The sequence below is a fragment of the Lissotriton vulgaris genome, chromosome 1_1 (genome assembly GCF_964263255.1).
Source record: "Lissotriton vulgaris chromosome 1_1, aLisVul1.2, whole genome shotgun sequence".
NCBI classification, from domain to species: Eukaryota; Metazoa; Chordata; class Amphibia; order Caudata; family Salamandridae; genus Lissotriton; species Lissotriton vulgaris.
Window position 1 is genome coordinate 1,639,209,650 of NC_141685.1, and position 72,089 is coordinate 1,639,281,738.

Genomic DNA, 72,089 nt, shown 5'->3' on the forward strand with positions numbered 1-72,089 from the left:
CGGTGCATGAGCAGCCAAGGCAAGAACATAATCAATCCTCGAGAGGCTACCATGTGCGCCAGAATGAAAAGAGTATTGGCTTTGGGTGGGGTGTAGGAGTCTCCAGCAGTCGACCAACCCCATAGTGTCAAGGAAAGTGGGAAGCCACAGTTGCGAGCTACGGAGGTCTCTAGGCGGATGTCTGTCCAAGGACCCGGAGCAAACCGAGTTAAAGTCACCCCCTACAATAAGCAACCCAGCTGGCAGATTCAAAATGGTGCTTCCAAGGTCCTGAAAAGGGTTGTTTTGCAGCCCCGGGGGAACATAAACCGAAACCAGAGTCAGGACACGCCCTTCCCACCGCCCTGCGACGGCTGCATACCGCCCCCTCTCGTCCACTATAGTGGAGTCAATCTCAAAAGGGAGAGACGTGCGCACCATAACACCCGCCCCCAGGGACCCCGAAGAGAACCCCGAATGTGCCACCATCTTGAAACCCTTCCTGTTGAGCGCTCGGCATGTATTCCCCAACAAGTGTGTCTCCTGCAAAAGAATAACATCAGGCATATGTCTTTTGAACAGTTGCAATACCACCCCTCTCTTAATACGATCACCCAAGCCATTGACATTCCAACAAAGAACTTTCAATTTCCTACCCCCCATCGTTGTATCCCAAACCTTCGCCAGCCCCCAGAGGACCCACCGATGCATGAAACAAAGCAGAGCATATGACCCATTGCCTAAGAGAAAGAAGAAAGAAACAAGGAAAACACACAGAACCAACCCCCCCCCCACCCCCCACCCTGCACCCCTGCAGCAGACTAAAAAGCCCCCCCAACCAGCAGTGTGCCTGTCGCCCCATAAACTAAGCTACAAAAAGACCCTAGAGGAGTAAGGAACCCTCGCAGTCCCCCCCTGCCACCCTCCATGAGAGAATAGGATACAACCAGTAAAGTGCAACAGCTTGGTATTATAGGTCATAGTCAACGGTCACACCAACCGACAAGGGTAGTGCAAGAAGTACTATTCCTGAGGATCGAAGCCACCAGAGGCACCCCCAGAATGTTCCTCCTGCTCCTTGCGCCGGTGCGGCAAAGTGTCCAGCCAGTCACTCGCAGACTCAGGCATATCAAAAAACAGGGCGCGGCCATCGCGTTCAATGCGCAGTTTAGAGGGGAACAACATAGAGTATTTCAGCCCCAAGTCTCTGAGGCGCCGCTTCACCCCCGCAAAACTTTGGCGCTGTCTCTGAACAGCCCTCGTGAAGTCCGGGTAGAAGTTCACATCTGCGTTTTGGAACTTGAGAGGCCCATGTCGCCTCGAAGCCTGAAGGATCGCATCTCGATCTCTGAAGTTGAATAAACGGGCGATGATGGGTCTCGGTGCGACACCGGTCTTCGGAGGGCCGCCCGGTATTCTATGTGCCCGCTCCACCGAGAAGAAGTGACTGAGGCCTGCTGGAGCCAGATGAGTCTTAACCAAGTCCTCGACAAAGAGGTCAATGGTCGCTTCCTCCGCACCCTCCGGTACCCCAATAATGTGCACATTCTGCTGCCTGGCACGTCCATCGAAGTCCTCCAGCCGCCTCGAGAACAGATCATTAACCGACCGTAAGGTACGGACCTCCGCTTGCAGGTCCGAGACATCGGTCGTGAGGCTGGAAGTTTTGATATCGAGAGATTTCACTCGATCGTTCGTTTTGCCCAGGTCGGCCCTGATCAAATTGAGATCAATAGCCAGGGTGTCCACCTTATGTGCCAGGACCTCGTGTTGTTTGTGCATCTCAGTCCTGATGCCAGCGATAGCCCCCATGAGCCCGCCCGTAGGGAGTCCTTAGATTGAGCGACAACAGTGGGCGAGGTCCTTTGCTGGGCGTACCGGTCGATCTTGTTGGTCTGGGGTTGGACCGTCTTCCTGCTGGCCCGGTTCGCCGTCCTGTCGGGATCACCCCTGCCAGCCATGTTGGGTCCGGGCAGAACAAAGGGTAGCAGTCCGATGTCGCTGTAAGCACTCAAACGGGCGCGGAGCGGAGCCTCCCCGAATGTCTAGTCAACAGCCAGCAACTCCGCGGCTACGTTCACTCCGCCAGCAGATCAGAAGGCGCTCACTCAGCATATCGATCATGCTCTGCGTCGTTTCGACCGTCGGCCATCTACAGGACAATGGTGCATCTCTGGCACAAAGTTCAACACGACATAACTTCGCCAAGGAATGTCAGATTCGGGAACGGAAAGCGGATCCCAAGTCTACGACCACTCGCCAATTGGAATCCACCACCGTGGATCAGGATTTCTACCAGGATAAGTGCGGAGGGTTGGAGGGTCTGCGGAGCTCCGAGCTTACGCGGCCATCTTGCTTGCCCGCGAAGCTCCTCCCCTTGTTTTACATTTCTATAAGTGTTTTTTCTCCTGTTCTTTTTAAAATATGATCCATTTTGTATTGGTTTTGATTAATTGCACAAATAAAGTTATTCAATCATTCATTATTTCTGGTATCATTATAATCATGTCTGCTGCCTCTACTCTACTAATTAGGATCATTTCTCTAAATGGGCGTTCTATGTTTCTTTATTCTTAACGTTTTCCGCTGATAATTCCCTCTTCTCTCTTTTAAAAAAAAAAAACTTTATGTTATTGATTTTATTAATTAAAGCAGACAACGGTACATTAAATTAGGGAAAGACACCCACTGCCCCCACCAGAGCCACCCAGCAGGCATACTCAAGAACCAAAGCATATAGCCCCATCATGTACATTCGATATCCCATCAGCAAACACCCGGGACAGAAGTGAGATATCTGCCCCGGTCTATGAATGCCAATGGTGCCGTAGCCAACAATAAACGTGTCTTCCCCCGAATCGCCCCCGTCCAAACACCCCCACAACCAATCCACCCTAGCCCAACTCCCTCCCTCCCCACCCCGATCCCGGAACCGGTGTGCCATGTGCCATGTAGGAACAATGGATTATACATCCTGAGACCCCTCCGCAAGAGTCGGAGCTTCTGTGAGCCTAAGCAACCGCAGATATTTGGGGCATGTCACTTCGTTACATTCTTGCACCAGCAGCGAGATGATCGGTCGTCACACCTCATGGAAGGGTGCTGTCGAGGCCGTGAGGGTGGCTTGCAAGCGCTCCATGCCAATAGTGTACCATATCTTTTGCAACCACCCCGTATGCGAGGGCCGGGTTTTAGAGCCCCAGAGAGATAAGATATGATTTACAGCTGCACCTAAGGCTATCCCCATTTGTTTCCCCCATAGAGATTTAAGGGGAAAGGTGAGTGCGTTAGGTAAACCCAGGAGGGTATAGGCGGGGAAGCGAGGAATCTCTGTTTCAAAATAGGTGTCCACATCTGTAAGAACTTCCTCCCAAAACCCCTGCACCTCCCTATACTCCCAAAGTATGTGAGTCAAGGTGCCTGTTTCTCCACAACTCCTCCAACATTCAGGGCTACGGTCGGGATTGATTTGATGCAGTCGAGCCGGCATCAAATGTCAATAAGTGGCCACCTTGACCGCCGCTTCCCTACTCCCCACGTTCCGTGCTGTGTGGTGAGCCCTGTAATAGATCTGTTGCCATTCCTTTAGCGAGAGACTACGTCCCCGTTCTGCTTCCCAGTGACGCTGACTTCTCTTGCGATGCAGGGGGAAGCAACATAGGGTACAGTTCAGTGATCATTTTACGATCGGAGTGCTTGGAGAGGAGCCATTTCTCGAAGGTCAAAAGTTTACGGCTAACCCAGGGGCGCACATCTGAATGGAGCAGCCAGTGACGGAGCTGAAATTATTGAAACCGTTTGGGGTCCTTAATACCATACCATTCAGGCAAATCCGAGTAGGAGATGAAGCCCTGATGATCCAAAGGTGGCCCGCCGATCTGCAAGGCGATACACGCCACTGAGGAAAATCTTGCGCGTCAGTGCCCGGAGGAAATTCAGGGTTGTCAAAAAGAGGAGTAAGAGGCGAGAGGAAGGAAGTAAGATTCCTCTGTACAGCGACCGAGTCCCATACCCTCATCACTGATCGGGTAATCGGAGATCTCTTCATGTACGAGGGACGGTCAGTTGGTTTAAAAAAAAGAACCTTCCACAAAGAGAGGCGGGCCTTGGCCCTATCCTGAAAGAGCCACCTTTTTTTGGATTCTGGTCTGCTCCATTCTACTAGGTAGCGGAGCTGGGCAGCCTTGTAGTATGTCATAAGAGGAGGAATCCCTAGACCGCCCTCATCCGGGGAGCGAGAGGCCAAGTCACAACAGAGCCTCAGTCGTTTCCAGGCCCAGATAAAGTGTTGGATCTCAGACTGTAACATGCATATGTAGCGTAGGGGGGGTGTTACTGGTATCGTCTGAAAGACATACAGTATTTTATGCAGCTACCCTACCCAACAGCGACAAAGGGTGCGATCTCCATTGTCGCAAAGCGTCAGTCACCTGAAGGGTGAGATTAGTGTAGTTGCGGGTGTGTTTGGAGCCGGTAGATGGGGTTAGTGTGATCCCCAGGTATGGGATTTCGCCCTGGGTCCTCAATTCCGCCATCTCCTGAAAGAGATCCACCGGGGCACCCTCGTGGAGGCCCAGGGGCAAAAGCATAGATTTCCCCAGATTGACCTTAAATCCCGATACCCTGCCAAATACTTCAAGCTCTCCCAGAAAAGCTGGAACAGACCGCCGGGGAGAGGTGAGCATTGCCAAAATGTCATCAGCTTATAAACTGACCGTGTGCTGTTCCCCCCGAAGGGGATGCCAGATATTTGAGGGTTATCTCGGATACTAATAGGAGTGTTTAAGCCGGAGAGCGGCATACTCCGCTCTGTCGAGATCCAGACTTGCCAACTGAGTTCTGGCTGCTTTGAGTTGTTGCCACACACGCGGGACCCCAGTCCGGCTGTGAACACGCTGTAGTTCCAACACCTTAGCTGCCAACTCCTCTCTCTTTTCCCCACGCACGCGGTTGTCGGCTGCGGAGATCGTGATAAGCTCGCCACTCACCACTGCTTTAAGGGCCCCCCATAGAGTTGTCAATGGAGTGCCCGCAGTATCATTAGATGCCAAGTAGTCTGTCAGACATTTTTGCAATTGCTGGCAGGTGTCCGGCCGCTGCAGCAGAGACTCCCGAAGACGCCACTTCCCTTTCCTTTGACTCGTAGAGCGCCAGTCAATAGTCAACTTTACCGCATCATGATCTGACAATGCGGCAGGGATGATTTCAACCGAACGAACCAGGGCATTAAGTTTGGAAGACCCTATGAAGTGATAAAGGTGAGCATAGGTATGGTGGACATGGGAAAAAAAGTAGTATTGCGTGCTATGGGGATGGGCTACCCTCCAGATATCTACCAACCCTCTATCGTGGAGCCAGTCCACCCCAACCTTGGAAAGAGCCCCTGTAGCCCCATGTCTATGACCTGACCTGTCCTTATTAGGGCCCATAACTATGTTAAGGCCCCCTCCCAATAAAACCCATCTGTCATGATGACAGAGGATATCCGAAATTGAATCGACGAGAAATGGCTCCTGTCCAGAGTCAGGGGCATAATTAGAACGTATAACTACAGAAGTGTCCCCCCACGCAAAATCTGGATGCCAAAAGCCTTCCTTTCACTTCTGCCACCTTATCTCCAACCCTCCCCCGAAAGTACCTTGCAAGGAGTATGGCCACACCCCCCTCTTGTCCGCCATGCATTCGAATAGAACTGCTGAGGAAAGGCTCGGGACCTCATTCTATGCCAGTCTTTGGGTAGTAAGTGTGTCTCCTGCAATAAACAGATAGAGGCCCCCGAATTCTCTAGATAGCTCAGGATCGCACGCATCTTAATGGGGTTATTCAACCCCTTCACGTTAAGCGTTAAGACTTGGGTCATGAGAAAAGACCTGGATCTGGCTCTGACCTACAGCGTCCCCCTGGCTGGGAAAGAAATTGTAAGCTGCGCATGCACGGGTCTCTACGATGTATGAGCTCCATGGCACTTAATCCCCAACACTCAACCACCCCACAGACTGCACACCGGTTCCACCCTCCCTACATCCACCACCCGTCCAACCCCATCCCATTCCTCCCCCCACCCTAACCCCAACGAGACATCTCCCCCCCAGCATCCCCCTCCCCCCTTCCATACCCCAACAGTCCTGCCCCAACCCGTCATCATTGTCCAGCGCCTGCCGACCATAGTGGCCAGCACTTGGAATATAGAGAGAATGAGGGTCCACGTGGAGTCCGGGCAACTCCGCTCCCCTCCGGCCAGCTAAATCATCGTGCTATGTACACCCCAGTCGCTGCCACACATTCACTCTGTATGGGAGGTATCGCGCTTCAAAGCCTCTAGGGCCACTTCTCTTTCTTGGGTCGACGTCAGAGTGTCCGACTTCATGACAGTTTTAGGAGAACGCCGGCGTTCCACTGTTTGCCAACCCTCCCTTGACAGTCGCTGTGCTGGGGCGGTAGAGGACTTGCGGCTCCGCCTCTCGATGCCCAGGAGATCGCAGGTTTCTTGAAGAGATCTCAGCTGCTGTAATTTGCGTTCCACTTGAAGATTATGTGAAAGTGGTGTCCCCATGAGTGAGGCACCCATTTGTCCCTTAAATAAGATGTCACTTCCTTAAAGGCCTTCCTTTTTTGTAGCATTATGGAGGCAAGGTCCTGATAGAGAGCTACAGAATGACCCTGGTACTGAAGAGGCTGTTTCTTCCTGGCCTCCCGCAGAATGCGTTCTTTCAACACAAAGTTAGGTAGGAATGACAAAATTTCCGGGGGCGGGGCCGATGCTCGCCTACCCAGGCCCACCCGATGCGCCCGATCGATGCGTATTTTGAAGTCGGCAGCTTCGCCCAAAATGTCTCTGAATAGGCATTGTAAGTAGTCCACCATATCTGACCCTTCTTCTTGGGACGCAAATGTTGTTGCACCAGGACCTGTTTTCCAGGTCCTCGGCGTGTGCTTGAAGGTCCGATTGTTGGTCCTTTAGGTGAATAATCTCTTGTTGCAGGGACTCTATTTCTTCACAGGTAGAGTGCGCACTCTTTTCCACTGCTGAAACCCGTTCTCCCAGTCCATCAACATCTCGGCGGATTTCTTTTACTTCGCCTGCCACTTCTTGCTTTAATGACCGAATATCATCCCGAAGGGTATTGAACAGAGTCTGCAAGAACTCCCTCATAACGGGGGTCTCCGTGGGTGTCGGGACTTGTGGGGCCATGCATTTGTCTGAGACACCCCGCCACAATCCCCCGCAGAGGGTGATTTGCTGAGCATGTCCTTGAGAGATCTCTCCCCCTTCTTCCGTGCATTAGCCATGACTCACCCACGCCTCAGTAAGCAGATAGCACGTCGATTTGCGTTGTCGCAGGGGCCTCTTTGCAAGGTATCACGCTCTTGTCTCAGTCTTTTATACTGCCGGATTCCTTTTGCGTGTGTTTGAGCACCTTTGGCCTCCCACACCAACCGCTGCTCCTCTGTGGTCCCCTGAACCCTTAGATCAAGCACCCCAAGGATGGCAGCAGTTCAACCAAGATTCTGGGTCGCCGCCGCCTGGTCCCGTGCCAGGGGTCTCAGTCTTCGTCCCAGACCTCCGTTGTGACCACCCGGCTGCTTCAGGGCCACCCAGACCGCTCCTCCCTTCTGTAGATGTGGGTGCACCACAGGGGCTGGACTTCACCACTACCACCTTCCGCCGGGATTCAGGCCGCTGCCGCGCCGGGCCCCCAGGTCCAGGTGCCTTGGTGTCAATGTTCGTGTCTGCTCAAGCGGGGCCTTCCAGCCGCCTCAATCGCCAGCGTCGCTGTCGCTCAGCCCCACGCGTGTCGGTGCCGCCCCAGCGTTGTCCGCCGTCTAATGCCTCCCCCGATCCCACGGTGGGGGTCTGGTCCTCACCTATGTGCACAAGGTCAGTTTATGGCCGCCGGTGCTGAGTTAGAGTCCAGTCTCGGGGTTCGATGCCCTTCCAGGGGCCCTGTAGCCTCCACCTAGCACCCCGACTTCTGCTGCCCCTCTCCCAGCCGCACTGGTCTCGCCCTTCCATCCGCAGCCTGTTCTGGGTCTCCTCAGCTTTGGCGGTGCGTCGCCCTCTCTTGGCCTCCGGTGAAACGGCGCACCTCCACACTGCCTGATGTCTGGGGGCCCGCTTCCTACCGGTCACCCGGTCCCTCAGTGTGCTGAAGGGCTGTGGTCCTCGTCCCTCTTCACCAGCACTGTTCACCGGCAACAGGCTAGGCCGCCCCCAGGCCCCATGCATAGGCCGCCCCCAGGCCCCATGCGTAGGCCGCTAAGCCACGGCCTAAATTCTCACGAATGCCAGGGTCCGTGGGCTCGGCCCCCAGCGTCACCCGCCGCCTCCCCTGTCCCCTCAGCGGAGGGCTGCTTCTCACCTCCGTTCTTGAATTCATGCAGCGACAGCCGGTGCTGGGTACTGTCAGGGTGCCTGCTGGAGAGTTGGAGGCCCGCACTGCTAAGTAGGCCCATGCGCCCGGGTCTCAATTTTTGCGGTACCCCAGGGGGTCCCGCCACTGCCACTGGTCGCTACCACTCTCGACGGTGCTCCGGACCTGGGACCGCTTCTCCTCCAAGACGGGGGTCCGACGGCCGCAGCAGAGCGCAACCGGTCCGGTGGCTCTGGTGCTTCAGGGTGTTCACCTCACCGCCCATGCGTCACGCAGCTGCCATGTTGCGAATGCCGATCGCGAGCACGCCTCATGCTGTACTGAGTTTTTCGGGGTGTCAGACATCTCCCCAATCCGGCACTGCTTTTCTCACTCACTCTCAGCCCAAAACCTCGCAAAGCTGGGGTGTTGCAGCGAAGTTAAGGCCGGTAAAGGGGGCCTGAAGCGGGGAGCCTCGGGGTATTGCTGCCACTCAGGTCACCATCTTGGCCATGTCCCCCGTCTTCTCTTTTTGACCATGCACGTCACACGCATGTGCACTTTAACTCTTACTTGAGAAGCTGCATGCAACATGTCCGGACACCATTCTCGGCGCCCGTGGCTGTCTATCAACACGCTAAACAGTAAGTCCCGCCTCTATAACTGCCAGGCAGACTTGCAGTTGAGTCCTTACAGAGATTTATACAGCCGTTACATTGCCTCAGTTTCTTTTTCATTTTCAGCTTGGCGTGCTGCCACTCAACCTAATATCTGCCGGTTTATCCTCGACATTCCTCAATTGAGATCTTTAACACTTTGCGTTCGTCTCTTTCCTCTGGAGCCGATGAATCCCTCCACCCAACCGTCAGTCCAAAAAAGTGGGGTAAACTGTTGTCCACAATTTGTGGCATGTTTATTACATTTTTTTGTGATAAAGAAATTCTCTCTTGGTTAAAGATGAGGATATAACCTTGACAACACCCCCCACTCAGACAGTACCCTTGTGGAAACTCTCTTTTCCCACCAAACAAAAGAAAGAACTTGCAAATACAGAAAGTGTATCCAAGAATACTCATCAACCCTCTAAGGAAATAGGTACACCAAACCATTGGAGCTCTGAGGTGTGCTCCTAAAAAGACCCTACTTTCCACTACTGTCTTGTATACATTAACCTTTTGTTCTGCTGTCCACCACAACGAACCAAAAAATTCCTAAACTATTTCCAAACTGGCATACCAAACTCTGAATGCCCAGCTACCAGCAGTATGCTTGCTATAAACAATACTCAACCACTTTGAGGGTCCCACGCAGCACACTCCCCAAAAATGCCCTACTTCCATGACAGTCTAACTATGAGAAAAATAAATAATCTTTCCAGCTCATGCGCAGGCCTCCAGAAGCGCCATTCTCCAAACAAGGACAGCCCTTGTGATAATTTTTCACTATGAGGAACAACCGTTCAGGTTGCAGCTCAGGAGGTAAGCCAGCTCAAAGGGAAACACAGAGGCCACTTCTCCTCTCTTTTGTTCCTTCTCCCTAGAACCCCACCCCGAGCTCTTAAAGTGGGCTGCAGAGTGTATTCTTGCGGGCTAGTCAGAGGCTCAGGTGGCAAAGAAAATCAGCAGCAGGATAATGTTTTTTAAGCAGTTCGGGGTAGGTGTGGGTGCAACAGGCCCAGAGTAGTTCCCTTGGTCCCAGAGGGTTCTCTGGAACCATAAGACCTCACTTGTCATTAAATGATGTACACATAGTGCACTAAAAAAGTGATTTAACTGCATGCTGCCGGCCCATCTTAAAGAATCCACTAGTCCTACCAAGCAGAGAATATGCTGCTGGCAAGAAAGCAACACCCTAATCTCCAAAGTGTGCCTCTCCCCACTTTTCGGATGACATTTCACCCATTGTAGTAAGAGCGTGTGGAACTGGAGTGGGGGACTAAACCCTTTGTCACCTCAAATCAGCCTTAATTCAACTCTTGCTTGCATGTTGCAGCATCTTGGTGCTAACTTTCATTGATCTTCTTAATTAGCATTTCTATTGCGCTTTCTTGCAAAATAGCCACTCCAGAGGATAATTCCTTATTATTATTATTTTATTTTTTCAATTTGTAGGGCGCAACAGCTACCCAAAAAGGGTTTCCCGGCGCCTAGACACAGCTAGTATTGAGGGCGGAAATGGCTGTTCAGTGTTATTTTTCAAACAGCCAGGTCTTAACAAGCTTTCTGAACCTGAAGTAATTTTCTTCCTTCCGGATGCAGGGGGGGAGCGTGTTCCAAAGGGAGGGTCCCAGATGGGCAAAGGATCTGCCACCTGTTCTCGCCCGTTTAAATCTCGGTACGCAGAAATAGACTGCCGTCTGCGACCGAAGGTTTCTCTTGGGAGTATAGAGGTTGGCGAGGGTTTGAAGATATTTGGGCGCTGTACCTGCTTTAATTCTGAACATATAGCTCAGAGTTTTAAAGCGGATTCTGTTTTCGATACTGAGCCAATGAAGATTCCGGCGATGGTTCGAAACTCCGGAGTTCTTGGGAATATTGCAGAGTAGCCGAACCGCTGCGTTTTGCACCACCTGCAGTCGGCCGATTACAGATTTGTTAGCGCCCAAGTACAGAATGTTGCCGTAGTCAAGCCTTGATGTAATGAGGGCATTGACTACGGTCTTTTGCGTTGACACAGGCAGCATCCAGAGGATCTTCCTCAACCATTTAACTATGGTGAGGCATAGGCCGGTTACTTTACTGGCCTGTTTGTTCATGGATAAGGAATTATCCAGAATAAAGCCCAAGTTTCGAGCCTGGGTCACCGGGGTAGGAAAGGCGCCCATCTGGTCAGGCCAGTGTACGGGATTCCAGAGATCTTGATCTTTTCCCAACACCAGTATTTCCGTCTTGTCGCCGTTTAGTTTTAGCTGGTTTTTTGTCATCCAGTTCAGGATTTTTGAGAGTCCTTCTTTGAGTAACGAAGGGGAGTGAGGACAAGATTCGGATAGGGAAAAGATGATTTGGGAGTCGTCGGCGTAGTTCATAAGAGTAAGACCCGATTGTTCAACAAGGTCGACCAGGGGTTTGAGATATATATTAAAGAACAGCGGGCTTAGAATGGACCCCTGGGGCACTCCGTGCGATGCAGGCAGGGTGTCCGAAACGGCTGGTGAAGATGCGATCTGGAAAGTTCGGCTTGTCAGGAAGGACCGGATCCAATCCAGTGCCTTTCCTCGTACACCATTTTTATGCAGCTCTTTGAGGAGAGTCTCATGGGAAATGGTGTCGAACGCCGCGCTCAGGTCCAATAGCACGAGCGCGACCGTCTTACCTTGGTCCAGCAGCTTTCTGATGTGTTCAGTGACTCCAAGCAGGGCGGTCTCTGTAGAGAAACCCGCCCTGAAACCAGATTGCGATGGATGTAGTAGGGAATTCTCTTCTGCGAACGTAGCTAGAGCAGAATGTACGTGTCTCTCCAGACATTTAGAGAAAGCCGGGAGCAGGGATATGGGTCTGTAATTGGCCAATATTTCCGGGTTTGCAGTCGGCTTTTTCAGGAGGGGTGTAACCATGGCATGTTTCCATAAGGCTGGAACAGTGGCAAGTTCAGAGGATGAGTTCAGAAGATTTGCAATGATCTCTAATGAGTGTTCATCCAGTTTTTTGATAATCTTGATAGGGATGGGGTCCCTGGGGGAGCCGGATTTGATGGTTTTAAGAATTCTATTCAGTTTGTCTACTGAAAGGGCAGGCCAGGATTCCAGTAGGTTTTCACCAATGAGAGTAGGTGTGAGGTCAGAGGGAGAGGATGGTTCTGTATTTTTTGCCTTGATATCGAGGATGATTTTCTCAATTTTCTCAGTAAAAAAGCGTGCTAACGCCTGACATTGTTGCGTGTTTAGTGGGGGTGCGGCAGCTGTAGTGTGTGCACCAGCCAATTCTTTAACTTTATTAAAAAGGGTTTTTGGCATATTTGTTGCTTCCACGATAGTTTTTGAGACAAAAGCAGCTCTTGCTTTTGCACAGGCCGTGTGATAAAGATTCCTGGCTTCCTGATAGCTTCTTTTTGCATCGGGGGCGTAGTTTTTACGCCATTTGCGTTCTAGCGCTTTGCATTTGGATTTTTCAATCTTTAGACTATCATTGAACCATGGAGCCGGAGGGCGATGTCTACTCCCTTTGGTGCGAGTAGGGGGCAGACATTTGTTAGCTGCATCGCTAAGCCAGTTATGTGCTTCGGTTGCTAGCCAATCCATGTTGGAGCTATGGCTTGGTGGATTTTGTTGTAGTGCCGAATTTAGCAGTTCTAGGTCCACTAGCTTCCAGTTTTTCCAGCTTCCTTACCTAAGCTGTGGAAGACAACCTCCCGATTAACTGAGCTAAATGGGTACACCCACTGCCTTGGGCCCAAAACTCTCCCATGCATTATACTTAGTGCCTAGAAAACCGAGAGGCTTGAGCTGAGGAGGCTGATCCTCAAGGGCGAGGGGAAAAATGAGCCTTCAACACTCTGGAAACCAAGCCCTATATAAGAGATGGTCCTACATCTGTTTGTTTATTTAGTGTCCAAAGTTGAAAATTCTGTTGTAGAACTTGAATTTGAAACTTTAAAAAAAATCCATCTGCAATGGGGACTCTCCACAAACAGAAAAACGTAAACTTTTATCTTAAAAACTGTGGAGCCACACCATTAATCTGACAAATGAAAAACCATCTCAGGTTCTTTTTATGCTGTGCCCACTCCCAGCTTTTGTGGCTTTGCAAGACACTGGTTGGTGATGAACTTTTGCTCATTGTACTCAGCTTGCAGAGTCCAATTGAGACGATGACATAAGGCTATCATTGCTGGAACAAACTAAGCTTCAATACGACGTGCATGAATCGATAGTTTATTTGGGAGAAAGGAAAGGTGGCAACAAAGGCGAATTTCCTATGTTAGGTAATGACAGAAACAAATAAGAATACACTCAGTACCAACCCCCTCCAGGTGATAATCTATAGATGAAGCACCAGCTAAAGGGATTCCCACCCTTTAAATGCATCACCAGTATGGCAAAGACATGTGCAGGTATATAAAACGGAGGGTTTGAATCACTAATGGTAATGGAAATAAGTATTTTCCAGAAGGAGGTACCTTTGACCTATAATGCTTCAATAATGCTGGAAAAAGATGAAAAGAACCCAAGAGTAGAAGCTGACCAATAGCTCGTCTTCCTAAACTGATGTGAAAAAGCTAATTGCTTAAAAAAACTGAATCACATCCAAAGAGTCAGAGCAAGCAGAAGACAAGGAGGAAGACCTGTCTGAAGTTTTGAGTTTCCCTGTGCCAGCAGCAGATGCCTGGGTGTGCAAATGGGGGCACCTGTTAGCAAAGCAGCACTGATGCTACAGCCAGCTGAAGGGGTACCTGTAAAAGATGCGCAGGCGAGCAAAGCAGACACAGTGAACCAAGCTTGTGGCAGAACTACATGTGGTGAAGTGCTAGAAGATGGTGCTATGAATATGAGATGACAGGCTAGCTCTAAAACCTTACACACCTCTTCTACCCGTTTTCGCTCACTATGGCGGGTTGCAGATGAAGGGCCTAGCTAAGCTGGTATTTGTTGCTAACCATTGTGTAGTATGTATCTAGTTTGTTTTTTGCTCTCAGGTGGAAATTAGTTATGCATGTTGCTTTAATAAAGAATTATATGACTACCTAGAATGTCATTTGTTGCCGTGTGATATTGGAATGTTTTCTCTTTAAGAGGAGTTGGAATTTGTCGGCTGTGTCTGGTGAAGCTGTTGCATGTTGCTGGCTCCACACCATGTAGCCACAGAAATAAACTAATTCAAGCTGAACCAGCCTCCAGCGTTATCACTACAAAAGTTTTGGCGATGATTATGGCTACATGGTGGAACCTCCTGCATGCAGGACTACATCTGCCACACAAAAAATACATCGGGTACTGCACGTCTCAAGAAACATTCTCCACCATCTTTCTGTGAGTATTTCATAAGGTACGATCTGGATGCTAAATGAGAAGTACCTCCGCATATGTATAGGCTTTCCTGTTTTCAGTTTCTATTTTTGGTAAATTCTGGTGGGGTTTCTTCAATACCTTACAAAAACAGTGCTTATTTGTGGTTACACATTTTCGCACTGATAAAAACAACAGAAACAGTGTTTTTCCGGTGTTCATGGAATTTTAATTTAATTTTAATTATTGCTTGCCTTCTGCACTGATAGTGCATAGCTAGCATGTGCACAGGGTATATGAGGTCCAAATACATTTTTACCGCACCAGAACACACTACAAAGTCAATAGCAATCTTCATTATCTCTGAAGATTGTATAGATGCTTTCAGCATACTATCTAGCAAGTGAAGTGACACGAATATATTTCAGGGAAGCACTTCCGCTTAGGTATCGATTTTGACAGGCCATCATACACCTTTTTCATATTTATAGCTGAATTACTGCAAATGCAAACAATATCACTCCAATCGTTATTGAACTTGGTAGGAACTTTTTTCGATAGCATTCCATGTGACACTGTGTTCCATGTTTCCAAACATCTGGTGTCATGTTTTCACCACTATCTCAAATGCTTGGTGACAACATTCTTTTCACATATACCTGTCTCTACATGTTGCATTGCATGTTTATAGCCTGGGGTGTTTGGCAATTCACTTACAATCAAAACTGACTCACTAGAAAAGGGGGCTGATGTATCCAAGGATTTCACCTATTCTCTGTCTGTGGGTAAATGTGATGATACATATTAGGAAAGATTCTTATGAAACCAGCCATTTTACCTATCAGGGAAATCAAATGTAGCCAAACTATCAAATATGATTTTGATATTTCTGATTATCTACAGTTTATAAAATAACTAAATAAGATCTAAAACATGCATCTAAACACTGCATATTTAGAACAAAGATCACAAAACGGAAAAAAAGCAGAAGGAAGAAGAGACAATGTTTTATTGACATCCCTATACAACAAAACTCAAGCAGAGTAATGTTAGCCCTGTCCTTCTTGATGCTACCTTGTATAAGAAAGTTACATTGTATTGGCCTCTTCAGGAAGAAATAAAAATTACTCTTTCACTCATCTTTTCCTTTCTTTGAATGGCACTTGGTTTGTGGTTGCAAAGGTGTTTTTTCAGTGTTTATATGCTTACACCAGTGATGGCTATTTTCCTTTTGGCGGGGTTTTATCAGTTATTATAGGTTTAAACGTAAAACCAGATAGCCTACATATGTACAAACCCTGCACTTACATTCATTTGAGCCATTTGTGTTTACCTTTGAAAGGGCATCTGTTTACGTCACGTGCTCCTGTTATTAAACACATCAGTGTGAGGCATGTGCTTGCAGCACAAGATCTTCTTGGAGTCACTCTGTGCTTGAGTAGCGTAGCGCCTGAGTTTCCTTCTGCGCGCGTCACTCTGAAGCTGGTGCGTGTTTCCTCTTCCTTATCCAGGATTTGCCTGACGCCGCCAGCGTAAAACGGCCATCTTAACTCTTTGGGATAGCTGTCAATACTTCCTTGATCTTCACGGCACTCGCTCGACCTGAGACACTCTTTTCTCTTATTCCAAACTAAAGGAGGAAACAATCTTGCCAACCGGACGATTGATGAGGTTATGTCTCTGTTCTTCACACCCCTGCAGTATTATGGTGATGTGCACACCTGGACAAAAATCTTTGTGAATTTTCTTTTCATCATCAGTACGTTAAACTATTTTCCTTCCCCTGTTTTCAGCTGTGTTTCACTCGGTGATACACACACCACATACTTGCCTATTTCTCCTCCATTGTACATTCCTTCAAGCATTTTCAGTTTTTTGTTCAAGAGTATGTCACTTGGTGATACGCACACCATGGATTTGGGTATCATGCATTTAGCAGCCAGGTTCTCACTTAAGGTTTTATTATATTGTGGGATCTTCCACCTCTTAAGGTACAGTATCGTGCAGCATTTTTTTTTACAGTTCTTGGAGTCATTTTCTTTTCTTTTTGTGAGGGTTTGCTCCGTTTTAACCTGGTTCTCATAGTATAATCAATTTCTCATTTTACTTAGAACTATTTAACATATGCACCATGCAGGAGGTAAATCCTCCACCGCCTGTTTGGACAACTCTGGAGAACCACCAGTTAGGTGGGAAATATGGCACAATGCATTTGAAACCTATTTAGGAGCGATACGTGGTTCAAGGTTTAGTGCAGACAGAAACAAATGCTCATTACTACACTGCTTGGGATTTAAAGGCAGATCTATTTTCAAACATTTACCAAACTTGTCTCAGGAAGAAAGCAATGGAGTTGATGAATGTTGAGAGACAGTTCTGAAACTCAAGCACAGATTTGACAAGCAGCCCAGCCTAATGGTACATATACATACGTTTTTTAAGAGAAAACCAAGCAAAGGGGAGGATGTTGACTCCTACATTTCATTTTTGCACAGGTTAGTGGCTGATTGCAGATTTGAAAACTTCACTAATCCACTGAGATCAGTTTATGTGTCATTGTATGGACAAGCACATAAGACAATAAAGCATGTGTGAGCCATCGTTAGATGAGACCATGAAGGTAGCTAAGAGTTATGACATTTCTCTGGTCTCTTTGAGGGAATTGGATGGCAAGGTGGTTGATACTGTCAATGTGATTGATGTGAGCAAGATGCGTACGAAGTCAGGGCGTAGCAGCGGTAATACTACTCCCAAGCCTGTCAAATCTGAAGCTGAGAATACCAATGGCGCAGGCATGTATTTTAGGTGCGGGAATCCTCCCCATTTCAAAGGTGCCATGTGTTAATGTAACTTGTAACTATTGCAGAAGAATGGATCACTTTGCCAAGGTATGCCTGAACAAGAAAGTGTGCAAGTAACCTGTAGTATGTGCTGTTGAGTCTGATGAGGAGTCTGATGCTAAAGTTGTCTTTGTTGTTAGGAATGATTGTGAGTGTGCTGTGGGTGAAGGAAATGTCAGTGGTATCTCCATTCAAGGTCTTCTAGAAGGTGACCTTCATCCTGCATTGATCCTATTGTGGATATTGAGGTGGGTGACAACACTCTGAAACTGCTTGTTGACTCGGGGGCCAGGATAACCATGATCACACAAAGGTTGTTCAAGGAGACTTGGAATAGGTCTCCACTGTTGTCCCCTCCTGATTGTTCTCCGGTATCCTATGAAGGCCGCAAAATAGAACTCCTGAGTTTTTTCAAAGAGGAGATGATGTTCAAGTGAAGGAGAATCAAATGGAAAATGTATGTGGCAGTAAAGGGGTTGAACATTCTGGGATAGTTTAATCAAGGATTATTTAGCATGATCTTGAAGCCAGGTGCCAGTGAACAAGTTTTGGTTCTGGACAGTACTGACGTGGGATAGGGTTGGAAAGACACATTTCCATCAGTGTTTGGCAATGAACTGGGTAAGATTCAGGGTTTCAAGCATAGAATTATTGTTAAGGAAGAGACAATGCCAATCAAACATAAGCTCAGGGAGGTGCCCTCTATTGTAGGAGATGATTTGGAAAGACAGTTGAAAGAGCTATCTACAAAGGGGATCATTGAGGTTACTGAATCCTCTTTGTGGCTCTCTCCTTTGGTTGTTGCCTGAAAAATGTGTGGACAGATTAGGGTCTGTGTCGATTTGAAGTCACTTAACAAGGAGATTTGGGTAGACTCACATTCTCTGGGTAAATCAACTGATTTGTTTGCGTCCACAAGAGGAGCCAAGTTTTTCTCCAAACTTGATTTTGCCAGTGCCTACCGTCAGGTAGAACTGCCTCCTGATTCACGCCATTTGATTGCTTTTGGTTTTTTCCTCTAGGCACCTTTCAATATCACTGCATGCTATTTGGTTTAGCGTCAGTGGCTTCAGTATTTCAGAGGGCCATGAACAATATTCTTAAAGAGGTGGATGGCGTTCTAGTGTTTCAGGATGACGTTCTCATTTTTGCTGAGGATGCCAATTCTCGTGATTGTATTCTTCATAAGGTGTTAAAATTGTTCGAAAAATATCAAGTGGGGTTGAAGGCAGAGAAGTATAACTTTTTTTGCATGGAGGTAGAATATTTTGGGCATATGATTTCTCAAGAAGGGGTCACTCCCAGACCTGGTTTGCTGGAGGCAATTGTTAATGCCCCGGCACCCACTGACAAAAAATTGAAAAAATCTCTATTAGGCTTATGTGAGTACTACTCTAGGTTTATTCCTGATTTTGCAACCATTTTGCAGCCGATCAGCAATCTTCTTAAGAAAGGAGTACAATTTGAGTGGTGTGAAGAGTGTGTACAAGCCTTTAATCAGGTTAAGTTTTGTTGGGAAAAAGCAGAGCTCTCAAACCATTTGATCCCAGTCAATCTTGTTGTCATGGTTGATGCTAGTCAAGCGGGACTAGGAGCTTCTTTGACGCAGATGGAGGATAATGTTGAAAATACTATTGGGTTTGCCTCTAGAGTGTTGAAATCCAGCTGAGCTTCAGTATTCTGTGATTGAGAAGGAGCTTTTGGCTTGTTGTTGGGCAACTAAAAAGCTTTGTCCATATGTTTGGAAAAAAGTTTCCTTCTACAAATGAATCACAAACCCCTGAAAAGTATTCTGGGTTGTGGTATGAGCAAGTGCTGCACACCCAGGATATTAAGGATGGTCACCAAACTCTTACAATAGCAATTTGATGTGAGACACATTTCTGGAGGAAAAAATGGGAGAGCGGATTTTCTTTCCCGTTTTCCTATTGAGATCAATGAGCATGATGAAGACGAGTAGAGAGCTGTTTTTCAGGATGATTGTGTGTTGCAGGAAGTTTATACCGTGGTGAAAAGAGGTTGTCCCAGAGAAAAGGCATTATCACCTCATGTTTTCAGAAGTGGTGTTATTAAGAGGGCTCACGAAGGACGTGTGTGTGGGGCCGCTTTCAAAATTCTTGTGGTAGTTACTCCTCCTCTTCTATCTATTCAATGTCTGGATGGTCCTTGGGTAAAACTTGGGATCAATGTCATGAGACACTACGATACACTTTCAGGGGGTTCCAGGTATGTTTTGGTTCTCATGGATTATGCTTCTAAATGGCCAGAAATCAAATTGATGAGAGAACCTAATGCCACAACCGTAATTGAGTTTCTAAGGGAGATTTGGATGAGCGAAGGGTTCCCTGAGGTCTTGGTGTCAGATAATGGGAAATAGTTTGTTGGCAAGGAGTTTCAATCCTTTCTTGATGTTTCAGGGGTAAAACATGTGAGGAGTTCCTTGTAACACCCTCAAACAAACGGGTTTGTTGAGAGGATGAACCGAGTCGTTGGTGAGTGTGTCAAGTGGGCTGAAGCAGGAAACCATGACATAAATAAGGCTTTGAGGAACATGATTTGGTTTTATAGAACAAGGCCTCACTCTTCCACTAAGGTCTCGCCTTTTGAACTCATGGGAGGTAGGAAGGCCAACACTGAAATATCACATATGTGCCATTAACAGGAAACTCACCTCATGCCCTATCTATATTGGTGCTAGCCAATCTGTCTTAAACATGCCTGAATTCCCCTCATTACCCCTCGTAGGTTTGGCCATTGAAGCAGTTGGCCTTTCAAAGACCTATGTCCCTTACTATATTACTGATCCTGTCTCCATAAGACTGAGTCCTTTTCACAGGTCAATCCATTTTTCTATTGAGTCCTACCTCTCCTGTGAACCTGTTGGGGAAGGGACTGTGTACATTGAACTGTACTGTTTTTTGCGCTAGCGATGTTGTTTATATAGAGATGCTGAAAAAAGCAATGAAAATGATGTTCTACCTGTCTTATGCGAGATCTTTCACTGTACTGATGGATTTGGAATGTAAGAATGATATATCAATATTTATCTCTGACTTATTGAGAAGTGCCTTTTACATTTTGGTCATACCATGCAAACAATGTCGGTGGATGTGTATTGCTTGCAGAGCCTGTAAAGATCAATTTAAATTAAATGAGGAAACTGCACAGCTTTACATAATACACGCTATACCATGAATCAAAACCGGTAATCAGACCCGTTGTTAGTGCTTTACTTAAACAAAGAGTCCTAATATCTAGTTTAAGTGTATGCAGCACTCCTATTTTAACAATCAAAAAGCCTGTCAAAGACACATACATATTATGGCAAGACCTGCAAGCTAATAAGGCTGTGCAATACTTTTTCTGTTGTACTTAAGCCCACAACCATACTGTCTCAAAATCCAGCCACAGCCAAATGGTTTCAGCCCTCTTCTGTATCCCTATACACCCGGACAGCCTGTACCCTTTCGAGGAGCCAGCTGACGTGGTTTTGGCTCTCAAGGGTTTACTGATTCTCCAACTATCTTCTCAGGTACTGAAGAAAGATCTGGACACCCTCATCTTTCTTCATCTTCATACAGATCTACTCCAGCTTAATATGTAGATTATATGTTGGTTGATTGTGAATGACTCCCTGAACCTCATTACTGAGTTAGCTAAGAAAGGGCCCAAGGCTTCTAACTGAAATTAAGATTCTCTCTTCCTGTGTTCACTTTCTAGATTATGGCATCTCAACGGGGGCGAGGCACCTGTATCAGACCACATTGCAGCTATGTGTATGTTACACAGACTAGACATTGCCCCCTTTGTTGGGAATGGCAGCTTATTGAATGCAATTGATATTGGGCAATGCACAGGGGTGTGCAACATTCATGCAATTTGTTTTTGTGTGATTGCATAAAGATTTGGCAAAATTATGTGAAATTACGCAAAGATAAGGTAAATGTAAATCTGTCATTTTGCATTGTATTTTAGCATAAAATACATCATTGTGTCACTTTTTGATGTGAAAATGTATTCTGCACAAAAAATAGTGCAAGAAAAAAAAACAGGGTGAATGACAGCCACAAGCATTCTTTTGTTCTCATATATTTGTGGTAAATGTTGTACCATGAATGGCAGGCTCACTGTAAACTGCCACTGCAAATAGTTTGTAGTTACACAAATCAGCGTAATGGCATAATTTGAGGAATTTTGCATAACAAGTGTAATGCAAAATGTAGAAAATTATGTGAATTTAACTGTTGTAATTTACATTTCACCCAGGCCTACTTATTCGAATATTGTTAAACCTCTAAGAGAAATTGTAAAGAAAGATATGCCACTGCCTTTGCATTTGACCAATGAGGCAGAAGACGCATTTTTGCCTTATAAATAAGAATCTCCGCTCCTACATTAGAGCTACCTGATTATAATATCCCATTCATTATGTACTGTCATGAAAAAGAGGAGTTTGCTTCATGGATTTCGGTGCAAGATAACAGAGATCAAAGAATACTGTTGCATGCTACTCTTCCACCCTTGCTTGATGCAGTTGCAGTAGGACTGTCAACTTGTTTATGACCCATGACGGATGCCACCCATCTTATAGAAGCTTCTGAAAATATTGTCCTTGTCTCCTCCCTCATAGTAGGTGTACCTCATGCCATAGTTGCCCTTTTGCTCACCAATAAAACCAAACATTTATTCATGGCAAGACTAACACAATATGATGGTTGTCAGCTATACCCTTTTCACAGACGCTAATTCAATATCCTACATTAAATTCCAACTCCTTGCTGCCCACCACACTCAGGATGGTGAACTGCAGCATTGTCCCATTTTGGCTACCCATCTAAGTTGCGTATTAATATGTCTGATGCACTAAAACCCAGTTGTGCTCTTGTGTATTATGTTGATGGGCCATGGCTCAGAAATAACTGTGGTTCATCAGTGGCCCGTTGTGCCATGTAAATTGTGTTTAAAGTTGTTGGATACCGATGTTTACCTCACGTTCAGTCCACTCAAGTTGCTGATTTGGTAGCTGTTAGCTGTGCTTTTACTCTTGTGGGGCCTGAATGATTGTTGCTATATTTACTGAGTCCAAATTCCTTTGAAATAGTCCACGATTTTGAGTGCCTATGATTGCAGCAGGGTTTTCTCAAATCAGCCCCGCCACCAATTAAATATGTTACATATGTCAAAGGATTTCTGATGCTCTTAAGCTGCCATCTAAACTTGTGATTGTAAAGTGTGCCACAAATCAGTAGTCTCTAGATGAAGTGTCTAAGGGATACACTTTTGCTGATCAAATTGCCAAAAAGAATGCTTTGTCCCTAAGTTTGGAAGTCACTCTGTGTGCTTCTCAGGCTGCCGAGCCTCTTATGCCAACCCTAAATGATTTGTATGAGTTACAGGAATGTGCCTCAGAGGTGGAGAAACAAGCTTGGACTAAACAGAACTGTAAAATGGATCCCAATAGATTGTGGAGAGACAGCACAGGGAGAGTTGTTGCCCACACATTCCTCCTCCTCAGTCTTGTTTGACTATACACAGAGTATCTCCAACATAAGCAGAGTTGGCATGATTTGTACGACAAGTGCCCATTGGTTTGCTCCACTCTCCTATTCCATTGTTCAACTATATGACCAATTATGTGTCATGTCTCAAGCCCACAATATTGGCAAGGGAACCAAAACCACTCCAGCTGCCTTTCTACCTCCATGTAGTTCCTTCACCCACATCCAAATGGACTTTACCCAAATGCCTAAATATAATTCATACATGTTCATACTGGTTCTAGTTTTTCAACATATACACAACACTGCTCACAAACATCATCTGATCGGAAGACATCATCATCAACTTCTATGCCAATGACACCCACCTCATCCTCTCCCTGACAGAAAAGATAAACACCACCAGAACCAACTTCACCAACTGCATGTCCAAGGTAGCAGACTGGATGCGGACCAACTGCCTGAAGCTAAACTCTAACATGATGGAAGTACTAGTCTTCGGTAACAAGACCTGCCCTTGGGATTCCACCTGAGCAAAGACCAACACTCACACAGCATGCAAGAAATCTAGGGATCATCCTAGATGACAAGCTCAACATGATGGCTCAAGTCAAAACAGTGTGCACCTCATGCTTCCACATCCTATGCATGCTCAGGACACCAGACAGCCCATCAAGCAAGCACTCATCACCTTCAGGCTGTACTACAACAATACTCTACACTGAAATCTCCAAACAACTCCTACACAGACTCCAGACCATCCAGAACGCAGCAGTAAGACTCATACTCGACCTCCCTTGCTGCACCCACATCACTCCGCACCTCAGGAAGCTTCACACCTCCCTCCCTCACACACCTTAGAGCCTCCTCCTCACTTCTTGAGTTCCACAGGAAGCTGAAGACCTTTCTCTTCATATATCTTGGGGACCAGATACCTACACACCTTGCCCAAGCGCCTGGATACTGTCTCGGGTGACTAGTGCCCTATACAAATTAACATAACATGACACATTCGGGAGACTGAGAATAAAAATTAAAGAGAAAGTTTCAGAAGTTCACGTTGTCCTTATCTTGGTCTATGTACTCATCAGGGTTTGGATATGCTCCATCAATCCCTTTACTGGGAATATAGAGCCTTTTCCTCTTTTCCCCCATTCCGTATCAGAAATTGACGATAAACTAGTCAAGAAATCTGATTATGTGTTTCACAACGTGACCAGATATTATGGCAATTGATTTGTGTGCAAAATGGAGGGATTATGTAATTAATAATATTGCTTTAGTGCAACTGTAAAAACGGCAGCCATTTTCTTGCTCAAAGCTAAACCAATGAAATCCAATTGCGCCCCTCCGACCTGTAAAGCCTCACTGTCATGCTTAAGAATTCTTGAATAGCTTGTTCAGTTCTGAAAGTTTGCTTTTTTTTATCAGTCTAGAGGCTGTGTAGGAACTATCCCACAATTTCAGTTTCTGCACTTGTATAGCAGTTTTGTTTCAGTTTTGTCACATGATCTCCACTGGAGCTCTGTGTATGAATGCTTATAAAGTTGAATTCTGTACTTCAGCTTTGTGCTCCTCCGGCGCAAGTTATCAACTTGGTTCCTATCATTGTGCGTTGCAGACTGTTTTTCTTTTTGTTTATAAACATTTTTAGACTTTAAATTGGTAGGCAAAGATTTCTTCAACACCTCTTTCCAGTGCTTTTCATAAGTTGATCTGTAATAAAATACCTGTTTAAAAATGAATTTTCCTGAGTTGCTCTGAACTCTGTTTTTGCACTTCATAGTGATTTTTGCTTCCACCGAGAAGACTGGAGACTTTAATCCATTGTATTTGACCTGGTGTTCTTTTAGTGAACCCGAAGGTACTTCAAGGAGGCCAGCTGTCACGATCTAAGCACCCAAAGCATTCAAATCCAAAGGTTTATGCTCATACGCTTGCATCTACACATCATTTAACAAGTTGCCCCTGATCCTGTACCTAATGCCTTTGAGTCACGTTTGTGCTATATGAAACTGTCATATACATTTACAGAAAAGTGGGTTAAACCAATAGGTGATCGTGCACAACTACTCAACTCAAGGCAATTTGTGGAAAATTAGAGGCTGAAACAAATTATGCAAGGACTGATTAGGGATACATATAACCCTCTACATTAAAGCTATGGTGGGTTTTACAAGATCAGTACCCAAATCAATTAAATCAGATGGTTATCAAATCACCTATTAGGTTTACATTCGGCAAACTAGGGTTGGTAATTGTGTCTCAAAGCTGTATCTCAATGGCGTTCTTGATAAATGAATAGAGATATTCCCCTTCACGAACACCTCCCAAAACTATTTTAAATGTATACAAGCTATTATATGCAAATAATCTGGCATCCGAGGTAAGGATTTTAAGATTTTGCTTATTCAGCCAAAGTGTGTTCTAATGATTATACTTTTTGAAAACCTGTACTTGCACCTAGGAGCTCACCCCTGCATGTGATTGTATTGTAGTGAAACATATGACCTCATTCTTGAAGTCTCTGCATTAGGGTATACATATATGCTTGAACTTTACTAGGGGAGCTTGATTCCACCAGAGATGCTGGGGAATCCCTCTGCTCCTTTATTGTGGTACTCACAGACCTTTGTTTTTTAAAATAAATACATTTTCATGCTCAATTGAAACCTGAAGCCAGAGGTTTCCACCACACTGATAATGATATTATTGTTTGCAGACTGGTAATACAGAGATCCCCTCCGTTAGTAATGCAATACTATTACACACACTTTTCAGGCAGAGATTTCACAACTATTGGCAGTGCAGGGTGCATTTTCACTTGGGAAATTGTTTGCGGCAGAATCAGCCCAAGTCTCGTATTCAAAATGTGTGTAAGGGATATCAAACATTATGCATTCTACGGTGAGGTGTGAGAGTTTAAATTGGTGCAAGCTTCTCTTGTGACTGACTGCACTGGCCCTTCTTGAGGCAGATGCATGGATTATTATTAATACAGACTATTTAAGGGTATATTTGAAGAACATGTCAACTACATGGATAAAGTGCTTCAAATCAGCAAACTGGATCCTACTATCATTCCCCATCTGTGGTGAAATTCTATGTTTTCTCTATTCGAAGACACTGTTTTGGTTGGCTGAAAAGCTCTAATTTTCCCTACAAGTAACCCTTCTTTTATCGCTGGCAGACCAGCATCAACCACCAGTCCAACGTGTTGGCAGAAACCCCAGCACATTGACATCCAAAGCATGTTAAGACGCCCATTCTTTAGTGTTACTGTTGAATGTTGAAGCTTTACCATCTTCTGTATCACTGGTAATTTTTCCACCCCACACTGATGTTGGGTGTTAAAGATCCAGTCTTACCACTCTCCAACTCACCTGCTTGGAATTGGGTGGAATACTGCAATTCAAGCTGCATGTTTCTGGATGATCCATCGCGCCAATGGCTTTGAGCCAGAGAGGGCGCAAGATTAGCATATGATTGATTCCTCATACATAAATCACTTTTGCATCATCTGCTTTTAACAAAAGTGAAATAGAAATAGCAGAACTCTTCCAGAGGCGGTTAAGAGTAGTCTTTCTCTCATGCCATCGCTGCCAGACTTTTGAAAACTAAGGAGTTAGGTCCGTACAAGGAGTGGGGGAGGCTGCACCCTATTTGCAAATTGACAAAACACAATTTGCCAACCCCACCTATTTCTTTAGAAAGAAGTCAATTATTTATGAGCAATAGGACAAACACAGTTTCTTTATATTTGACCTGGTATATTTATTTATACCCATCAACCTCAGTATTTCTATTATTTTATTCTTTTTTTATCAAAGAAGGAAAAATACATTCACCTATTCACAATAAATCTGTACAATACTATCTACAAAACACTTAATATATACAATTCGATTATACAATTGACAAACATTCTACTTGTAATAAAAAACACAAACAAAAATTAATTCAAGATACTGTTATACAAAATGATCAAATCAATGCTCATACAGAAAAAGAAGAGACAAAGTCAATGAAGGAAGGAGTAATAGCTTGTTGTTTGAAACGTTTAGTGTTATAAATAACTCCCTCCAATGTGCCGATGTGTTTCTAGTCCAAAGAACTCAATTTCTGGACTGTCATCAGGGCTCTGTCACTTATCTGTCGGTTTCTAACTCCTGGCCACACTTGGTAATCTCCAGGTCTGAAACTTCTATCCTGTTGTATTATTTTATAGGTAGAGAGACGGTCCCAACCTTTCTCATCAGCGGATTAAATTCAATTGCGGCTGTCGATCGACTATTTTGTCTGCTTTTAAAGGGGTAATCTTCATTCAAACGATACGTGGAGTTTTTGTTGTTGTTTTTTTTGGGTAGCTTAGTTCTGTCATTTGATTCGGGGCGTCTGCCGCGCAGCACACGCTGCGCTTCTGTTTAGAAACAACTGCTGGCGCGTTCAACACTCCCCAGTCCTCCGTAGTGGTATCTGAATCACTACAGCCTCTCCGAGATGAATTCACTCGATACTGATGTGACTGATGTGAGCGAATTCATCTCGGAGAGGCTGTAGTGATTCAGATACCACTATGGAGGACTGGGGAGTGTTGAACACGCCAGCAGTTGTTTCTAAACAGAAGCGCAGCATGTGCTGCGCGGCAGATGCCCCGAATCAAATGACAGAACTAAGCTACCCAAAAAAAAACAACTCCACTTATCGTTTGAATGAAGATTACCCCTTAAAAAGCAGACAAAATAGTCGATCGACAGCCGCAATTGAATTTAATCCGCTGATGAGAAAGGTTGGGACCGTCCTTTACCTATAAAATAATACAACAGGATAGAAGTTTCAGACCTGGAGATTACCAAGTGTGGCCAGGAGTTAGAAACCGACAGATAAGTGACAGATCCCTGATGACAGTCCAGAAATGAAGTTCTTTGGACTAGAAACGCGTCGGCACATTGGAGGGAGTTATTTATAACACTAAACGTTTCAAACAACAAGCTATTACTCCTTCCTTCATTGACTTTGTCTCTTCTTTTTCTTTATGAGCATTGATTTGATCATTTTGTATAACAGTATCTTGAATTAATTTTTGTTTGTGTTTTGTATTACATGTAGAATGTTTGTCAATTGTATAAACGAATTGTATATATTAAGTGTTTTGTAGATAGTATTGTACAGATTTATTGTGAATAGGTGAATGTATTTTTTCCTTCTTTGATAAAAAAGTATAAAATAATAGAAATACTGAAGTTGATGGGTATAAATAAATATACCAGGTCAAATATAAAGAAACTGTGTTTGTCCTATTGCTCATAAATAATTGGCTTCTTTCTAAAGAAATAGGTGGGGTTGGCAAATTGTGTTTTGTCAATCGCTGCCAGACTGGCACCCGGAGCGCTCCGTGGCCCTGCCTTTTTTCTCTAGGCCAAACCGCCTTCTTTTGTTTTTACCGCACATACAAGGGCCTCTTTTCTCCTTGGATCACTGCCTGCTTAGTAAACCGCCAGTTACAACATTTTATTCACTCTTTTTTTTTAACATAGTTTTATACTGTATGCTCTCACTTCGCTACTGTTGAAAAGATTCAAAAGTAGTTCTAGATCTAGACATTTCCATGGAAAAAACATTATTGCAGATTTTTGAAGCAGTTCCAGCAGGAAAGCTTTGATACTAGGTGTACCACGGGCTATATTGAACATGCATGCAGCACCGATGTGTACATTGCACCTCAATGGTGCCCTGTGCACACTGATGCCAAAGGAACTCTTGTAAAAGAAAAACACTAGTCTGTTGCGCCTGATTTAGAGTGTGATTCAGAAAAGGGGGTGGTGATGAACAGAGTGTCTGAATTAAGCAGACCACTCTTACCCAGTCCAAAGATCAGGGCTTGATCCATCACTGTTTTTTAGCTCACTGCACCATCCCAGCTCAGAACTTGGCTATATGCAAATTAGTCTGACCACCCCCTTTTCTGAATTGATTTAGAGTGTGGTTACTCCATCAGGGCGATGGGGTATTTTACTTGGTCGCCATGATGGAGTATCTGCACTTCAAATTTAGATTGGCAGGATCTGCCATCACAATGGTTCCTGTGAATACATTGAAAGTGTGTCATATGGCTCCGTCACAATGAACAAGATTTTCTTTTTGGAGGTTATAAAAAGGCAGTGACCATATTTAGGATGGTGGTAAGTAAAAACTTGCCATTTGTTAGCCTACTCTAAATTAAGCATGGGCGGAAAATCCGTTACGCTCGCGGATTTTGCGGATTTTCGGTAAATTCGCAATCCGCGAGATTCGTGAATTTCCCGCAAAATCCGCAAATCCGCGAGCAGCGGATTTTATGGCTTGCTCGCACTGTTCGCGTGAGTTCGCGGCTTCCCAGTTCAACTTCGCGCCCCGCGAATAAGCGCTAAATTGCAGAAATACGATCTTAGCAAAACTGAAACTACTTACCAGGTTCAAAAGTTCAAGCTCATCATTAGTAGCCATTTCCTGTAGTGCTTCCTGAGGGGCCCCTCCAGAGTTCAGTTGCCTACTTGCAACTATTATGTGACCCTGCTCTGACCCTCAGAATAGTTACACAAAGGTCCTGAATTACAGCTAAGGCAGACAAGCAGGAGCCAGGCTGGAAGTTCAAATCCAGTGACACATTAATCAGACCCTGATTCATTTTTGTCAGTTGGGGCAGGGCAGGTGTTGTAACTAATTTTGCAACAATGAAAGCACTTAGCAAGTGCAAAAGATCAATAATCAGGAAGCACTAAGGAAGCAGGTGCCAGCTAAAAAAATATTCTGTGACACATTAATCAGCCCCAAATTAATTCAGGTCACTTGAGGCAGGGAAGGTGTGCTTTGCTTTGCCACAATAATGTACACTGGACAACCAGAGGGTGCTGTGATGAAACAGAGGGTGGCATGGGTGGGCCAGAGGGTGGCATGAGTAGTCAGAGAGTGGCAGTGGTGACAGAGAGTGGCAGTGATGAAGAAGAGTGTCCCAAACAGGCTGGACAAGTAGAAACAACAAGTTCGCAAAACTTGCGACCCGACAGGTAAGTTCGCGTTTGCGAAATTGTACAAAACCCTCGCGAACTGGCAGAAACCCGCGCGAACACACAAAAAAAAAAAATCCGCAAATTCGCGAGAATTCGCGGATTTTGCGGATTGCGAGTTCGCAAATCCGCAAAATTCGCGAACGCGAGATTCGCAAAATTCGCCCATGCTTACTCTAAATAGAGCGGGCGGACGACTGGCACAAACTCTGACAGACCTTACTCCCTCAGGCCGTTGGAGGTGTATGTCAGTGGTGGAGACAGAATAGTCTCTAATGCTGGCATATCGAAGGCCCGCCGGATTCTAAATGAGGAGGGTGGAACCTCAGTGTGGCATAAAGAGTACGCTGTCACATTTGAGATGGAGTACCCTTCCCCTGCACTCTATGTCAGGCCCTTAGGGACAGATTTACAAGAAAGTGCCGCAGCGTGGCACCTCAAGCCCTTTGGCTGCGCCACTCTGCAGCACTTTCAGAGCACAGGAAAGCAAACAAACAGCTGTCAGGCACCGGCGCAGGCACCCTTACACCACGGGGAGATTGTTTTGTGCAGGAAGGGGAACCTTTCTGCACAAAAACAATCACTACAGGCATCGTGGAGAAGTGTGGCTCAGGGGTTAGAGGCAGCAGACCCGGAAGCTGAGATCGGTCCTGGACCAGGGTTCAATTCCCCACCTCGGCGGGTCTTGGGCTCAAAAATTCCACGGACTCGATAATTCTTGTTCCGGTGCCTACTCGACTCATGGGTTCACACTCTGCAACTCTGGGCAATAGCTTGCTTAATCTCCACTACGGCCCTACGGCCCCTCGCGGCGGGATGCCTGGCTTTCGCCTTGTGGATACCCTGCTGGGGTTATCTCACAGGGGAATACCAGGACGGGTTCCCAAGGCAAGCGCCTTGATGCCTGCGGGTGATACGTGCGCTATATAAATCGCAATACATTTACATTTACATACATACATTTGACCCTTTCAATGCCTGCTGTAGAATGTAGCACTCATTGAAAGAAGAAAAAAACGAGGAGAAATGAAAAATTTCTCCTTGCTGCGCCTCGCTACGCCACCCCTAGGGTGGCGTAGCATACAGATGCATTTCCAGATGTACGATTCCTTGTTTATCTGGAAATGTGTCTGGTTCCATGGGTGTTCCACCCACAGCAACACCCATGGAACGCCCCTTTCAAGCAAAGTGCTGCGTATGGAGGGGCGTATTTACAAGGACAGGAAAAGCCATGCAGGGTGGCTTTTCCTGCCCTTGTAAATATGGAGCAGTGTAATGCGCTGCCAGTGCATCACAAAAATTGACGTACTGGCAGCGCAAGGCCCCTCAGTGTCTTTGAACAGATGCAAGGCATAGTGTACATCCTTACCTCAGGGATAAGGCGGCCAGCTGTCCAGAATTTCACTGACAGTCCCCTTTTTTCATGGTTTGCCCTAATGTCTCTACACTTTTAATTAAAATAAATACATGTTCCAGTTTTGGGAATGAGAAGTCTAAGAGAGAAAACATTTGTTAAATATTGTGCATGTTCACATTTACCTCTCTTGTTACATACAGCTCACCATAAATACAAGTTAGTTAATTTTTTTATGCTTTCGCTTGTGTGCTACCGCGCCTCATTCATGCAGCACAGCAGACATCAAAGAGGACAAGTACCAGACTCATGCGCCTTCCTTTGGATTTAATCACAACATGGGGGAGGGAGAGGGGTTATTTCATAAAACATCATTTTGCAGTTTTCGTCAACCAGCTTTTAACAGAGTATAGCACCATTTCAATAGTAAATAAAGTGTGAAAACTGAAATTTGGAGAGTGATCTACCCCACAGCAAAGGAATACTCCCATTACTCATATGTGCATGCTGTACATACCTGTATAGATATATGATTTTCACTACAATAAATATTTATGAATTGGTGCACGGGGTAAAGTGTTTAGCTAAAGACCAGAACCCTTTACTGTTGAGGATAATGCAGAACTGCTGACTTTGGAGCTGGGGAACCAGGTTCGAGCCTTGGAATGGGCTCAACATCCTGAGATTCTGGGCAGAATGCTGCAGAATGCAGCACACATAGAAAAAGGAAAAAAGAGGTGCAATAAAGATATTTCACCTCGTTGTGCCTCCCTTACGCCACCACTCGGGAGGCGCAAGCTGTTGGCGCTGCCTCAGATTTACGATTTCTCTTAAAACTGGGTCAGTGTCAAAAGGCGAAGGATGTTGCTGGGAACGGCCCCAGCAACACCCATTGCACGCCCCTTTAATGCAGAAAAATGTGTTAAAGAGACTGATATTTATCAGGCAGCATTAATCCCAAAAAAGTGGCTTAGTGCTGCCTGATAAATATCAAGCAGGTTTCTGCTCCACAGAGCGTCACAAAAAGGAGTCTCATAAATGGAGCCCCAGTGTCTACCAAGAATGAATGTGTCCTTGTGTAATGTAATTGGTGCTTATGTGAAGCGTTCCAATACCTTCCGGTCGAGTTCGTAATATGTAAAACTGCAACAACCAAAAAAAAATACAGTGGCGTGTACACCTGACCTGCATACACACCGCTCAGCTCTACGTAACACAGTTCTATTTACAGACCCACAATTGCTGAAGAAATAAATAATTTCTTCAACATAAACTCGAGTTCCGCTGGGACACACTCATCGAATGGGAGGCCTTTTTGGTCTTCATTAAGCCCATTTGTACAAATACTTTGATAAGCTCTGCATGTCCATTTGCTTTCCTTGGAAACTGAGCTGCAGCATTTAGAGAAGGCTCATAATAACCCAACTCCTGATGAGTCAGACATCATTAAAAAAAAACATGCTAGTAGTCAGAGGTTCAACCTAGCTTAAGTTCCTGTGATTAGAAATAAGATATTACCTTGAAACAACGAAGGGCACAGGTATCAAAATTGCTACCCAGACTATCCCGGACCATGAACACACATATTAAATTATTAATGCACTCAGACATTCCCAAGGCCACATACCAAATACACAACTTGAAAATAACCAAGAGTTTACGTCTTTTTATAAGCAATTAAACACTTTGGATGTAGTCTTGGATTGCATTACCCAAGAATATTACATACCCACTAACCTATCCAACTTGGAGCCTAACCAAACTGACAAACCTAGACATGACACTCTCTTGCGGAAATTAATTCAGTGATAGATTACCTTGGAATCCACAAACAAAATAGACATTAGGGGGTGGTATTAAGAGTGGACTAGCAGTCGTTCTTTACCTATATGTGGAATTGAAACTTCTCTTCCCCTCCTTTATCCTCCTGGGCCCCTGGACACAGAAACTAGCTGTTGTGCTGACCACTGACACCGGTATTAGCTTATACTCAGTAACATTACGGGCCTGGAAAGACTGAAAATACTCTGACATGTTAAACCCTAGGAAATCAGCTATCTCCATTCAAGACCACGTTCTAATCTTCACCTCTTTGTATGCATGCATACAGGAACTTAAGAACAAGCTACTAAACAGCTCTTGGCCTGTCAAACCGCCAGGGGGAGCCTTGTGCTGGAAATGTTCATTCTGTACAATAGTGTGAGAATCAGCATGTGCTCTATCTAGAGCATCGGATTGGAGTGCACCATACTGAGCAATGCAAATCAACCCTTGCAACTACAAATGTATGACAGTGGGATGGACAACAGGTTATCACTTTTGTGAGTCACTGAGGGACGTAGTTCATACACCCAACAATTAGTTGTATTAGATACGTCATGAGCCTGATGCAACATTTGTATAAATACATTATACTTATAAGACTTGCGGTGCTCTCCTTTTTAAGGGGCCAAAGTGACAAATGTGTACGGGAGGAATTCGTGTGGTACCAATCAAGGAATGCACAGGATACTCCTCTTCCAGAAAATAGGATATCCCTAATACAATAACTAGTGTAATGACAAATATTGAAGCAAAAACTATTTTACTTTTTGTGGACCAACCCCACTCTGGATGAGGAGGTGCAAATGGCTGTACTTCCTCAGTAATGGGCCGACCAAACGGATACATTGCGAAGCAAAGAAAAGGGAATTCAGTAAAACTGATGACAAAAAGGGGTCAAGTGTTCCCAGTGTCTGTCTGAGCCTCACTGGTAGATTCCTATTGTTCATCAACGTTGGCGCTCTTGAGCACAGGCGGTGGAACTGCTCAGTCATAGCTCGTGATGAATCCCACGTCGTCCAGGATAATGTACTCCTCTCCAAGGGAGCACACTCGATCTATCCTGTACAATGTCCAAACAATGCACCAATCTCGTCTCGCTCTCAACTAACACTGTTGGTACTATAGGCAAAGTACACCCTGACTAGCGCAGTCCATCCCTACTAATCTGATTTCATTTTTGATGCACTGTTCTTCACTCGAGGGCGCAAATTGTACCTGGTGACTCCAGGCATGGAGGGATCAGCAAAAAAGGGCTCAGGCACAGAGGGGCCAATGGAAAGGGGATCCTGAATGGCCCCGATCTACGGGGGCTCTGTCACATTTAGCACCTCATTGTTTTCAGCATCTGTTTAAGTTCATGTGAGCTTGGCATCAGAAAATAATCGGGGTCAATGAACTCCGCTCTGCTAGCAGAGATTTGCTAACTACACATTTCATCAAAAAGACAGAATTCATGCAAAAATTCTGACTCCGCTACGTAGTAGAGTAAGCTATGGCGCCCACAACCGTCTGATAAAACAACTTTACCTTTACATACTAAAAAGCATATAAGCAAGTCACAAAAGAGAACTTTGAAAAATAGCAGGCAATGAGAGAGGTGAGGATTTTGGGGTCACCCCTAACCTAAGGTGAGTGCAAGCAGATGCCTTGAACACAAAGAGCATATCATGCTGAATGATTTGGTGGTGGTCCCATCCTCCTAGGACCACCCCAAGCAAAGTTATGGGCAAAAATACAATTCCAATCAAAGGCCCAGCAAAGCATTTTAGGGGCAAGATTCTAAAGTTTAGTGAATATTATAGTATTAACTGTCAACTGAGCACCAGAGCCTGCCCCTTGAGGAATGTTTTGATATTGAATACTATAATATTCACTACACTCTAGACTATGGTCCCATAATGCTTTGCAGGGCCTTTGGTTGGGATTGTATTTTTGCCCATAACTGTGCTTGGGGTGGCCCTAAGAGGATGGGACCACCACCAAATCATTCAGCATGATATGCTCTTTGTGTTCAAGGCATCTGCTTGGTTCTCTCCCTAGGTTAGGGAGGACCCCAGTGGTCAATCTCCTACCCTCCTTTGACAGTAAGGGACCTAAATAGGTGACCTCCTGTTGCTAATAGTGCAATTTGGAAAGGGATACTTTATGACCATGGTCAGCTAGATGAAGCAACAATGTAACTGTACTGTCTCTACAATATTGTTCTGTTTCTGAGGTGATGAGCAGGTCATCAACATATTGGAGTAATACATTACCTGTGGGGAGCGACAAAGAATCTAACCGACCTTTCAATGCCTGACTATAGATACTTGGACTCTCTGTATAGCCTTGAGGAGTGTGACAGAATCTAAAGCTCCTACCAGCTAGGGTGAACCCGAACAGATACCTGCTGTCAGGATAAAATGGGATGCTGAAAAAGGCATTCTTCAAGTCAATGACAGAAAAGAATTTAGGAGAAGAAGGAAGCATCGTCAATATAGGCATAATGTCGGGGACCATCGGAAACTGAGGAATCACTATTTTGTTAACTTCACACAAATCAATCACAAAACGGTAAACATCTTCGTGATACTCAGAAGGACCCGAAAGCGTCTGTTTGAGGATTGGAAGAATAGAGCTGTTACAAACATTAGCAGACATCTCCACAACCACTCCTTTTTCAATCAAGTCTTGCACAATTTGAATCAAAGCTCGTTCACCTGTCTGCGGTATCTTATACTGAGGAATGTGGGGTAAAATAGCACCTTCCTTGACACAAATTGAAACAGTCGATATCCGCAACAAGCCCACATCTGTGCCACCAGTTGGCCACAGTGTGGGTGGCACATCTTTCAAGTCAGCAGGGGAGGTGAATTTTTAGACAGGCACTGTGTAGCACACACAACATTCGGGCCCACTGTCATGTAGAAACCCTCCAGGGAGCAATACATTGTGGTATGCAATTTCTTCAATAGATCCAAACCCATCACAATTCTCTCCACAATTGGACTTCAGCAAAAATGGCAAATCCACAGTGAAAGGACCAAGAGTCAACGCAAGAGGTTTGGAGATAGGGCTCACAACCGGTACACCAGAAAAACCTACCAAAACATTATGATGGACAGATAGAGCCGCCCCAGGGACCAAGACACGGAAAATAGAGCTGTTCTTTGCACCTGTATCCACCAAAAACTCCTTTGTCGAACCATGCACATCCGCACTAACGTCAGACCACGTTGATCTACAGGTATCAGAACTGGTCCCTCACTCTGTCTTTGGCTTCCCTAGCTGTACGACATCCCTGTCACCTCATCTGTATCATAGTCATCATGATAATACTGTTTGCCCAGCGGATCGTGAAAGTTTGATCGGTTCTGCCCTACGAAGTCTGAGCTGTCTGAGCTCTGTCTTAGCCACCATCTCCACAACCCCGTCCACGAGAACCTCATTCTCTTGGGCCACCACCTTTTGCAAAAGCACTGGACACTTGCTGCGCCAGTTTCCCTCCTCCTTACAGTATGCACACTGATTCGGCCCTACCGGCACGGTATTCCTGCTAGTATGAGGAAGCTGCCGGGCCGGACCACCGCGTCCTGTACCATTCCCTTGAGAAGCCTGTTACAACAACACCTTTGTCTTCAATTCTTTAATCATTTTCTCTACCTTCTTCTTCTCTTAATTTTCCCTGTGCTCATAATACTGCACCATATTCAAGATACCAGAAGGAGAAGAGGTGGACCAGGTACTCTCGGAAACCTGTAGTCGTGTTGCAATCTCGGGGAGCAAGTTTGAAACAAATCTACTAACAAACAATTGCACACCACCTTCAATCGACAAGACTTGTCCACTATCATCCAGAAACGCACTTTCAAACCGAGTAAAAAAATCAGATGCCCTCTCATCTTTCTTCTGGCGACAAACCGATAACTTGTCCCAATCAATCTTTCGGGGTGGAATAAGGGAATGCATATATGTGATACTTCAGCCAGGTAAAGCAAGTATATCTGCCTTAGGCTTTTCACCAGGCTTCCTCTCCTGGTCCCAAGCTTCAATCTGGTCCCATGCTTTAATCTGATCCCAGGTACCACCCAATTCCACAACCTGGTCCTGTGTGTGTTCCTGTCTCTAAATATTTACGGGCACCAACAGATCAAAGAACATTTCGATATCCACAAGCATCATTATTGTTGATGAAGCAGACTCAGTCAATTCTTTGTAATATACAGTAGGGTCTCTTAACTGAGTCTTAAGGGACAAAACCTCACTCCTTTTCCATGGAGTATAAACCACTCTTCTTGGAAACAGGCCTCTATCCTTGGTCTAGTAACAACATCATGTTGATCCCGAAGCTCTGGTATTTCAGGGTGATATATAGGGTGGACCTCCCTCATCGGAAACTGAGACACCACTTTCGGGTTCTTCTCGAGCAGTCTACTCCGATAAGCAACCAACGTCGCAACATTGCCAAAAACCTGACCAGGAGCCATATCAGCTACGTAGACATGCTCCTTAATATTGTAGATAATCTGTGGTGCTACCTCATTGAAACACTGCTCCCAAAGCCAATCAAAGTAGCCGACATGTGTTTAGGGCATGCTGCTGCACAAAAGATTCATAATCTTTCATCACATTCCACACATCCTACATGCCATAAATGGGATTCCGGGTCCAATGCGCAGCCTGATTAGCTATTACCTGTTTTTCTGCCTCCCCCACGCCAGATTGTACCAACGTTTGCACTAATCGTTCCTTGAATTTTGTCCAGTCTCTATCTTCAGGGCCACATACTGGTGTTTCAGTATTCCGCAATGTTGGGGAATGGAGGAAAACAGTGGGAGTGATAACAGAGGTAGTGGGCATTAACGTCGCTGCTAGCTGGGTTGTGGGTGTATGAGCTGGCGAAAGGGATGCCGAAGCAATAGGTGTTGCAGGAATGCTAACAGTCATAGTTGCCACAGATGGCAGAGACAGAGAAAGGACAGGAGGTGCAGTGGCCAAGGCAGACTAAGCAACAGTAGCAGAGACAGACAGAGACAGCAGAGGCAGAAGAACCGGGCAGCTGGGTCTGTGGGGGAAGAACAGGATATACCTACCCACTGCGGGCCATACAGAGGAGGGAGTCAAGCATCTAGCAATTTTTTGATGAAAACATCCTTTTCCTCTTGGGCTACATAAGATTCATCAATATTCAGTCAAAACCTCCTATCTTCACATTCAATCCCTATCTCCTGCTTCTCTCTATCATGCGCTACAGCTTTCTGAGTCAATATTTGCATTCTCCCTTTCCGGGCCTCTTTCTGTGCTTTCATTCGCCTCTGTTTAGCCTCCTTTTGCCATGTTCTGAGGGAATCATACATCTACTGCCTACTCCTTTTCGCAAACGATTTCTCCTGTAAAAAATACATTTTCTGTTCATCAAAAATGCCTGTCAATGGTCACTGTAACTCGGTAATGTCCCTTGTATATTTGTGCCATAACATACTAAACATAATAGGGCCAAGGCCATGTTTTACATACATATCAACATTTAGAGTGCCTTCCGAAGGCGCTGGTTGACTTTCTTCCAGTCGAGCATCAACAGAACAACAACGACAACAAGAAACCAAGAGGTGACGTAGGCAAGGCATTTTCAAAACTATCCAGGCTGATGAAGGCTGATAGCTAGAAACCGGTCCTTGGATGCTTGATTCCGGTCTGGGAAAGACATGGCTTGGTAGTTCGGACTGGACTGTTCCCATATGGCACAGGGTCAGAGCTGATTTGCATATAGCCAGTGTCTAACACAGGGTGGTGTGGAGTGCAAAAAACGATGGATTTAGGCCCAGATCCTTGTACTGGGGTGAATGTATGACATTGTTCTACATTCTGTCCATCAACTGTGTTTTTTGCAATTTTCACCCCGAGTGTGCTGGGTATACTCAGACGTGAGTCCCAGGCTCTCCACACCACTGGAGTCAAGCTATCCAGGCTGATGAAGGCTGATAGCCAGAAACCGGTCCTTGGATTCTTGATTCCGGTCTGGGAAAGACAGGGCTTGGTAGTTCGGACTGGACTGTTCCCATGAGGCACAGGGTCAGAGCTGATTTGCATATAGCCAGTGTCTAACACGGGGTGGTGTGGAGTGCAAAAAAACGATGGATTTAGGCCCAGATCCTTGTACTGGGGTGAATGTATGACATTGTTCTACATTCTGTCCATCAACTGTGTTTTTTGCAATTTTCACCCCGAGTGTGCTGGGTATACTCAGACGTGAGTCCCAGGCTCTCCACACCACTGGAGTCAAGCTATCCAGGCTGATGAAGGCTGATAGCCAGAAACCGGTCCTTGGATGCTTGATTCCGGTCTGGGAAAGACAGGGCTTGGTAGTTCGGACTGGACTGTTCCCATGAGGCACAGGGTCAGAGCTGATTTGCATATAGCCAGTGTCTAACACAGGGTGGTGTGGAGTGCAAAAAAACGATGGATTTAGGCCCAGATCCTTGTACTGGTGTGAATGTATGACATTGTTCTACATCCTGTCCATCAACTGTGTTTTTTGCAATTTTCACCCCGAGTATGCTGGGTATACTCAGACGTGATTCCCAGGCTCTCCACACCACTGGAGTCAAGCTATCCAGGCTGATGTAGGCTGATAGCCAGAAACCGGTCCTTGGATGCTTGATTCCGGTCTGGAAAAGACATGGCTTGGTAGTTCGGACTGGACTGTTCCCATGAGGCACAGGGTCAGAGCTGATTTGCATATAGCCAGTGTCTAACACAGGGTGGTGTGGAGTGCAAAAAAACGATGGATTTAAGCCCAGATCCTTGTACTGGGGTGAATGTATGACATTGTTCTACATTCTGTCCATCAACTGTGTTTTTTGCAATTTTCACCCCGAGTGTGCTAGGTATACTCAGACGTGAGTCCCAGGCTCTCCACACCACTGGAGTCAAGCTGTCCAGGCTGATGAAGGCTGATAGCCAGAAATCTGTCATTGGATGCTTGATTCCGGTCTGGGAAAGACATGGCTTGGTAGTTCGGACTGGACTGTTCCCATGAGGCACAGGGTCAGAGCTGATTTGCATATTGCCAGTGTCTAACAGAGGGTGGTGTGGAGTGCAAAAAAACGATGGATTTAGGCCCAGATCCTTGTACTGGGGTGAATGTATGACATTGTTCTACATTCTGTCCATCAACTGTGTTTTTTGCAATTTTCACCCCGAGTGTGCTGGGTATACTCAGACGTGAGTCCCAGGCTCTCCACACCACTGGAGTCAAGCTATCCAGGCTGATGAGGGCTCATAGCCAGAAACCGGTCCTTGGATGCTTGATTACGGTCTGGGAAAGACATGGCTTGGTAGTTCGGACTGGACTGTTCCCATGAGGCACAGGATCAGAGCTGATTTGCATATAGCCAGTGTCTAACACAGGGTGGTGTGGAGTGCAAAAAACGATGGATTTAGGCCCAGATCCTTGTACTGGGGTGAATGTATCACATTGTTCTACATTCTGTCCATCAACTGTGTTTTTTGCAATTTTCACCCCGAGTGTGCTGGGTATACTCAGACGTGAGTCCCAGGCTCTCCACACCACTGGAGTCAAGCTATCCAGGCTGATGAAGGCTGATAGCCAGAAACCGGTCCCTGGATGCTTGATTCCGGTCTGGGAAAGACAGGGCTTGGTAGTTCGGACTGGACTGTTCCCATGAGGCACAGGGTCAGAGCTGATTTGCATATAGCCAGTGTCTAACACAGGGTGGTGTGGAGTGCAAAAAAACGATGGATTTAGGCCCAGATCCTTGTACTGGTGTGAATGTATGACATTGTTCTACATCCTGTCCATCAACTGTGTTTTTTGCAATTTTCACCCCGAGTGTGCTGGGTATACACAGACGTGAGTCCCAGGCTCTCCACACCACTGGAGTCAAGCTATCCAGGCTGATGAAGGCTGATAGCCAGAAACCGGTCCTTGGATGCTTGATTCCGGTCTGGGAAAGACATGGCTTGGTAGTTCGGACTGGACTGTTCCCATGAGGCACAGGGTCAGAGCTGATTTGCATATAGCCAGTGTCTAACACATGGTGGTGTGGAGTGCAAAAAAACGATGGATTTAGGCCCAGATCCTTGTACTGGGGTGAATGTATGACATTGTTCTACATTCTGTCCATCAACTGTGTTTTTTGCAATTTTCACCCCGAGTGTGCTGGGTATACTCAGACGTGAGTCCCAGGCTCTCCACACCACTGGAGTCAAGCTATCCAGGCTGATGAAAGCTGATAGCCAGAAATCTGTCATTGGATGCTTGATTCCGGTCTGGGAAAGACATGGCTTGGTAGTTCGGACTGGACTGTTCCCATGAGGCACAGGGTCAGAGCTGATTTGCATATAGCCAGTGTCTAACACAGGGTGGTGTGGAGTGCAAAAAAACGATGGATTTAGGCCCAGATCCTTGTACTGGGGTGAATGTATGACATTGTTCTACATTCTGCCCATCAACTGTGTTTTTTGCAATTTTCACCCCGAGTGTGCTGGGTATACTCAGACGTGAGTCCCAGGCTCTCCACACCACTGGAGTCAAGCTATCCAGGCTGATGAAGGCTGATAGCCAGAAACCGGTCCTTGGATGCTTGATTACGGTCTGGGAAAGACATGGCTTGGTAGTTCGGACTGGACTGTTCCCATGAGGCACAGGGTCAGAGCTGATTTGCATATAGCCAGTGTCTAACACAGGGTGGTGTGGAGTGCAAAAAACGATGGATTTAGGCCCAGATCCTTGTACTGGGGTGAATGTATGACATTGTTCTACATTCTGTCCATCAACTGTGTTTTTTGAAATTTTCACCCCGAGTGTGCTGGGTATACTCAGATGTGAGTCCCAGGCTCTTCACACCACTGGAGTCAAGCTATCCAGGCTGATGAAGGCTGATAGCCAGAAACCGGTCCTTGGATGCTTGATTCCGGTCTGGGAAAGACATGGCTTGGTAGTTCGGACTGGATTGTTCCCATGAGGCACAGGGTAAGAGCTGATTTGCATATAGCCAGTGTCTAACACAGGGTGGAGTGGAGTGCGAAAAAACAATGGATTTAGGCCCAGATCCTTGTACTGGGGTGAATGTATGACATTGTTCTACATTCTGCCCATCAACTGTATTTTTTGCAATTTTCACCCCAAGTGTGCTGGGTATACTCAGACGTGAGTCCCAGACTCTCCACACCACTGGAGTCAAGCTATCCAGGCTGATGAAGGCTGATAGCCCGAAACTGGTCCTTGGATGCTTGATTCCGGTCTGGGAAAGACATGGCTTGGTAGTTCGGACTGGACTGTTCCCATGAGGCACAGGGTCAGAGCTGATTTGGATATAGCCAGTGTTTAACACAGGGTGGTGTGGAGTGCAAAAAAACGATGGATTTAGGCCCAGATCCTTGTACTGGGGTGAATGTATGACATTGTTCTACATTCTGCCCATCAACTGTGTTTTTTGCAATTTTCACCCCGAGTGTGCTGGGTATACTCAGACGTGAGTTCCAGGCTCTCCACACCACTGGAGTCAAGCTATCCAGGCTGCTGTAGGCTGATAGCCAGAAACCGGTCCTTGGATGCTTGATTCCGGTCTGGGAAAGATATGGCTTGGTAGTTCGGACTGGACTGTTCCCATGAGGCACAGGGTCAGAGCTGATTTGCATATAGCCAGTGTCTAACACAGGGTGGTGTGGAGTGCAAACAAACGATGGATTTAGGCCCAGATCCTTGTACTGGGGTGAATGTATGACATTGTTCTACATTCTGTCCATCAACTGTGTTTTTTGCAATTTTCACCCCGAGTGTGCTGGGTATACTCAGACGTGAGTCCCAGGCTCTCCACACCACTGGAGTCAAGCTATCCAGGCTGATGAAGGCTGATAGCCAGAAACCGGTCCTTGTATGCTTGATTCCGGTCTGGGAAAGACATGGCTTGGTAGTTCGGACTGGACTGTTCCCATGAGTCACAGGGTCAGAGCTGATTTGCATATAGCCAGTGTCTAACACAGGGTGGTGTGGAGTGCAAAAAAACGATGGATTTAGGCCCAGATCCTTGTACTGGGGTGAATGTATGACATTGTTCTACATTCTGTCCATCAACTGTGTTTTTTGCAATTTTCACCCCGAGTGTGCTGGGTATACTCAGACGTGAGTTCCAGGCTCTCCACACCACTGGAGTCAAGCTATCCAGGCTGAGGAAGGCTGATAGCCAGAAACCGGTCCTTGGATGCTTGATTCCGGTCTGGGAAAGACATGGCTTGGTAGTTCGGACTGGACTGTTCCCATGAGGCACAGGGTCAGAGCTGATTTGCATATAGCCAGTGTCTAACACAGGGTGGTGTGGAGTGCAAGAAAACGATGGATTTAGGCCCAGATCCTTGTACTGGGGTGAATGTATGACATTGTTCTACATTCTGTCCATCAACTGTGTTTTTTGCAATTTTCACCCCGAGTGTGCTGGGTATACTCAGACGTGAGTCCCAGGCTCTCCACACCACTGGAGTCAAGCTATCCAGGCTGATGAAGGCTGATAGCCAGAAACCGGTCCTTGGATGCTTGATTCCGGTCTGGGAAAGACATGGCCTGGTAGTTCGGACTGGACTGTTCCCATGAGGCACAGGGTCAGAGCTGATTTGCATATAGCCAGTGTCTAACACGGGGTGGTGTGGAGTGCAAAAAAACGATGGATTTAGGTCCAGATCCTTGTACTGGGGTGATTGTATGACATTGTTCTACATTCTGTCCATCAACTGTGTTTTTTGCAATTTTCACACCAAGCGTGCTGGGTATACTCAGACGTGAGTCCCAGGCTCTCCACACCACTGGAGTCAAGCTATCCAGGCTGATGAAGGCTGATAGCCAGAAACCGGTCCTTGGATGCTTGATTCCGGTCTGGGAAAGACATGGCTTGGTAGTTTGGACTGGACTGTTCCCATGAGTCACAGGGTCAGAGCTGATTTGCATATAGCCAGTGACTAACACAGGGTTGTGTGGAGTGCAAAAAAACGATGGATTTAGGCCCAGATCCTTGTACTGGGGTGAATGTATGACATTGTTCTACATTCTGTCCATCAACTGTGTTTTTTGCAATTTTCACCCCGAGTGTGCTGGGTATACTCAGACGTGAGTTCCAGGCTCTCCACACCACTGGAGTCAAGCTATCCAGGCTGCTGAAGGCTGATAGCCAGAAACCGGTCCTTGGATGCTTGATTCCAGTCTGGGAAAGACATGGCTTGGTAGTTCGGACTGGACTGTTCCCATGAGGCACAGGGTCAGAGCTGATTTGCATATAGCCAGTGTCTAACACAGGGTGGTGTGGAGTGCAAAAAAACGATGGATTTAGGCCCAGATCCTTGTACTGGTGTGAATGTATGACATTGTTCTACATCCTGTCCATCAACTGTGTTTTTTGCAATTTTCACCCCGAGTGTGCTGGGTATACACAGACGTGAGTCCCAGGCTCTCCACACCACTGGAGTCAAGCTATCCAGGCTGATGAAGGCTGATAGCCAGAAACCGGTCCTTGGATGCTTGATTCCGGTCTGGGAAAGACATGGCTTGGTAGTTCGGACTGGACTGTTCCCATGAGGCACAGGGTCAGAGCTGATTTGCATATAGCCAGTGTCTAACACATGGTGGTGTGGAGTGCAAAAAAACGATGGATTTAGGCCCATATCCTTGTACTGGGGTGAATGTATGACATTGTTCTACATTCTGTCCATGAACTGTGTTTTTTGCAATTTTCACCCCGAGTGTGCTGGGTATACTCAGACGTGAGTCCCAGGCTCTCCACACCACTGGAGTCAAGCTATCCAGGCTGATGAAAGCTGATAGCCAGAAATCTGTCATTGGATGCTTGATTCCGGTCTGGGAAAGACATGGCTTGGTAGTTCGGACTGGACTGTTCCCATGAGGCACAGGGTCAGAGCTGATTTGCATATAGCCAGTGTCTAACACAGGGTGGTGTGGAGTGCAAAAAAACGATGGATTTAGGCCCAGATCCTTGTACTGGGGTGAATGTATGACATTGTTCTACATTCTGCCCATCAACTGTGTTTTTTGCAATTTTCACCCCGAGTGTGCTGGGTATACTCAGACGTGAGTCCCAGGCTCTCCACACCACTGGAGTCAAGCTATCCAGGCTGATGAAGGCTGATAGCCAGAAACCGGTCCTTGGATGCTTGATTACGGTCTGGGAAAGACATGGCTTGGTAGTTCGGACTGGACTGTTCCCATGAGGCACAGGGTCAGAGCTGATTTGCATATAGCCAGTGTCTAACACAGGGTGGTGTGGAGTGCAAAAAACGATGGATTTAGGCCCAGATCCTTGTACTGGGGTGAATGTATGACATTGTTCTACATTCTGTCCATCAACTGTGTTTTTTGCAATTTTCACCCCGAGTGTGCTGGGTATACTCAGATGTGAGTCCCAGGCTCTTCACACCACTGGAGTCAAGCTATCCAGGCTGATGAAGGCTGATAGCCAGAAACCGGTCCTTGGATGCTTGATTCCGGTCTGGGAAAGACATGGCTTGGTAGTTCGGACTGGATTGTTCCCATGAGGCACAGGGTAAGAGCTGATTTGCATATAGCCAGTGTCTAACACAGGGTGGAGTGGAGTGCGAAAAAACAATGGATTTAGGCCCAGATCCTTGTACTGGGGTGAATGTATGACATTGTTCTACATTCTGCCCATCAACTGTATTTTTTGCAATTTTCACCCCAAGTGTGCTGGGTATACTCAGACGTGAGTCCCAGACTCTCCACACCACTGGAGTCAAGCTATCCAGGCTGATGAAGGCTGATAGCCCGAAACTGGTCCTTGGATGCTTGATTCCGGTCTGGGAAAGACATGGCTTGGTAGTTCGGACTGGACTGTTCCCATGAGGCACAGGGTCAGAGCTGATTTGGATATAGCCAGTGTTTAACACAGGGTGGTGTGGAGTGCAAAAAAACGATGGATTTAGGCCCAGATCCTTGTACTGGGGTGAATGTATGACATTGTTCTACATTCTGCCCATCAACTGTGTTTTTTGCAATTTTCACCCCGAGTGTGCTGGGTATACTCAGACGTGAGTTCCAGGCTCTCCACACCACTGGAGTCAAGCTATCCAGGCTGCTGTAGGCTGATAGCCAGAAACCGGTCCTTGGATGCTTGATTCCGGTCTGGGAAAGATATGGCTTGGTAGTTCGGACTGGACTGTTCCCATGAGGCACAGGGTCAGAGCTGATTTGCATATAGCCAGTGTCTAACACAGGGTGGTGTGGAGTGCAAACAAACGATGGATTTAGGCCCAGATCCTTGTACTGGGGTGAATGTATGACATTGTTCTACATTCTGTCCATCAACTGTGTTTTTTGCAATTTTCACACCGAGTGTGCTGGGTATACTCAGACGTGAGTCCCAGGCTCTCCACACCACTGGAGTCAAGCTATCCAGGCTGAGGAAGGCTGATAGCCAGAAACCGGTCCTTGGATGCTTGATTCCGGTCTGGGAAAGACATGGCCTGGTAGTTCGGACTGGACTGTTCCCATGAGGCACAGGGTCAGAGCTGATTTGCATATAGCCAGTGGCTAACATAGGGTGGTGTGGAGTGCAAAAAAAACGATGGATTTAGGTCCAGATCCTTGTACTAAGGTGAATGTATGACATTGTTATGCATTCTGTCCATCAACTGTGTTTTTTGCAATTTTCACCCCGAGTGTGCTGGGTATACTCAGACGTGAGTCCCAGGCTCTCCACACCACTGGAGTCAAGCTATCCAGGCTGATGAAGGCTGATAGCCAGAAACCGGTCCTTGTATGCTTGATTCCGGTCTGGGAAAGACATGGCTTGGTAGTTCGGACTGGACTGTTCCCATGAGTCACAGGGTCAGAGCTGATTTGCATATAGCCAGTGTCTAACACAGGGTGGTGTGGAGTGCAAAAAAACGATGGATTTAGGCCCAGATCCTTGTACTGGGGTGAATGTAGGACATTGTTCTACATTCTGTCCATCAACTGTGTTTTTTGCAATTTTCACCCCGAGTGTGCTGGGTATACTCAGACGTGAGTTCCAGGCTCTCCACACCACTGGAGTCAAGCTATCCAGGCTGAGGAAGGCTGATAGCCAGAAACCGGTCCTTGGATGCTTGATTCCGGTCTGGGAAAGACATGGCTTGGTAGTTCGGACTGGACTGTTCCCATGAGGCACAGGGTCAGAGCTGATTTGCATATAGCCAGTGTCTAACACAGGGTGGTGTGGAGTGCAAAAAAACGATGGATTTAGGCCCAGATCCTTGTACTGGGGTGAATGTATGACATTGTTCTACATTCTGTCCATCAACTGTGTTTTTTGCAATTTTCACCCCGAGTGTGCTGGGTATACTCAGACGTGAGTCCCAGGCTCTCCACACCACTGGAGTCAAGCTATCCAGGCTGATGAAGGCTGATAGCCAGAAACCGGTCCTTGGATGCTTGATTCCGGTCTGGGAAAGACATGGCCTGGTAGTTCGGACTGGACTGTTCCCATGAGGCACAGGGTCAGAGCTGATTTGCATATAGCCAGTGTCTAACACAGGGTGGTGTGGAGTGCGAAAAAACAATGGATTTTGGCCCAGATCCTTGTACTGGGGTGAATGTATGACATTGTTCTACATTCTGCCCATCAACTGTATTTTTTGCAATTTTCACCCCAAGTGTGCTGGGTATACTCAGACGTGAGTCCCAGACTCTCCACACCACTGGAGTCAAGCTATCCAGGCTGATGAAGGCTGATAGCCCGAAACTGGTCCTTGGATGCTTTATTCCGGTCTGGGAAAGACATGGCTTGGTAGTTCGGACTGGACTGTTCCCATGAGGCACAGGGTCAGAGCTGATTTGGATATAGCCAGTGTTTAACACAGGGTGGTGTGGAGTGCAAAAAAACGATGGATTTAGGCCCAGATCCTTGTACTGGGGTGAATGTATGACATTGTTCTACATTCTGCCCATCAACTGTGTTTTTTGCAATTTTCACCCCGAGTGTGCTGGGTATACTCAGACGTGAGTTCCAGGCTCTCCACACCACTGGAGTCAAGCTATCCAGGCTGCTGTAGGCTGATAGCCAGAAACCGGTCCTTGGATGCTTGATTCCGGTCTGGGAAAGATATGGCTTGGTAGTTCGGACTGGACTGTTCCCATGAGGCACAGGGTCAGAGCTGATTTGCATATAGCCAGTGTCTAACACAGGGTGGTGTGGAGTGCAAACAAACGATGGATTTAGGCCCAGATCCTTGTACTGGGGTGAATGTATGACATTGTTCTACATTCTGTCCATCAACTGTGTTTTTTGCAATTTTCACACCGAGCGTGCTGGGTATACTCAGACGTGAGTTCCAGGCTCTCCACACCACTGGAGTCAAGCTATCCAGGCTGCTGAAGGCTGATAGCCAGAAACCGGTCCTTGGATGCTTGATTCCAGTCTGGGAAAGACATGGCTTGGTAGTTCGGATTGGACTGTTCCCATGAGGCACAGGGTCAGAGCTGATTTGCATATAGCCAGTGTCTAACACAGGGTGGTGTGGAGTGCAAAAAAACGATGGATTTAGGCCCAGATCCTTGTACTGGTGTGAATGTATGACATTGTTCTACATCCTGTCCATCAACTGTGTTTTTTGCAATTTTCACCCCGAGTGTGCTGGGTATACACAGACGTGAGTCCCAGGCTCTCCACAGCACTGGAGTCAAGCTATCCAGGCTGATGAAGGCTGATAGCCAGAAACCGGTCCTTGGATGCTTGATTCCGGTCTGGGAAAGACATGGCTTGGTAGTTCGGACTGGACTGTTCCCATGAGGCACAGGGTCAGAGCTGATTTGCATATAGCCAGTGTCTAACACATGGTGGTGTGGAGTGCAAAAAAACGATGGATTTAGGCCCAGATCCTTGTACTGGGGTGAATGTATGACATTGTTCTACATTCTGTCCATGAACTGTGTTTTTTGCAATTTTCACCCCGAGTGTGCTGGGTATACTCAGACGTGAGTCCCAGGCTCTCCACACCACTGGAGTCAAGCTATCCAGGCTGATGAAAGCTGATAGCCAGAAATCTGTCATTGGATGCTTGATTCCGGTCTGGGAAAGACATGGCTTGGTAGTTCGGACTGGACTGTTCCCATGAGGCAGAGGGTCAGAGCTGATTTGCATATAGCCAGTGTCTAACACAGGGTGGTGTGGAGTGCAAAAAAACGATGGATTTAGGCCCAGATCCTTGTACTGGGGTGAATGTATGACATTGTTCTACATTCTGCCCATCAACTGTGTTTTTTGCAATTTTCACCCCGAGTGTGCTGGGTATACTCAGACGTGAGTCCCAGGCTCTCCACACCACTGGAGTCAAGCTATCCAGGCTGATGAAGGCTGATAGCCAGAAACCGGTCCTTGGATGCTTGATTACGGTCTGGGAAAGACATGGCTTGGTAGTTCGGACTGGACTGTTCCCATGAGGCACAGGGTCAGAGCTGATTTGCATATAGCCAGTGTCTAACACAGGGTGGTGTGGAGTGCAAAAAACGATGGATTTAGGCCCAGATCCTTGTACTGGGGTGAATGTATGACATTGTTCTACATTCTGTCCATCAACTGTGTTTTTTGCAATTTTCACCCCGAGTGTGCTGGGTATACTCAGATGTGAGTCCCAGGCTCTTCACACCACTGGAGTCAAGCTATCCAGGCTGATGAAGGCTGATAGCCAGAAACCGGTCCTTGGATGCTTGATTCCGGTCTGGGAAAGACATGGCTTGGTAGTTCGGACTGGATTGTTCCCATGAGGCACAGGGTAAGAGCTGATTTGCATATAGCCAGTGTCTAACACAGGGTGGAGTGGAGTGCGAAAAAACAATGGATTTAGGCCCAGATCCTTGTACTGGGGTGAATGTATGACATTGTTCTACATTCTGCCCATCAACTGTATTTTTTGCAATTTTCACCCCAAGTGTGCTGGGTATACTCAGACGTGAGTCCCAGACTCTCCACACCACTGGAGTCAAGCTATCCAGGCTGATGAAGGCTGATAGCCCGAAACTGGTCCTTGGATGCTTGATTCCGGTCTGGGAAAGACATGGTTTGGTAGTTCGGACTAGACTGTTCCCATGAGGCACAGGGTCAGAGCTGATTTGGATATAGCCAGTGTTTAACACAGGGTGGTGTGGAGTGCAAAAAAACGATGGATTTAGGCCCAGATCCTTGTACTGGGGTGAATGTATGACATTGTTCTACATTCTGCCCATCAACTGTGTTTTTTGCAATTTTCACCCCGAGTGTGCTGGGTATACTCAGACGTGAGTTCCAGGCTCTCCACACCACTGGAGTCAAGCTATCCAGGCTGCTGTAGGCTGATAGCCAGAAACCGGTCCTTGGATGCTTGATTCCGGTCTGGGAAAGATATGGCTTGGTAGTTCGGACTGGACTGTTCCCATGAGGCACAGGGTCAGAGCTGATTTGCATATAGCCAGTGTCTAACACAGGGTGGTGTGGAGTGCAAACAAACGATGGATTTAGGCCCAGATCCTTGTACTGGGGTGAATGTATGACATTGTTCTACATTCTGTCCATCAACTGTGTTTTTTGCAATTTTCACACCGAGTGTGCTGGGTATACTCAGACGTGAGTCCCAGGCTCTCCACACCACTGGAGTCAAGCTATCCAGGCTGAGGAAGGCTGATAGCCAGAAACCGGTCCTTGGATGCTTGATTCCGGTCTGGGAAAGACATGGCCTGGTAGTTCGGACTGGACTGTTCCCATGAGGCACAGGGTCAGAGCTGATTTGCATATAGCCAGTGGCTAACATAGGGTGGTGTGGAGTGCAAAAAAAACGATGGATTTAGGTCCAGATCCTTGTACTAAGGTGAATGTATGACATTGTTATGCATTCTGTCCATCAACTGTGTTTTTTGCAATTTTCACCCCGAGTGTGCTGGGTATACTCAGACGTGAGTCCCAGGCTCTCCACACCACTGGAGTCAAGCTATCCAGGCTGATGAAGGCTGATAGCCAGAAACCGGTCCTTGTATGCTTGATTCCGGTCTGGGAAAGACATGGCTTGGTAGTTCGGACTGGACTGTTCCCATGAGTCACAGGGTCAGAGCTGATTTGCATATAGCCAGTGTCTAACACAGGGTGGTGTGGAGTGCAAAAAAATGATGGATTTAGGCCCAGATCCTTGTACTGGGGTGAATGTATGACATTGTTCTACATTCTGTCCATCAACTGTGTTTTTTGCAATTTTCACCCCGAGTGTGCTGGGTATACTCAGACGTGAGTTCCAGGCTCTCCACACCACTGGAGTCAAGCTATCCAGGCTGAGGAAGGCTGATAGCCAGAAACCGGTCCTTGGATGCTTGATTCCGGTCTGGGAAAGACATGGCTTGGTAGTTCGGACTGGACTGTTCCCATGAGGCACAGGGTCAGAGCTGATTTGCATATAGCCAGTGTCTAACACAGGGTGGTGTGGAGTGCAAAAAAACGATGGATTTAGGCCCAGATCCTTGTACTGGGGTGAATGTATGACATTGTTCTACATTCTGTCCATCAACTGTGTTTTTTGCAATTTTCACCCCGAGTGTGCTGGGTATACTCAGACGTGAGTCCCAGGCTCTCCACACCACTGGAGTCAAGCTATCCAGGCTGATGAAGGCTGATAGCCAGAAACCGGTCCTTGGATGCTTGATTCCGGTCTGGGAAAGACATGGCCTGGTAGTTCGGACTGGACTGTTCCCATGAGGCACAGGGTCAGAGCTGATTTGCATATAGCCAGTGTCTAACACAGGGTGGTGTGGAGTGCGAAAAAACAATGGATTTAGGCCCAGATCCTTGTACTGGGGTGAATGTATGACATTGTTCTACATTCTGCCCATCAACTGTATTTTTTGCAATTTTCACCCCAAGTGTGCTGGGTATACTCAGACGTGAGTCCCAGACTCTCCACACCACTGGAGTCAAGCTATCCAGGCTGATGAAGGCTGATAGCCCGAAACTGGTCCTTGGATGCTTTATTCCGGTCTGGGAAAGACATGGCTTGGTAGTTCGGACTGGACTGTTCCCATGAGGCACAGGGTCAGAGCTGATTTGGATATAGCCAGTGTTTAACACAGGGTGGTGTGGAGTGCAAAAAAACGATGGATTTAGGCCCAGATCCTTGTACTGGGGTGAATGTATGACATTGTTCTACATTCTGCCCATCAACTGTGTTTTTTGCAATTTTCACCCCGAGTGTGCTGGGTATACTCAGACGTGAGTTCCAGGCTCTCCACACCACTGGAGTCAAGCTATCCAGGCTGCTGTAGGCTGATAGCCAGAAACCGGTCCTTGGATGCTTGATTCCGGTCTGGGAAAGATATGGCTTGGTAGTTCGGACTGGACTGTTCCCATGAGGCACAGGGTCAGAGCTGATTTGCATATAGCCAGTGTCTAACACAGGGTGGTGTGGAGTGCAAACAAACAATGGATTTAGGCCCAGATCCTTGTACTGGGGTGAATGTATGACATTGTTCTACATTCTGTCCATCAACTGTGTTTTTTGCAATTTTCACCCCGAGTGTGCTGGGTATACTCAGACGTGAGTCCCAGGCTCTCCACACCACTGGAGTCAAGCTATCCAGGCTGAGGAAGGCTGATAGCCAGAAACCGGTCCTTGGATGCTTGATTCCGGTCTGGGAAAGACATGGCCTGGTAGTTCGGACTGGACTGTTCCCATGAGGCACAGGGTCAGAGCTGATTTGCATATAGCCAGTGGTTAACATAGGGTGGTGTGGAGTGCAAAAAAACCGATGGATTTAGGTCCAGATCCTTGTACTAAGGTGAATGTATGACATTGTTATGCATTCTGTCCATCAACTGTGTTTTTTGCAATTTTCACCCCGAGTGTGCTGGGTATACTCAGACGTGAGTCCCAGGCTCTCCACACCACTGGAGTCAAGCTATCCAGGCTGATGAAGGCTGATAGCCAGAAACCGGTCCTTGTATGCTTGATTCCGGTCTGGGAAAGACATGGCTTGGTAGTTCGGACTGGACTGTTCCCATGAGTCACAGGGTCAGAGCTGATTTGCATATAGCCAGTGTCTAACACAGGGTGGTGTGGAGTGCAAAAAAACGATGGATTTAGGCCAGATCCTTGTACTGGGGTGAATGTATGACATTGTTCTACATTCTGTCCATCAACTGTGTTTTTTGCAATTTTCACCCCGAGTGTGCTGGGTATACTCAGACGTGAGTCCCAGGCTCTCCACACCACTGGAGTCAAGCTATCCAGGCTGATGAAGGCTGATAGCCAGAAACCGGTCCTTGGATGCTTGATTCCGGTCTGGGAAAGACATGGCCTGGTAGTTCGGACTGGACTGTTCCCATGAGGCACAGGGTCAGAGCTGATTTGCATATAGCCAGTGTCTAACACAGGGTGGTGTGGAGTGCAAAAAAACGATGGATTTAGGTTCAGATCCTTGTACTGGGGTGATTGTATGACATTGTTCTACATTCTGTCCATCAACTGTGTTTTTTGCAATTTTCACCCCGAGTGTGCTGGGTATACTCAGACGTGAGTCCCAGGCTCTCCACACCACTGGAGTCAAGCTATCCAGGCTGATGAAGGCTGATAGCCAGAAACCGGTCCTTGGATGCTTGATTCCGGTCTGGGAAAGACATGGCCTGGTAGTTCGGACTGGACTGTTCCCATGAGGCACAGGGTCAGAGCTGATTTGCATATAGCCAGTGTCTAACACAGGGTGGTGTGGAGTGCAAAAAAACGATGGATTTAGGTTCAGATCCTTGTACTGGGGTGATTGTATGACATTGTTCTACATTCTGTCCATCAACTGTGTTTTTTGCAATTTTCACACCGAGCGTGCTGGGTATACTCAGACGTGAGTCCCAGGCTCTCCACACCACTGGAGTCAAGCTATCCAGGCTGATGAAGGCTGATAGCCAGAAACCGGTCCTTGGATGCTTGATTCCGGTCTGGGAAAGACATGGCTTGGTAGTTTGGACTGGACTGTTCCCATGAGTCACAGGGTCAGAGCTGATTTGCATATAGCCAGTGTCTAACACAGGGTGGTGTGGAGTGCAAAAAAACGATGGATTTAGGCCCAGATCCTTGTACTGGGGTGAATGTATGACATTGTTCTACATTCTGTCCATCAACTGTGTTTTTTGCAATTTTCACCCCGAGTGTGCTGGGTATACTCAGACGTGATTTCCAGGCTCTCCACACCACTGGAGTCAAGCTATCCAGGCTGCTGAAGGCTGATAGCCAGAAACCGGTCCTTGGATGCTTGATTCCAGTCTGGGAAAGACATGGCTTGGTAGTTCGGACTGGACTGTTCCCATGAGGCACAGGGTCAGAGCTGATTTGCATATAGCCAGTGTCTAACACAGGGTGGTGTGGAGTGCAAAAAAACGATGGATTTAGGCCCAGATCCTTGTACTGGGGTGAATGTATGACATTGTTCTACATTCTGTCCATCAACTGTGTTTTTTGCAATTTTCACCCCGAGTGTGCTGGGTATACTCAGACGTGAGTCCCAGGCTCTCCACACCACTTGAGTCAAGCTATCCAGGCTGATGAAGGCTTATAGCCAGAAACCGGTCCTTGGATGCTTGATTCCGTTTTGGGAAAGACATGGCCTGGTAGTTCGGACTGGACTGTTCCCATGAGGCACAGGGTCAGAGCTGATTTGCATATAGCCAGTGTCTAAAACAGGGTGGTGTGGAGTGCAAAAAAAACGATGGATTTAGGTCCAGATCCTTGTACTAAGGTGAATTTATTTATTTATTTATTTACTTATGCGACTTTTAAAGCGCGCAAATACCCGAAGGTGTCTCGGCGCTATAGATCAAAAGTAGTCAGACAGAAAATAGTTAAACAGAAAGGGCAGTTTACTGAGTGAAAAGCCACGTTTTCAGCTGTCTCCTGAAGGTCATGAGGGTGGGGCTGATTTTGATGTAAGTGGGGAGAGAATTCCAAAGTTTGGCTGTGGCTTTTACAAAGCATCTGTCTCCCCAGTTAACTCTTCGGGTGCGAGGAATGTTAACACAATGATAGGAAGAGGAGCGCAAGGTTCTGGGGTTGTTTTTAGGTTTAAAGGCCTCTCTGAGAAAAGCAGGACCTATGTTATTGATTGCTTTGTATGCTATACAGAGGGACTTAAATCTGGTGCGGTTTTTGATGGAAAGCCAATGAAGGTTTTGCAAGTGGGAGGAGATGGATTGAAATTTGGGAATCTTAAGAAGGACTCTGGCTGCCGCATTCTGCACTAGCTGAAGTTTATTAGTAATTTTGGCCTGTGCATTCAAAAAAAGAGCATTACAGTAATCTATACGTGAGAAAATCAAGGAGGTGATGAGTGTTTTTGCATGAGAACTGGGGATATAAGGTAGTAGCTTTTTTATTTTCCGTAACGTAAAAAATGAAGAGGACACCACATTGTTAGCATGATGGGTAAATAGCAATTTATCATCAAATATTACCCCTAAATTCCTCACCTTGGTGACCGGGGTGGGGGGAGGACCTAGCTTGTCAGGCCACCAGACGGGAGACCAGATGGGTTCCAGTTTACCAAAGACCATTATCTCTGTCTTGGAGGAATTCAACTTTAAGCAATTGGCAGCCATCCAGTCGCTTATTGCTAACATGCCTAATTGAAAGTTGGCGGCCACATCAGCACCATCTTGATGGATAGATAAGACGAGCTGTGTGTCGTCGGCGTAGGTTGTAAGGCTGATATTGTGGGCTTTGATTACCCTCGCCAAGTCCGACACGTATACATTAAACAATGTCGGACTTAGCGAGGATCCTTGAGGAACGCCGCATGGGAGTGAGAAAGTAGGCGAACAAAATTGACCCAGTTTGACTGTTAGGGATCGATTCTCAAGGAATGAAGAGATGAGATTTTTTGCCTTGTGAGTAATCCCTAAGGCAGAGACACGGTCGACCAAGGTGGTATGGTCGACCGTGTCGAAGGCTGCAGACAAGTCCAATAATATCAGGACCGCCGCTCCCCCTTTGTCCATAGCAGACCTAATCTCATCAGCTGCTTTAATGAGTGCTGTTTCTGTGCCATGTGCCTGTCTGAAACCAAATTGTGTGTCATCTAATAGATCGTTGGTTTCAATGAAGTTAGAGAGTTGCGTGTTCATAAGACTCTCAAATATCTTGGACGGAAAGGGTAGGCAGGCAATGGGCCTGTAGCTAGCTGGATCTCCCGGGTCTAGGTTAGGCTTTTTGAGAAGTGGGCGTATGACTGCTTGTTTCCATACTGAGGGGTATATTCCTGTACTGAACATGGTTTTACAGATGTTGGCAATTGCTGGTGTAATAATGTGTGCGATCGAATTAAGGATAGAAGGTGGACATGGGTCAGTGGGGGAGCCGGATTTGATTTTGGTTATGAGGTGTTGGATACACTCTTGGGAGGTTTCATGAAAATGAGAAAATGTGACTGAGGTGTTTGAAGGGTCAGGTGAAGATGTTGATGCCCCAGAGTGAATGGAAGGGGAAAAAGTGCTAAAGATTGACATAACCTTGTCTGTAAAAAACTTGGCAAGCGAGTCACAGAGTTGTTGGGATGTGTCCTCCGGGGGTGCCGGGGGATGGGAAAGCTGGTTCACTACCTGAAACAATTGTTTAGTGGAGTTTTGTGCAGAGTTAATTTGTGACACAAAATAGTTAGTCTTCTGAGTGAAGATTATTTGTTTATAATTGGTCAAGGCTGATTTATAAATTAATTTATCGGATGGATAATAATGCTTGCGCCATCTCCTTTCTAGGTTTCGGCAGTGTTGTTTTTGCCTACGGAGATCCTCCGAAAACCAAGGTGCTGATGGGGTGTGACGATTTCTATTGGAAGTTTTGAGGGGGGCGAAAGTATTGCATGCCTGGGTGAGGTGTGTAAGATAGTTATTGGATGCTATGTCAGGATCAGAGTAGGTGTTTTGCAGTGATTCCGTTAACATTGTGGAAAATTCAGGGATGTTAAGATTTTTCCAGTTCCTTGATGTAGTATGGGGTGGTGGTTTAGTTGGTACTATAGTCATAGGATTCAGTTTGATGTTAAAATATACCACCGAGTGATCAGTCCATGTAAGAGGTTCTACTCTGGAGACCGTGATGTCATTATTGTTCGTGAATATCGCATCCAAAGTATGTCCTGCGATGTGGGTAGGGGCTTCAACTAATTGATGGAGGCCGGCTGCTAGGCAATCATTTAGAATAGTAATAGAGTCTGCATCATCTGTTATCTCTAGGTGAAAATTTAAGTCACCCAAGATAGTGTAATGCGTCGATCCTATAGAATTTTCCAAGATGGAATGGAAATTGGCAAGAAATTTAGTACGTGAACCAGGGGGACGATACACTAGTGTCCCAGCGAATGATTGTTTTTTGGACAAGGTGCAACTGAAGGCCATGGCTTCACATTCTTTGAGGGATAGGGGTGTCGTATGGAGGCGGATTTCTTCTCTATGTACTATGGCTATTCCACCACCCTTCTGTCCTTTTCTGTCCAATCTACTTACACAATATCCTAAGGGTAGAGCGGCCGAATGTATGACATTGTTCTGCATTCTGTCCATCAACTGTGTTTTTTGCAATTTTCACCCCGAGTGTGCTGGGTATACTCAGACGTGAGTCCCATGCTCTCCACACCACTGGAGTCAAGCTATCCAGGCTGATAGCCAGAAACCGGTCCTTGGATGCTTGATTCCGGTCTGGGAAAGACATGGCTTGGTAGTTCGGACTGGACTGTTCCCATGAGTCACAGGGTCAGAGCTGATTTGCATATAGCCAGTGTCTAACACAGGGTGGTGTGGAGTGCAAAAAAACGATGGATTTAGGCCCAGATCCTTGTACTGAGGTGAATGTATGACATTGTTCTACATTCTGTCCATCAACTGTGTTTTTTGCAATTTTCACCCCGAGTGTGCTGGGTATACTCAGACGTGAGTTCCAGGCTCTCCACACCACTGGAGTCAAGCTATCCAGGCTGATGAAGGCTGATAGCCAGAAACCGGTCCTTGGATGCTTGATTCCGGTCTGGGAAAGACATGGCTTGGTAGTTCGGACTGGACTGTTCCCATGAGGCACAGGGTCAGAGCTGATTTGCATATAGCCAGTGTCTAACACAGGGTGGTGTGGAGTGCAAAAAAACAATGGATTTAGGCCCAGATCCTTGTACTGGGGTGAATGTATGACATTGTTCTACATTCTGTCCATCAACTGTGTTTTTTGCAATTTTCACCCCGAGTGTGCTGGGTATACTCAGACGTGAGTCCCAGGCTCTCCACACCACTGGAGTCAAGCTATCCAGGCTGATGAAGGCTGATAGCCAGAAACCGGTCCTTGGATGCTTGATTCCGGTCTGGGAAAGACATGGCCTGGTAGTTCAGACTGGACTGTTCCCATGAGGCACAGGGTCAGAGCTGATTTGCATATAGCCAGTGTCTAACACAGGGTGGTGTGCAGTGCAAAAAAACGATGGATTTAGGTCCAGATCCTTGTACTGGGGTGAATGTATGACATTGTTCTACATTCTGTCCATCAACTGTGTTTTTTGCAATTTTCACACCGAGCGTGCTGGGTATACTCAGACGTGAGTCCCAGGCTCTCCACACCACTGGAGTCAAGCTATCCAGGCTGATGAAGGCTGATAGCCAGAAACCGGTCCTTGGATGCTTGATTCCGGTCTGGGAAAGACATGGCTTGGTAGTTTGGACTGGACTGTTCCCATGAGTCACAGGGTCAGAGCTGATTTGCATATAGCCAGTGTCTAACACAGGGTGGTGTGGAGTGCAAAAAACGATGGATTTAGGCCCAGATCCTTGTACTGGGGTGAATGTATGACATTGTTCTACATTCTGTCCATCAACTGTGTTTTTTGCAATTTTCACCCCGAGTTTGCTGGGTATACTCAGACGTGAGTCCCAGGCACTCCACACCACTGGAGTCAAGCTATCCAGGCTGATGAAGGCTGATAGCCAGAAACCGGTCCTTGGATGCTTGATTCCGGTCTGGGAAAGACATGGCTTGGTAGTTCGGACTGGACTGTTCCCATGAGGCACAGGGTCAGAGCTGATTTGCATATAGCCAGTGTCTAACACAGGGTGATGTGGAGTGCAAAAAAACAATGGATTTAGGCCCAGATCCTTGTACTGGGGTGAATGTATGACATTGTTCTACATTCTGCCCATCAACTGTGTTTTTTGCAATTTTCACCCCGAGTGTGCTGGGTATACTCAGACGTGAGTCCCAGGCTCTCCACACCACTGGAGTCAAGCTATCCAGGCTGATGAAGGCTGATAGCCCGAAACTGGTCCTTAGATGCTTGATTCCGGTCTGGGAAAGACATGGCTTGGTAGTTCAGACTGGACTGTTCCCATGAGGCACAGGGTCAGAGCTGATTTGCATATAGCCAGTGTCTAACACAGGGTGGTGTGGAGTGCAAAAAAACGATGGATTTAGGCCCAGATCCTTGTACTGGGGTGAATGTATGACATTGTTTTACATTCTGTCCATCAACTGTGTTTTTTGCAATTTTCACCCCGAGTGTGCTGGGTATACTCAGACGTGAGTTCCAGGCTCTCCACACCACTGGAGTCAAGCTATCCAGGCTGATGAAGGCTGATAGCCAGAAACCGGTCCTTGGATGCTTGATTCCGGTCTGGGAAAGACATGGCTTGGTAGTTCGGACTGGACTGTTCCCATGAGGCACAGGGTCAGAGCTGATTTGCATATAGCCAGTGTCTAACACAGGGTGGTGTGGAGTGCAAAAAAACGATGGATTTAGGCCCAGATCCTTGTACTGGGGTGAATGTATGACATTGTTCTACATTCTGTCTATCAACGGTGTTTTTTGCAATTTTCACCCCGAGTGTGCTGGGTATACTCAGACGTGAGTCCCAGGCTCTCCACACCACTGGAGTCAAGCTATCCAGGCTGATGAAGGCTTATAGCCAGAAACCGGTCCTTGGATGCTTGATTCCGGTCTGGAAAAAGACATGGCTTGGTAGTTCGGACTGGACTGTTCCCATGAGGCACAGGGTCAGAGCTGATTTGCATATAGCCAGTGTCTAACACAGGGTGGTGTGGAATGCAAAAAAACGATGGATTTAGGCCCAGATCCTTGTACTGGGGTGAATGCATGACATTGTTCTACATTCTGTCCATCAACTGTGTTTTTTGCAATTTTCACCCCGAGTGTGCTGGGTATACTCAGACGTGAGTCCCAGGCTCTCCACACCACTGGAGTCAAGCTATCCAGGCTGATGAAGGCTGATAGCCAGAAACCGGTCCTTGGATGCTTGATTCCGGTCTGGGAAAGACATGGCTTGGTAGTTCGGACTGGACTGTTCCCATGAGGCACAGGGTCAGAGCTGATTTGCATATAGCCAGTGTCTAACACAGGGTGGTGTGGAGTGCAAAAAACGATGGATTTAGGCCCAGATCCTTGTACTGGGGTGAATGTATGACATTGTTCTACATTCTGTCCATCAACTGTGTTTTTTGAAATTTTCACCCCGAGTTTGCTGGGTATACTCAGACGTGAGTCCCAGGCTCTCCACACCACTGGAGTCAAGCTATCCAGGCTGATGAAGGCTGATAGCCAGAAACCGGTCCTTGGATGCTTGATTCCGGTCTGGGAAAGACATGGCTTGGTAGTTCGGACTGGACTGTTCCCATGAGGCACAGGGTCAGAGCTGATTTGCATATAGCCAGTGTCTATCACAGGGTGGTGTGGAGTGCAAAAAAACGATGGATTTAGGCCCAGATCCTTGTACTGGGGTGAATGTATGACATTGTTCTACATTCTGTCCATCAACTGTTTTTTTTGCAATTTTCACCCCGAGTGTGCTGGGTATACTCAGACGTGAGTCCCAGGCTCTCCACACCACTGGAGTCAAGCTATCCAGGCTGGTGAAGGCTGATAGCCAGAAACCGGTCCTTGGATGCTTGATTCCGGTCTGGGAAAGACATGGCTTGGTAGTTCGGACTGGACTGTTCCCATGAGGCACAGGGTCAGAGCTGATTTGCATATAGCCAGTGTCTAACACAGGGTGGTGTGGAGTGCAAAAAAACGATGGATTTAGGCCCAGATCCTTGTACTGGGGTGAATGTATGACATTGTTCTACATTCTGTCTATCAACGGTGTTTTTTGCAATTTTCACCCCGAGTGTGCTGGGTATACTCAGACGTGAGTCCCAGGCTCTCCACACCACTGGAGTCAAGCTATCCAGGCTGATGAAGGCTTATAGCCAGAAACCGGTCCTTGGATGCTTGATTCCGGTCTGGAAAAAGACATGGCTTGGTAGTTCGGACTGGACTGTTCCCATGAGGCACAGGGTCAGAGCTGATTTGCATATAGCCAGTGTCTAACACAGGGTGGTGTGGAATGCAAAAAAACGATGGATTTAGGCCCAGATCCTTGTACTGGGGTGAATGCATGACATTGTTCTACATTCTGTCCATCAACTGTGTTTTTTGCAATTTTCACCCCGAGTGTGCTGGGTATACTCAGACGTGAGTCCCAGGCTCTCCACACCACTGGAGTCAAGCTATCCAGGCTGATGAAGGCTGATAACCAGAAACCGGTCCTTGGATGCTTGATTCCGGTCTGGGAAAGACATGGCTTGGTAGTTCGGACTGGACTGTTCCCATGAGGCACAGGGTCAGAGCTGATTTGCATATAGCCAGTGTCTAACACAGGGTGGTGTGGAGTGCAAAAAACGATGGATTTAGGCCCAGATCCTTGTACTGGGGTGAATGTATGACATTGTTCTACATTCTGTCCATCAACTGTGTTTTTTGAAATTTTCACCCCGAGTTTGCTGGGTATACTCAGACGTGAGTCCCAGGCTCTCCACACCACTGGAGTCAAGCTATCCAGGCTGATGAAGGCTGATAGCCAGAAACCGGTCCTTGGATGCTTGATTCCGGTCTGGGAAAGACATGGCTTGGTAGTTCGGACTGGACTGTTCCCATGAGGCACAGGGTCAGAGCTGATTTGCATATAGCCAGTGTCTAACACAGGGTGGTGTGGAGTGCAACAAAACGATGGATTTAGGCCCAGATCCTTGTACTGGGGTGAATGTATGACATTGTTCTACATTCTGTCCATCAACTGTGTTTTTTGCAATTTTCACCCCGAGTGTGCTGGGTATACTCAGACGTGAGTCCCAGGCTCTCCACACCACTGGAGTCAAGCTATCCAGGCTGATGAGGGCTCATAGCCAGAAACCGGTCCTTGGATGCTTGATTACGGTCTGGGAAAGACATGGCTTGGTAGTTCGGACTGGACTGTTCCCATGAGGCACAGGATCAGAGCTGATTTGCATATAGCCAGTGTCTAACACAGGGTGGTGTGGAGTGCAAAAAACGATGGATTTAGGCCCAGATCCTTGTACTGGGGTGAATGTATGACATTGTTCTACATTCTGTCCATCAACTGTGTTTTTTGCAATTTTCACCCCGAGTGTGCTGGGTATACTCAGACGTGAGTCCCAGGCTCTCCACACCACTGGAGTCAAGCTATCCAGGCTGATGAAGGCTGATAGCCAGAAACCGGTCCTTGGATGCTTGATTCCGGTCTGGGAAAGACAGGGCTTGGTAGTTCGGACTGGACTGTTCCCATGAGGCACAGGGTCAGAGCTGATTTGCATATAGCCAGTGTCTAACACAGGGTGGTGTGGAGTGCAAAAAAACGATGGATTTAGGCCCAGATCCTTGTACTGGTGTGAATGTATGACATTGTTCTACATCCTGTCCATCAACTGTGTTTTTTGCAATTTTCACCCCGAGTGTGCTGGGTATACACAGACGTGAGTCCCAGGCTCTCCACACCACTGGAGTCAAGCTATCCAGGCTGATGAAGGCTGATAGCCAGAAACCGGTCCTTGGATGCTTGATTCCGGTCTGGGAAAGACATGGCTTGGTAGTTCGGACTGGACTGTTCCCATGAGGCACAGGGTCAGAGCTGATTTGCATATAGCCAGTGTCTAACACATGGTGGTGTGGAGTGCAAAAAAACGATGGATTTAGGCCCAGATCCTTGTACTGGGGTGAATGTATGACATTGTTCTACATTCTGTCCATCAACTGTGTTTTTTGCAATTTTCACCCCGAGTGTGCTGGGTATACTCAGACGTGAGTCCCAGGCTCTCCACACCACTGGAGTCAAGCTATCCAGGCTGATGAAAGCTGATAGCCAGAAATCTGTCATTGGATGCTTGATTCCGGTCTGGGAAAGACATGGCTTGGTAGTTCGGACTGGACTGTTCCCATGAGGCACAGGGTCAGAGCTGATTTGCATATAGCCAGTGTCTAACACAGGGTGGTGTGGAGTGCAAAAAAACGATGGATTTAGGCCCAGATCCTTGTACTGGGGTGAATGTATGACATTGTTCTACATTCTGCCCATCAACTGTGTTTTTTGCAATTTTCACCCCGAGTGTGCTGGGTATACTCAGACGTGAGTCCCAGGCTCTCCACACCACTGGAGTCAAGCTATCCAGGCTGATGAAGGCTGATAGCCAGAAACCGGTCCTTGGATGCTTGATTACGGTCTGGGAAAGACATGGCTTGGTAGTTCGGACTGGACTGTTCCCATGAGGCACAGGGTCAGAGCTGATTTGCATATAGCCAGTGTCTAACACAGGGTGGTGTGGAGTGCAAAAAACGATGGATTTAGGCCCAGATCCTTGTACTGGGGTGAATGTATGACATTGTTCTACATTCTGTCCATCAACTGTGTTTTTTGCAATTTTCACCCCGAGTGTGCTGGGTATACTCAGATGTGAGTCCCAGGCTCTTCACACCACTGGAGTCAAGCTATCCAGGCTGATGAAGGCTGATAGCCAGAAACCGGTCCTTGGATGCTTGATTCCGGTCTGGGAAAGACATGGCTTGGTAGTTCGGACTGGATTGTTCCCATGAGGCACAGGGTAAGAGCTGATTTGCATATAGCCAGTGTCTAACACAGGGTGGAGTGGAGTGCGAAAAAACAATGGATTTAGGCCCAGATCCTTGTACTGGGGTGAATGTATGACATTGTTCTACATTCTGCCCATCAACTGTATTTTTTGCAATTTTCACCCCAAGTGTGCTGGGTATACTCAGACGTGAGTCCCAGACTCTCCACACCACTGGAGTCAAGCTATCCAGGCTGATGAAGGCTGATAGCCCGAAACTGGTCCTTGGATGCTTGATTCCGGTCTGGGAAAGACATGGCTTGGTAGTTCGGACTGGACTGTTCCCATGAGGCACAGGGTCAGAGCTGATTTGCATATAGCCAGTGTCTAACACAGGGTGGTGTGGAGTGCAAACAAACGATGGATTTAGGCCCAGATCCTTGTACTGGGGTGAATGTATGACATTGTTCTACATTCTGTCCATCAACTGTGTTTTTTGCAATTTTCACCCCGAGTGTGCTGGGTATACTCAGACGTGAGTCCCAGGCTCTCCACACCACTGGAGTCAAGCTATCCAGGCTGAGGAAGGCTGATAGCCAGAAACCGGTCCTTGGATGCTTGATTCCGGTCTGGGAAAGACATGGCCTGGTAGTTCGGACTGGACTGTTCCCATGAGGCACAGGGTCAGAGCTGATTTGCATATAGCCAGTGGCTAACATAGGGTGGTGTGGAGTGCAAAAAAAACGATGGATTTAGGTCCAGATCCTTGTACTAAGGTGAATGTATGACATTGTTATGCATTCTGTCCATCAACTGTGTTTTTTGCAATTTTCACCCCGAGTGTGCTGGGTATACTCAGACGTGAGTCCCAGGCTCTCCACACCACTGGAGTCAAGCTATCCAGGCTGATGAAGGCTGATAGCCAGAAACCGGTCCTTGTATGCTTGATTCCGGTCTGGGAAAGACATGGCTTGGTAGTTCGGACTGGACTGTTCCCATGAGTCACAGGGTCAGAGCTGATTTGCATATAGCCAGTGTCTAACACAGGGTGGTGTGGAGTGCAAAAAAACGATGGATTTAGGCCCAGATCCTTGTACTGGGGTGAATGTATGACATTGTTCTACATTCTGTCCATCAACTGTGTTTTTTGCAATTTTCACCCGAGTGTGCTGGGTATACTCAGACGTGAGTTCCAGGCTCTCCACACCACTGGAGTCAAGCTATCCAGGCTGATGAAGGCTGATAGCCAGAAACCGGTCCTTGGATGCTTGATTCCGGTCTGGGAAAGACATGGCTTGGTAGTTCGGACTGGACTGTTCCCATGAGGCACAGGGTCAGAGCTGATTTGCATATAGCCAGTGTCTAACACAGGGTGGTGTGGAGTGCAAAAAAACGATGGATTTAGGCCCAGATCCTTGTACTGGGGTGAATGTATGACATTGTTCTACATTCTGTCCATCAACTGTGTTTTTTGCAATTTTCACCCCGAGTGTGCTGGGTATACTCAGACGTGAGTCCCAGGCTCTCCACACCACTGGAGTCAAGCTATCCAGGCTGATGAAGGCTGATAGCCAGAAACCGGTCCTTGGATGCTTGATTCCGGTCTGGGAAAGACATGGCCTGGTAGTTCGGACTGGACTGTTCCCATGAGGCACAGGGTCAGAGCTGATTTGCATATAGCCAGTGTCTAACACAGGGTGGTGTGGAGTGCAAAAAAACGATGGATTTAGGTCCAGATCCTTGTACTGGGGTGATTGTATGACATTGTTCTACATTCTGTCCATCAATTGTGTTTTTTGCAATTTTCACACCGAGCGTGCTGGGTATACTCAGACGTGAGTCCCAGGCTCTCCACACCACTGGAGTCAAGCTATCCAGGCTGATGAAGGCTGATAGCCAGAAACCGGTCCTTGGATGCTTGATTCCGGTCTGGGAAAGACATGGCTTGGTAGTTTGGACTGGACTGTTCCGATGAGTCACAGGGTCAGAGCTGATTTGCATATAGCCAGTGTCTAACACAGGGTGGTGTGGAGTGCAAAAAAACGATGGATTTAGGCCCAGATCCTTGTACTGGGGTGAATGTATGACATTGTTCTACATTCTGTCCATCAACTGTGTTTTTTGCAATTTTCACCCCGAGTGTGCTGGGTATACTCAGACGTGAGTTCCAGGCTCTCCACACCACTGGAGTCAAGCTATCCAGGCTGCTGAAGGATGATAGCCAGAAACCGGTCCTTGGATGCTTGATTCCAGTCTGGGAAAGACATGGCTTGGTAGTTCGGACTGGACTGTTCCCATGAGGCACAGGGTCAGAGCTGATTTGCATATAGCCAGTGTCTAACACAGGGTGGTGTGGAGTGCAAAAAAACGATGGATTTAGGCCCAGATCCTTGTACTGGGGTGAATGTATGACATTGTTCTACATTCTGTCCATCAACTGTGTTTTTTGCAATTTTCACCCCGAGTGTGCTGGGTATACTCAGACGTGAGTCCCAGGCTCTCCACACCACTGGAGTCAAGCTATCCAGGCTGATGAAGGCTTATAGCCAGAAACCGGTCCTTGGATGCTTGATTCCGTTTTGGGAAAGACATGGCCTGGTAGTTCGGACTGGACTGTTCCCATGAGGCACAGGGTCAGAGCTGATTTGCATATAGCCAGTGTCTAAAACAGGGTGGTGTGGAGTGCAAAAAAAACGATGGATTTAGGTCCAGATCCTTGTACTAAGGTGAATTTATTTATTTATTTATTTACTTATGCGACTTTTAAAGCGCGCAAATACCCGAAGGTGTCTCGGCGCTATAGATCAAAAGTAGTCAGACAGAAAATAGTTAAACAGAAAGGGCAGTTTACTGAGTGAAAAGCCACGTTTTCAGCTGTCTCCTGAAGGTCATGAGGGTGGGGCTGATTTTGATGTAAGTGGGGAGAGAATTCCAAAGTTTGGCTGTGGCTTTTACAAAGCATCTGTCTCCCCAGTTAACTCTTTGGGTGCGAGGAATGTTAACACAATGATAGGAAGAGGAGCGCAAGGTTCTGGGGTTGTTTTTAGGTTTAAAGGCCTCTCTGAGAAAAGCAGGACCTATGTTATTGATTGCTTTGTATGCTATACAGAGGGACTTAAATCTGGTGCGGTTTTTGATGGAAAGCCAATGAAGGTTTTGCAAGTGGGAGGAGATGGATTGAAATTTGGGAATCTTAAGAAGGACTCTGGCTGCCGCATTCTCCACTAGCTGAAGTTTATTAGTCATTTTGGCCTGTGCATTCAAAAAAAGAGCATTACAGTAATCTATACGTGAGAAAATCAAGGAGGTGATGAGTGTTTTTGCATGAGAACTGGGGATATAAGGTAGTAGCTTTTTTATTTTCCGTAACGTAAAAAATGAAGAGGACACCACATTGTTAGCATGATGGGTAAATAGCAATTTATCATCAAATATTACCCCTAAATTCCTCACCTTGGTGACCGGGGTGGGGGGAGGACCTAGCTTGTCAGGCCACCAGACGGGAGACCAGATGGGTTCCAGTTTACCAAAGACCATTATCTCTGTCTTGGAGGAATTCAACTTTAAGCAATTGGCAGCCATCCAGTCGCTTATTGCTAACATGCCTAATTGAAAGTTGGCGGCCACATCAGCACCATCTTGATGGATAGATAAGACGAGCTGTGTGTCGTCGGCGTAGGTTGTAAGGCTGATATTGTGGGCTTTGATTACCCTCGCCAAGTCCGACACGTATATATTAAACAATGTCGGACTTAGCGAGGATCCTTGAGGAACGCCGCATGGGAGTGAGAAAGTAGGCGAACAAAATTGACCCAGTTTGACTGTTAGGGATCGATTCTCAAGGAATGAAGAGATGAGATTTTTTGCCTTGTGAGTAATCCCTAAGGCAGAGACACGGTCGACCAAGGTGGTATGGTCGACCGTGTCGAAGGCTGCGGACAAGTCCAATAATATCAGGACCGCCGCTCCCCCTTTGTCCATAGCAGACCTAATCTCATCAGCTGCTTTAATGAGTGCTGTTTCTGTGCCATGTGCCTGTCTGAAACCAAATTGTGTGTCATCTAATAGATCGTTGGTTTCAATGAAGTTAGAGAGTTGCGTGTTCATAAGACTCTCAAATATCTTGGACGGAAAGGGTAGGCAGGCAATGGGCCTGTAGCTAGCTGGATCTCCCGGGTCTAGGTTAGGCTTTTTGAGAAGTGGGCGTATGACTGCTTGTTTCCATACTGAGGGGTATATTCCTGTACTGAACATGGTTTTACAGATGTTGGCAATTGCTGGTGTAATAATGTGTGCGATCGAATTAAGGATAGAAGGTGGACATGGGTCAGTGGGGGAGCCGGATTTGATTTTGGTTATGAGGTGTTGGATACACTCTTGGGAGGTTTCATGAAAATGAGAAAATGTGACTGAGGTGTTTGAAGGGTCAGGTGAAGATGTTGATGCCCCAGAGTGAATGGAAGGGGAAAAAGTGCTAAAGATTGACATAACCTTGTCTGTAAAAAACTTGGCAAGCGAGTCACAGAGTTGTTGGGATGTGTCCTCCGGGGGTGCCGGGGCATGGGAAAGCTGGTTCACTACCTGAAACAATTGTTTAGTGGAGTTTTGTGCAGAGTTAATTTGTGACACAAAATAGTTAGTCTTCTGAGTGAAGATTATTTGTTTATAATTGGTCAAGGCTGATTTATAAATTAATTTATCGGATGGATAATAATGCTTGCGCCATCTCCTTTCTAGGTTTCGGCAGTGTTGTTTTTGCCTACGGAGATCCTCCGAGAACCAAGGTGCTGATGGGGTGTGACGATTTCTATTGGAAGTTTTGAGGGGGGCGAAAGTATTGCATGCCTGGGTGAGGTGTGTAAGATAGTTATTGGATGCTATGTCAGGATCAGAGTAGGTGTTTTGCAGTGATTCCGTTAACATTGTGGAAAATTCAGGGATGTTAAGATTTTTCCAGTTCCTTGATGTAGTATGGGGTGGTGGTTTAGTTGGTACTATAGTCATAGGATTCAGTTTGATGTTAAAATATACCACCGAGTGATCAGTCCATGTAAGAGGTTCTACTCTGGAGACCGTGATGTCATTATTGTTCGTGAATATCGCATCCAAAGTATGTCCTGCGATGTGGGTAGGGGCTTCAACTAATTGATGGAGGCCGGCTGCTAGGCAATCATTTAGAATAGTAATAGAGTCTGCATCATCTGTTATCTCTAGGTGAAAATTTAAGTCACCCAAGATAGTGTAATGCGTCGATCCTATAGAATTTTCCAAGATGGAATGGAAATTGGCAAGAAATTTAGTACGTGAACCAGGGGGACGATACACTAGTGTCCCAGCGAATGATTGTTTTTTGGACAAGGTGCAACTGAAGGCCATGGCTTCACATTCTTTGAGGGATAGGGGTGTGGTATGGAGGCGGATTTCTTCTCTATGTACTATGGCTATTCCACCACCCTTCTGTCCTTTTCTGTCCAATCTACTTACACAATATCCTAAGGGTAGAGCGGCCGAATGTATGACATTGTTCTGCATTCTGTCCATCAACTGTGTTTTTTGCAATTTTCACCCCGAGTGTGCTGGGTATACTCAGACGTGAGTCCCATGCTCTCCACACCACTGGAGTCAAGCTATCCAGGCTGATAGCCAGAAACCGGTCCTTGGATGCTTGATTCCGGTCTGGGAAAGACATGGCTTGGTAGTTCGGACTGGACTGTTCCCATGAGTCACAGGGTCAGAGCTGATTTGCATATAGCCAGTGTCTAACACAGGGTGGTGTGGAGTGCAAAAAAACGATGGATTTAGGCCCAGATCCTTGTACTGGGGTGAATGTATGACATTGTTCTACATTCTGTCCATCAACTGTGTTTTTTGCAATTTTCACCCCGAGTGTGCTGGGTATACTCAGACGTGAGTTCCAGGCTCTCCACACCACTGGAGTCAAGCTATCCAGGCTGATGAAGGCTGATAGCCAGAAACCGGTCCTTGGATGCTTGATTCCGGTCTGGGAAAGACATGGCTTGGTAGTTCGGACTGGACTGTTCCCATGAGGCACAGGGTCAGAGCTGATTTGCATATAGCCAGTGTCTAACACAGGGTGGTGTGGAGTGCAAAAAAACGATGGATTTAGGCCCAGATCCTTGTACTGGGGTGAATGTATGACATTGTTCTACATTCTGTCCATCAACTGTGTTTTTTGCAATTTTCACCCCGAGTGTGCTGGGTATACTCAGACGTGAGTCCCAGGCTCTCCACACCACTGGAGTCAAGCTATCCAGGCTGATGAAGGCTGATAGCCAGAAACCGGTCCTTGGATGCTTGATTCCGGTCTGGGAAAGACATGGCCTGGTAGTTCAGACTGGACTGTTCCCATGAGGCACAGGGTCAGAGCTGATTTGCATATAGCCAGTGTCTAACACAGGGTGGTGTGGAGTGCAAAAAAACAATGGATTTAGGTCCAGATCCTTGTACTGGGGTGAATGTATGACATTGTTCTACATTCTGTCCATCAACTGTGTTTTTTGCAATTTTCACACCGAGCGTGCTGGGTATACTCAGACGTGAGTCCCAGGCTCTCCACACCACTGGAGTCAAGCTATCCAGGCTGATGAAGGCTGATAGCCAGAAACCGGTCCTTGGATGCTTGATTCCGGTCTGGGAAAGACATGGCTTGGTAGTTCGGACTGGACTGTTCCCATGAGGCACAGGGTCAGAGCTGATTTGCATATAGCCAGTGTCTAACACAGGGTGGTGTGGAGTGCAAAAAACGATGGATTTAGGCCCAGATCCTTGTACTGGGGTGAATGTATGACATTGTTCTACATTCTGTCCATCAACTGTGTTTTTTGCAATTTTCACCCCGAGTTTGCTGGGTATACTCAGACGTGAGTCCCAGGCTCTCCACACCACTGGAGTCAAGCTATCCAGGCTGATGAAGGCTGATAGCCAGAAACCGGTCCTTGGATGCTTGATTCCGGTCTGGAAAAGACATGGCTTGGTAGTTCGGACTGGACTGTTCCCATGAGGCACAGGGTCAGAGCTGATTTGCATATAGCCAGTGTCTAACACAGGGTGATGTGGAGTGCAAAAAAACAATGGATTTAGGCCCAGATCCTTGTACTGGGGTGAATGTATGACATTGTTCTACATTCTGCCCATCAACTGTGTTTTTTGCAATTTTCACCCCGAGTGTGCTGGGTATACTCAGACGTGAGTCCCAGGCTCTCCACACCACTGGAGTCAAGCTATCCAGGCTGATGAAGGCTGATAGCCCGAAACTGGTCCTTAGATGCTTGATTCCGGTCTGGGAAAGACATGGCTTGGTAGTTCAGACTGGACTGTTCCCATGAGGCACAGGGTCAGAGCTGATTTGCATATAGCCAGTGTCTAACACAGGGTGGTGTGGAGTGCAAAAAAACGATGGATTTAGGCCCAGATCCTTGTACTGGGGTGAATGTATGACATTGTTTTACATTCTGTCCATCAACTGTGTTTTTTGCAATTTTCACCCCGAGTGTGCTGGGTATACTCAGACGTGAGTTCCAGGCTCTCCACACCACTGGAGTCAAGCTATCCAGGCTGATGAAGGCTGATAGCCAGAAACCGGTCCTTGGATGCTTGATTCCGGTCTGGGAAAGACATGGCTTGGTAGTTCGGACTGGACTGTTCCCATGAGGCACAGGGTCAGAGCTGATTTGCATATAGCCAGTGTCTAACACAGGGTGGTGTGGAGTGCAAAAAAACGATGGATTTAGGCCCAGATCCTTGTACTGGGGTGAATGTATGACATTGTTCTACATTCTGTCTATCAACGGTGTTTTTTGCAATTTTCACCCCGAGTGTGCTGGGTATACTCAGACGTGAGTCCCAGGCTCTCCACACCACTGGAGTCAAGCTATCCAGGCTGATGAAGGCTTATAGCCAGAAACCGGTCCTTGGATGCTTGATTCCGGTCTGGAAAAAGACATGGCTTGGTAGTTCGGACTGGACTGTTCCCATGAGGCACAGGGTCAGAGCTGATTTGCATATAGCCAGTGTCTAACACAGGGTGGTGTGGAATGCAAAAAAACGATGGATTTAGGCCCAGATCCTTGTACTGGGGTGAATGCATGACATTGTTCTACATTCTGTCCATCAACTGTGTTTTTTGCAATTTTCACCCCGAGTGTGCTGGGTATACTCAGACGTGAGTCCCAGGCTCTCCACACCACTGGAGTCAAGCTATCCAGGCTGATGAAGGCTGATAGCCAGAAACCGGTCCTTGGATGCTTGATTCCGGTCTGGGAAAGACATGGCTTGGTAGTTCGGACTGGACTGTTCCCATGAGGCACAGGGTCAGAGCTGATTTGCATATAGCCAGTGTCTAACACAGGGT